Raw genomic sequence first — 72,089 nt, 5'->3', positions numbered from 1 at the left:
GTTCTGCTTGCACCGATGGATAATCCCTAAGACATGTTCCAGACATGCTGTTGTATAGAGATGTTTGTCTGCCAAAGCGAAAAGACATTTCTGGCCTTCGTTTCTGGTAAACATAACAGAGTTTCTCTTCGGGTCTATCTTCCCCATCTGCATCATGTTTAGGTCACTTGCTGAGCCAACAGGAGATATGGTAGGCTTTTTCTTGAATACGGTCTCTATCTCCTGATCCATCTTGGCGACTTACATAATGTAACAAACAAGCATCCTCTTGATGTGGTCGATGATTGGACCATATTCAGCTTCATTTTTAAGAAGGATGTTGTGCAAGATGATCCAGTCGTGTGGATTCAAGTTGGGAAGATCAGCAAGCGAGATGGCATGTTCGGTCTTAGCAGATCCCCTTAGCACCTTAAACCGAACGTTAGTGAAGTTTCCTTCCTTGTACGGCTTTAGAACCCGAACATTGATAATCTTCTCAGAGCTCCATGTTTGGTACTGTGGTTGAGCGGCCCTCAGATAGAATTCGACTAAGTCCCTGTCAACCTTTGGATGAGGATGAGGGAACTCAGCAACGTTGTCAAAGGCATGGAATACAAACGCCTTTCGGGTTAGTGTCATGTCGAACTGAGAATCGACAGTATTATCACGATCAAGAGAGATGACGGGTTCTAGCCACAAGATGTTGGGTGTTTCGATGGCTTCTTTCAGTAGCTTCTCAAGAGTCCAAGGAGGAAAAAGAGTTTTCTTGCTCTCGAGAAGGTCGTGAGCTTCTTTTTGTCTTCTTTCGGCTTCTTCAGCCTCTCTAGCTACACGAGCACTGATGTCTGCATCTTTATCTCAACCCTGTCTCTTTAAAAGGTCGGCAATTGTCTCCTTATCATCATCGTCACTCTCCTCAGCAATTTTCTTGTCTTTCACACCGGAACCTGAGGCTTTACCTGTAGGAGGAGGTTCGGTTGTATGTGTTGCTGTTGAAGTAGGAGGCGGTTGAGACACATTCTCTTTTTCTCCCCTTTGTTTCGGAATGGACACGAAATCAAGGAGCCCTTCAATCTTGCTCAGTAGAGAGAGGGCAGGAGCAAGCCTTTCTGTAAGAGTTCGCCTGACAGAATAGTTGATTATCGGGTCATGTGCTTCCAGGATGTTGGATATAGCTGAGTGGACATCCGAAACACACGAAGAAATTATCTCTCTTTCAGATCGAAGAGACTCAATCTCCTTTTGTGAGTTGGAGAGGTGAATACTCTTGACCTTAAGAGCGGTAGTCTTCCTTGCAAGAGCATCCATGAGGGAGTTCTCAGCAGCTAAGTCTTCTTGAAGCTTGGAGAGGCGTTCCTCAATGGTTGTTTTGAAGGCTGAGTTGTCGTCAGAAAGAGTTTGACGAAGAGAAGTGAACGACTGCAGCTCTGATGCAACTGATGTAGCCAACTGGTTGATAATGGGTTCCAGCTTTGTTTTGGCAGCTTCAGCAGATTCCTGTAAAGATTGTAACAAGGAAGAAGCATCAGTGAATAGTTTATCGACTTTTTCGGTCGTTGCCTCACAGGCTTTGGTTGAGGCATCAATGGCTGCAATGGCGGAATCAAGAGAAACTTGATGAGCTTTGGAAAAAGCATCAACACTTTTCTGTATGGCAACTTCAGAGATGGAGGACTGGGATGTAGAAGATGAGGCGATGAGCGAATCGATTTTATCGTGAAGCTCTTTGAGATGCTTCTTTGTGACAGGAGTATCGTCATCATCGTCACTATGAACTTGAAACGGACTATAGTAGACCGAATCGAAGGTCATGTCCTCTCTGTCGAGGAATGGTTCTTCGTCCTCTGCTGCCTGAGGTGAGGGTGGTGGTGAGGGTGGAGGCTCGGTAGTTGTATTAGGTTCGGGTTGGGTGGTATGTTTGGTAGTTGGTGTAGGTTCGGGTGCTGAGGTGGATTTGGGTGCGTCAGTATGAACCCCCGTATCAGATACGTTGGTTCTTACTTCGGCAGTGGTGGTGGTTGCTTCGGTAAAGATGGGTGGGGGTATTGGGATGGAGGTGGATGGTATTTGAGTGGTGGAGGTTATGGGGGGAATGGAAATAGGAATAGTAATTGGTGGAGAAGAAATTGGAGAAGTGGAAATGTTAATCTCTGGTGTAGGCGAACGTGGTGGAGTGTTACCACGAGGAGATCCGTCAGAATCAGAACCCTCTCCCTCAGATTCGCTTGAGGAAGAAGCGATAATCAGCTTTCGCCTTGGTTGGGTTTTTCTCTTCTTCATCAGAGGAGATTGGACAGCCTTGGTGGTTTTTCTCTTCTTGGGAGATGGGCCTTTCGCTCCCTTTGCAACCTGCTTGCCCTTATCAATCTTTTTTCCTCTTGGGGCAGGCTTGTCAGCATCGTGAATTGACTTGAGCATCTCAGGAGTAAGCTCTCTCGGACCAGAGCGTCGGAACTCCTTGTATGTTGTTATAATCCGACTGTCAGCAGGAACATCGCCGTACATCGATTCAGGGATTGAACCGTTGAAGGGAAATTTTGAGGCGTCGGAGACAATGATCTTCGTGGTATGGAAAGTACCAATCGAAGACATTGGAGAACGAGCAATAATGGGGATGTTGTGCTTGTCCATCACCCACTTAGTAACAAGAGTCCAGAAACGGGCGTATGAAATTTCAGAGTGCCGAGAAGTTGAAGAGAGACTCTGAATAAGTTGTTGCCAAAGGACTGATCCGTAGTCCATATTGATTCCGTTGTAGACCTCGTACAGAATCGAGAGAAAAAGACGACTTGCCCCGTCCGATCCAGCACTACGTTCAGACAGCCCCTTGAACAGTACCGTAAATAACCCATTCCACTGAGGAGGCAGGCACGATTTCTTGAATTTCGTGACCGTTGTGAGTACCTCAGTGTACCCCATGTTGTAGAACATGTTGAAAAGATGACCCATTGGAATGGTTTCAGGGTTAACCCTCGATGAATCAGGTTCAAACCCTAACAATGAGCAGAATCGCTGCTTGGAAATTGACGCCTTGTGACTGAACATGTCGAAGAAAATCCGATCGACGACCTTGTCGTAGTGAGCAGTGGCAAAAATCTGGGACGGGAACTCCATGGGAACTGCTTCAGCTCTGGTGAGAGCAGGAGCAATCGGCGAGTACTTGAGACACTCGATTATCAGGAACATGAAAGCGTCGTACACCTGAGGAGTAAGATCGATGATCAAACTCTGCTGGGGACGAATCGGCAAGATGTGAGAGGTTGTATGAACTGATGAAGAATCCGCCATTGTTGTGAAGACGATGGGAGAGATGATGAACAGTAGAATGCTTGAAGGTTTCTTGCTCTCTGAAATATGGGGGCAGTAAAGAGGTAAACAATGGTTTACGTGACCTTTTATACTGTGAGTAGAGGAGAGAGAAGAATTTGTCCCAAATCTTCGAGGGAAATGCGAAGGGTTTTTCGGAAGTGATTGATGCGTGACAGTTATGAGCACCGATGATCACGCATGAGAGAGAGTGTCAGTCCCGATTTACACGCCTTCCCATCAGGCGCCATTTTCAGATGAAATGGTTCCAATTCACACGCGTGGCCTTCTAGCGCCATTTGAAATCAAATCGATTGGACTCCCGCCTGAGTCAGCATTTGATAATCTTATCCCTTTAGAGTTAACAACATCTTTAAAGAAAAAGAAAAATTACCCATGTGGATTAATATTGACCACAACCCATTAATAACTGCCAATCCCTTTAAAATTCCTTGTAACTAATGAAACCTGAATTTTGGAAAATCAAAAAGATTTTCGTGCTTAGTGTGTAAAAGAAAAAGAAATAAAGCAACACAGTTGAGGGATTATGTGATGTCAATAAAGACACGAAGCAATGGATCCCGGGCACGAATCTTTTCCTTCAAAGTCAAGAGAGACCTTAAAGTATTTGTGTGGTTTCCCGTTGAATAACGATCAGACACTTATTAAGAAGTGTTGAAAGGCTTCTTTTAATTAGGCTTAATTGGGTGGCTTTCGCTTCAATTCAGAATTCCTGATCTTGATATAAGACAGAAATCGAACGAAGTACTTGTGAGACCGGTGTAGTCTGTTTGAACAAGTAGGTGGGAGATAATTTAAGTGGCAAGGAAAAATAATGTATGTAAAATCTCAAAAAAAAATTAAAACTAGATTCCAAGGGAAGAAATGTTATTGGTTTTAACATTTTCATAGAAATCACTCAAAATAAAATTAGAGATTTTACTTTGTATCCCCATGGATAAGTCCATCAATTCATTAGTGAAAGCTAGAACAAATTTATTGTTCACCGTCAATGCATAGTAGGTATTGAATTTTGGGTTTCACTTAGCACATAGTGACACGAGGCTAAGATCATGAACACAGAAATTGTGTAACCATAAACCTCAGTGGTAATTTCTGAGAGTCTCAAGGGTTACGTTTGTGAAACGAATAAGATGGAGAAAAGTAGTATAGATGGTGTAAAGAAACCAAAGTACCTCTGCTGTTAAAATAGGGACCAAGCAAAAAACTCTTATCTCATGTGAGAAGAGAGTTAGGTAGCTCATGATGAGAATAAATATGAGAGCCTAATTGGGAAGACAAGGTTTGTTTGTACCAAGTCAGTAAGGCTATTATTCAGAATCAGGTGAGGCTTTGGACACATACAACAACATGCTTCTAGGGACACTTAACTAGTGAAATGATATCCCCACAAATAGACACACAAAAAGATAAGACAAAAAAAATAAGAAAATAAAAAAATAAAAAAAATACAGGTGTAGCTGGACTGATGAGCTTTCAGATTGGCTATCATCGTCATAAAACACATCGGCATTCTCCCCCTTGACAGCTTTCAGGTGTAGCTGGACTTTCTGGTGCTACAGGACTTTCGGGTGGTGTTGAGCTTTCGGGTGCAGTTGAGCTTTCAGGTGGAACTGAAATGGAATTCTCCCCCTCAATTTGTGAGCTCGGTTGTTTTGAAGAAGGTGGATTCTCCCCCTCAACTGAAGCACCATGCTTTGGAGGTTCGTTTGGAACATGTTCTCCTTCACCCATTCGTTTGGCGGCATCTTTGACGATTTGCTTCAGATGGTCGACTTTGTTGTCTGCTGCCTTGGCTTCCGAGAGAGTAGCTTTCTCTGGTTCATCAAATAGTTCTACAAACTGTTCAAACAAATTAACAATCGAGGTCGTGACTTGACCTGTTTGAGTGAAGATCTCTCCAATTTCTTCTTCAGTGGCCTTTAGCTTTTTGACGTAGCTGTCGTCGAAAGTCACATAATACGTTTCTTCGATCTTCCTCGAACGCTTATTTAAAACCCGGTACGCTTTTGAAGTGAGTGAGTATCCCAGAAAAATTCCTTCATCATCTTTAACGTCGAACTTGTTACGATGTTCTTTAGAGTTGAAGAGGAAGCATCGTGATCCGAACACATGAAAGAATTTTACGTTCGGCTTCCTGTTGTTGATGATCTCATAAGGGGTAAGAGAAAAGCGCTTGTTGAGATAGGACCTGTTCTGCGTAAAACATGTTGCAGCAATAGCATCAGCCCAAAAATATACGGGTAGAGAAGCGAAACTTAGCATCGTTCGGGCCGCCTCACACAAGGAGCGGTTTCGTCTTTCGACAATACCGTTCTGTTGAGGGGTGTAAGGGGCTGAGAAGTTGTGACTGATTCCTTTTTCTGCCAACAAGTCTTCAAATTCTTTGTTTTTGAACTCCAGTCCATTGTCGCTCCTGATGTTGCGAACGACTTTTCTCAGTTGCACTTCAACCTGCTTAATAAACATCTTTAGCTTGAGAGTGGCCTCAGATTTGTGCTTCAGAAAGAATACCCATGTAAAACGTGAAAAGTCATCAACGATAACAAGAATATACTTGCTACCACCAATGCTTTCGATAGATGATGGACCACATAAGTCAATGTGAAGTAACTCAAGCGGTTCAACAACTTTAGTGTTTATAATGGATGGGTGACTTTGACGACTCTGCTTCCCCATTTCACATGTAGCACACAAATTTTCTCGATCAAACTTGAGCAATGGAAGACCCCGAACATGACCTCCAGTGACAAGCTTGTTGATATCTTTGAAGCTGAGATGGGAGAACCTTCGGTGCCACAACCAGCTTTCGTCAGAATGAGCTTTGGATAACAGACAGATAGCCAGATTTCCTTTGATAGGTTTGAGATTGAGAGGAAACATTTTTCCTTTGCGTTCTGATTTGAGAATCACCCTTTTTGTTTTCTTCTCTATTATTCCGAACCCTCGTCGTCAAATGAAACTTTAAGACCGGTACCTCCAACAAGCTGAGATACACCGATGAGGTTATGTTGTAGTCCTTCAACGTACGCCACCTTTCTTATAGTGAAATCACCATTGGTTTGTTGGATTAGTGTCTAAGTCCATAACTATTTTGGTATGTACTTGACCCGATGGTGCATGGTCCTTTTGGGTTACCTTCACCAAAGCAACTTGATAGGATGAATTATGGAGAGAAAGGATTAAATATGATTTATTAATATATTATGAGAATAATATATTAAAGGAGAAATCATATTGTTTAATTAATATTAGTCAATAATTAATTGGTAATTAGTTTTGTGACTAAAAGAGATTAATTAAACTTAAGGGACTGGAATTGTAATTATAAGATAATTGCAATTTGGGCCATTGATTGTCTTAAATCAAGAGGTGGACGAATTCTTATGGGAAGCCCATAAGGAAATCGTCCAAGGGCTTGATTAAAGGAATCTATGGGTTGCTTAGGGCTTAAGCAACTAAATTAGGGTTTCCTTGTTAGATAACCCTAATTGCCTCACTATATATAGATCCTTTAAGGACCAAAAACGTGGCTAAGCTTCTTGCTAGGGTTTCACACGTTTTTGGGCAGCCTCTAACCTCTCTCCTCTTCATCCTCTTGCTTATGGTGTTTGTGATCCATTAGAGGAGTGACACTTGTGACTCTAAGCCTTCCAAAGTCAATTCAAGGAGGAATTGGGATTGTTATTGCAACATAACAATCAAGGTAACATCTTAAACCTAATTGTATGTTAATATCGATTCCCATATACTAGAATTAGGGTTTATAGCCTTGGATAACTTGCATGTACAATAGAGAAACCTAGATCCAAGCATTAGGGTTTGTATGAGCACATAGGATGTTCTTAGGACCAAAACCCATCAGTGGTATCAGAGCCTAGATTGGTTTCTATTGTATTGATGCTTGATATCTATGAAAAATTCGATTTTTTGGTTTCTAGAGGCTGGACTCGCCGAGTCCATAGCTGAACTCGCCGAGTCCATGGTGACTCAATGAGTCAACTCGTCAGATGGGGATATCTTCGCGATTTCTTGTTGTTTTTGCTTATGGATAGTTACCTTATCATGTTAGATCAATATTAATCCGATTATATGATATATTTGACTATAATTTTGATCTAATTGAAGATATTTATCAATTAATAAGATAATTGTTTCCTTATAAGATAATTGATTAATTATTTTGACTAAATTGATAAATTGTTTTGCAAGAAATCATTAAACAAATCAAATATGGATAATTATGTGATTAAATGTTAATTTAAATTATTTGTTATTTGATCCTTGTTGTTATGAAAAGTTTTATATTTTTCCCTTTAGGTTTTATAGTTTAAATTTGAACCCAAAAGTTTTGTTGTTTTGAAATTTAAATAGTTAAAACCCTAATGTTTTGAAAAAGGTTTCAAAACTTGCCCTCAAGTTTTGGAATTTAAATTTTGATTAATAGTTTAATTTTGATGTGTATTTAAATTCTAAACTCTAATGTCTGAAATGTTTCAAAACTTGCCCTCAAGTTTTGGAATTTAAAAGTTGATTAAAAGTTTAATTAGGAATGTTAAATTCTAAAACCCTAGTATTGTTTTGAAAAAGTTCAAATCACACCCTTATGGTTTTATTAATTAATTCAGGTGTATAATTAAAAGAGGTTTAATAAATCCATAAAGTTTTTGGTTTAAAATTTAATTGAATTAAAAGTATAATTGTTAAATTTGACCACCTAATATTTTAAAAGTGTAAAATACACCCTATACTATATATAACATTAAAAGTCTAACACTATATATATGTATGAGTAAAAGTCAGTCTTACCGTTAGTAGGCCTCATTCACGAAGCTAGTCTATAAGGGGTGTTTAAGGAAATTACCTATAAAAGGGCGATTGAATGGGTATCCACTCTTACCCACCGCACTCTTGACTAGTGGAGGGTCGTTAGCCGAACGGGTAGGATGGGACAAAACCTTCCATTATAAGTATAATGAATTACTAAAGTAACTAAATGTTTTCATAAAATTCCCAATCTTAGTTACTTAGGCAAAAGTGAATTGATGCAATTCCATGAAATTACACTTTGTACCCTTGCGAAGACGTTAGTGGAGCGTGTGTGGTTTACCGGGCACACTAAATGGTTCTAAGCAAAGGTAGCAAAGGGTGAATCAATGTTTGTCATAGTTCGGTGGAGCGTGTGTGGTTTACCGGCACATCGAATAGGTGACTGTAACATGTAAGGGCACCATGTAAGTTTGCATGGTTATTCACGCCCGCTTTGTGATCCTTGGCATCCCAGTCACAAACAAGAGGGGCATATCGAGATTTAAACATGCCATTGAAAATTCAATGAATCTCAAAGGATCTAGGAGTTTTCGTAGATTTAAAACTTAAATTTCTTTTTTGTTTTTCATGGTGGAAATTAGTGAATCATCATTCACTTACCTTTAAATGTTCTGCAATTTGGGTTATGGCATCCCTCTCCCGAGTTGTAGAATATTGTGTTGGGTCCTAGCCTTTGTATCTCATTTGGGTGATTTACTAAGGACTCATTCAATCAACTAACTTGAATTCATTTTCTCCCGTATTGTAGATGTCAAAGTTTGACAACTATGGTCTTCTCAAATCCCGTGGAACAAGCATTCCACATGAAGATGATATTCCACGATTCGATCGAGGAACAAGAGATCATGCTTCACTTCCTCCTCCTCCTCCAATTATTCTCCCTAACCCACAAGTTCAATGGCTTGAAAAGTTCAAGATCACTCAAGCCCTTTTGGCAAGTAAACATAAAGAAGGAAAGTCGGTGTGTGCAAACGTCCTAGGGATGAAGTCACACATTGATAGGTTAAGAATGTTGGGATCCGTTGTCTGTGAGGAAATGGCTGTTGATTGGGTTCTTCAGTCACTTCCTAACTCATATAGTGAGTTCGTAAGAGAGTACTATATGATGAACCGCAACGTGACCCTTATAGATCTCACATATATGCTTATTGCTGCTGAATCAACAATGGTTTGGTGTAATAGAAAAGCAAAGTTGATTGGTGAATCTGCCTTCAAGACCTCTATGGATATAGACAATGGCAACGAAAGACATGCTATGATCGAAAAGTTTGATCACAAGAGAAAGGTAATGTCTGAAATAGTCCCATGTCATGTTCCAAAAGAGTCAATTTGCTTTTATTGCCAAGAGAAAGGGCATTGGAGACGAAGCTACCCTATTTACCTAAGAGATCTAAGAGATGGGAGAGTCAAAACGTATGGCTTTGCTTTAGGTAAAATCCATTGACTAACTCTTTTAAGCTTCTATTCTAGATTCTTAATACATAATGTGATAAGATTACAATTGATGTTTTGTAGGATCGAAGAAAAGAAAGGAAGCTTAAGGGAAGAAGTAAACAGTCTCTAACCGTGAAAGAATGGATTTCGATCGCATTTCTCGAAGATTAGATTCTTAAGCTACTAGATTGCTAAGAAAGATGTATTAGCATAAGTTTTTCAATGAATTGCATTGTAAGCACAAATTTTTCCGCAATAAAATAAATTTTGATTTTAAATTTTATTTATTTATCCTTGCAATGGCGTGTATGAAAAAATTGATGTTAAAATGTTTCTATTATTAGCAATAATGGATTTGGTTCTTATTATGTTATTTATGGAAAGTTGAGAATTTACCAAATAGGAAGAGTTTCTCATCGCCCAAATTTTCAATTGGACAGAAATTTGGAATCACACAACTTGGATTGCACGATGAATGAGAAATTTCATATTTGGAAATTAGACAAATTCATTGACAAAGTGTCAAGTGAAGGGCTAAGAGATCGAGCACACAATGTTGCGTGTTGATCAAGTCCACCATAAGAGTAACAATGATATTCGTCATGATTTACTAAAGGTTTAGTAAATATGATTATACTTACAAGATTAAGTGTAATTCTGAATTGATTAAAGGGTTTAGATCAATAGCAGAACGAATAAGAAGAATCAAGAAGGCAGAAAGATAAAAGTTTCTCCATTCTAAGAAGATGGGAGAGTACCTTTTATGCTTTATGATAGGTCTTAATGATTAAGAACCATATCTCAATTGATCCTCTAAGTGAGTCTTAGTACAATTGTATGTCTAAGAAGAGGAATCAAGAATTGAAGAAATGGTTAAATCAAGAAGTCAATCATACTTCGTTCTGAAAACAAGTCTTAAAGTTAAGATTGTGACAATGAGTGAAAAGTATTAAGAAGGTTTATAACATTCATCAAATGTGGAAAGTTTTGATGTCTTGAATAAGACAAAGACCAACTAAGACCAATTTATGAAGTGTTTTGATAAAAACTACACTAACTCTTGAATATTTGTTTGTCAAGAAATGTTTTGACAAGAGAATATTATATGTCAATGAGTAAGTGGGAGTCTTAATGGTCTTGAAAGGTTTCAAGAACAAATCAAATAAACCTTATCGATCATCACTAGCACACGAGTTGAGGTTTACAACCTATCGTGTTGACATTATTTTGATTCTGTGCCAATCCAATCAAGTTAATTATGCATGTGAGTTCTATGAGTTCTCATTTTGAACGCATAAAAGGCAAAGCACCTTAATCAATGAAAGGTACATTGATAGGAAAGGGTGAGCTGCTTAACTACTTGGAAGACATGGTGGGTAGCTGTGCTACCATAAGGCAAGAAATCAAGATTAAGAAAGTTCGGTCCATATGAGTTTGAATTTGTCGTAAACTTTGGTTTTGACAAATTCACATGGATAGGAACACATACACCGTTTAAATCTAAGTGTCATAAGATTTCCTCCTTCATGAAAATGATTGTGAGGAAATGCTTTCACTAAGAAAGATTTTAAGAAGATAGTGATTGTAAAATTGCATTCTCGAATTCGATTACGGTTACGGTATCCCTTTCCATAATTTAAATTGTGAGGTTTGGCAATTAGTCTTAATTGTTTAGACACGCATATGAACTATCTAAGGCAAAGGTGTATAAGTTCAAGAAGACTTGATAAAAGATTATCAAAGCATTAAGTATTAGAAACATGGACTTAAGAAATTCAATAGGTATTGGTTTTCTGAAAGTTAAGATGTTTCTGAATACATGTCGAAGCTAGTGGGAGCATAAGTGTTATGTTTTATAATAATCATCATGATAGTGGGAGCATAAATGTTATGATTGTATGATTATTAAGGAAAGTATTGCAAGTTGGCAATATTAATTATAGAAAACAAGAGTCATTCATTGCAAAGTTGTAAGGATGGAATAGTTGTTTTGCTATAATTAAGGGAGAGAATATTATGCTTCACTTCAAATCTAACGGATTAGGTTGTGGAATGTTAATAAATTTAGTCAAAGGTACATAGTGTGTTCTTAAAATTTCGATTATGATTACGACATTCTTCTTCACTATTCGATTTTTGAGAACATAGCAAATAAAACATTATGTGTCGTGTCCCATACGTTTCGGATATAGGATCGATTGCAAATGCTTTAATGTTTAACCATTCTAAAATTTTCCAAATGTCGAGCGCATTTAGAGGGAAAAGGGACTAGAATCGGTTTTGACTAAAATAATTAAACAACTATCAAAGGACAATCCAAAGTTCGACGAAGATTGGTCGCTTGTGAGTAGTTGGAGGCATGGTATTGGATGGACCATATCGACATTATTATGAATAGAAAAGATTCTATTAAGGATGATTTGTCATATGGAAAATATGGAAACGTGTCCATATTGAGAATTGGATATTGAAAATCTATGACTAGATTAGAAACTTTTATGCAAAGGATGTTCAAAGGAATGTACTTTGAGTGAGAGACATCATATCTAAGGAATTGTCTTGTAACAATATCCGATAGAGGACTTTGTAATATAATTGGCAATAGTCTTTGTGACTTTGGTGCAGTGATATTACAAAAGGATCATTGCATAAAATGTTAGAATCTAGCATATTCTATGAGTGGCAAGAATTTGATATTCTTTCACTTATGAAAAAGGATTTGGAGTTGTGAAATGATTATGATTGGAAATGTGATCTATTTCACAAAGTAAGAACCATAAGTAAATATTGTGTGCATGCTAGGAGCATGGGACAAGTGTAATAATTCAAGTAAGAAGCTGATTACCCGAAACGACAAATAATGAGTAATCAATATGATGATAAATAAAAGGAGTTTTATTTATACTCAAAGGTTTGAGGCCATATGGGATTAGTATTATTCTTGTGTTTCACATTTGCATGTTTTGACTTCCAGAATAATTGAATTTATTAAGAATAATCGAATTATTCGAACGGGCCACAGTCGTTCATATGTTGGAAGTAGATATGAATGAAGACTGTCGTGAATAGGTGTGTGGATTGTCTAAAAGAGTATTAGACATAAGCAAATGTTTGCTGCAACGTTCATGAGTGCTTATGAATATGATTTGAGCATTGGATTAAACCCACGCTCACTTGGATCACTCCATGAATTGTATCACGAGTGATTGGTGAGACAATAACATCTTATATTCTTGAAACCGAGATGTGTGAGTTTTATCTTGCAAATCGGTTGCACATTGATAATATGTAAACGCACTAGTAACTTGGTGTTATAAAACATATTGTTGTGTGTAATTCGGTGGGTGAGTGCAAGCAAGCATTGTATCAAAGTTTATCCGTTCCTTTTATTCAAAGTAGGATAAAAGCGATATCTTTGGGCCCCTCGATGATTTAGTGATGAAAAACGTCAATGCTCGGCCGGGCTAGGGCTAATTTGATTTGTTCAATTAGTCAGTCGTCATAAATCGGAATCGAGATATAGTACGAAGAGAATGATTTGAAATCATATCTCATATGATATCTAGAATGGAGGAATATATGACCCCTTATCTAAGGACACGCGTATCTGATATGATCAGAGTTGACAGCGGCTTTGGAAAGTTACGATTGTAGATCAGGATCTGAAGTCATACGCAGAATAGTTATTAGACTTATCCAAGTGGGAGACTGTTGGATTAGTGTCTAAGTCCATAACTATTTTGGTATGTACTTGACCCGATGGTGCATGGTCCTTTTGGGTTGCCTTCACCAAAGCAACTTGATAGGATGAATTATGGAGAGAAAGGATTAAATATGATTTATTAATATATTATGAGAATAATATATTAAAGGAGAAATCATATTGTTTAATTAATATTAGTCAATAATTAATTGGTAATTAGTTTTGTGACTAAAAGAGATTAATTAAACTTAAGGGACTGGAATTGTAATTATAAGATAATTGCAATTTGGGCCATGGATTGTCTTAAATCAAGAGGTGGACGAATTCTTATGGGAAGCCCATAAGGAAATCGTCCAAGGGCTTGATTAAAGGAGTCTATGGGTTGCTTAGGGCTTAAGCAACTAAATTAGGGTTTCCTTGTTAGATAACCCTAATTGCCTCACTATATATAGATCCCTTAAGGACCAAAAACGTGGCTAAGCTTCTTGCTAGGGTTTCACACGTTTTTGGGAAGCCTCTAACCTCTCTCCTCTTCATCCTCTTGCTTATGGTGTTTGTGAGCCATTAAAGGAGTGACACTTGTGACTCTAAGCCTTGCAAAGTCAATTCAAGGAGGAATTGGGATTGTTATTGCAACATAACAATCAAGGTAACATCTTAAACCTAATTGTATGTTAATATCGATTCCCATATACTAGAATTAGGGTTTATAACCTTGGATAACTTGTATGTACAATAGAGAAACCTAGATCCAAGCATTAGGGTTTGTATGAGCACATAGGATGTTCTTAGGACCAAAACCCATCATGGTTATCATCCCATAACCCTTTATCGTTCCATATGAGTTGTTCCCGAACTTGACATTCCCACCATTCTGAAGAGATCGAAACACCCTTAGCTCCTCTTTCCTCCCTGTCATGTGACGTGAGCAGCCACTGTCAATATACCATTCTTCGTCGAACTGCTTGTCACTAATAACCTGCAAAAATTAAGCAGATTTAGGAACCCAAAGTTTCTTGGGTCCACGTGAGCCTTTCACAGGAACAGGAATAGTAAGAGAAACATCAACAAGATATGTTCTTTTTATTAAAGTTGTTTCATCTTTCTTCTTAATGGTGTATACTTTGATTTTGTTAGGATTAGTTACAGTCGTTTTGGTTTCAGGTTTTGGCGTTTGGGCCTTGGACTGCTTTCGGTCATTCTTGACTGTGGAAACCTTCGATTTTCCTTTCAAATCCTTTGAAGAATTTGAACTTTGAGCAGGAACATAATTAGGTTTAGAATGAGAGGTATTAGAATGAGAGAATTTTGACTGAGAATGTTTCCTGACGTGAGGTTCTAAGTGACCCTTTTGTTTTTGATCATTAGAGGGACCGAACCTTGAACTTTTGTAGCTCTTGCTTTCGGAACCGAACCTATGCTTTCGGTTGCTGGTGCTCTCTGAACCGAACTTGTCCTTTCGGTTGTTGTTGCCCTCCTGCGGCCTGACAGCACTTTTCTCTGACTTTGAATTTTTGTCATGATAAGAGAAATGATTGTTTTGAGAGCACCAAAACTGCTTTCGCTCAGAGAGATTCTTTTTGTATCTTTGATTTCTTTGCTGCTTTTGATCCTTCACGAGTTTCGGCTGTTTGTGGATGTTAGCCTTTTGCTTCTGCTTCTTGTCAGCCGGTTCACTTCTCACAGATGATGTTTCGCTTGTGGAAGTAACTTCTTCTACAGGAACTTCTTTTGTACCACTAGTGCTTGGCACGTCGAAGTTGTCAGGCTTGTTCAGTGGCTCTGGAACATATCTGCCTTTGGTTTTCCAGGACGTCCGCTCTGATAGACCAACAGTTTCGTCAGCGTTATCTATGGGAGCAGACCAGAAAAACTCATCACAGCCATCTGCATTATCTTCATTCACTATGGCAGTGAGTTCGGCTGTTTGATGTTCGGTTACTCTTGTGACCTTATATACTTGATTTGGTGTTGTCCTCACCTTTTGGTACACAACAACCTTTTCTTCTAGAGTGAGAGACTTATTCTGGGACAAACGAGCAAACTCCACAGAATTTTCAGAAATAAGATTTTTGTGGTTTTCGGGTTCGCTCTTGACAAACTCAGAACAGTCGACTTCATCCTCTACAGAAATTACGCTCATATCATCATCCTCATTAAGCTCAGACGCGTTTTCAACATCAATTTTATTTTCTGAACTCAAGTTGGCATTCAATGAGTCAAATTTTTGTATGGTTTCGGTCCTTAGTTTCAGTTTATCGTTTTCATCCAAAAGGTTTTTCAGCATGTCCTTATGGTCCTTGGACTTTATAAAAGAATCGATTTTGTCCAGACCATACATATAGGTGGGATTCACGTCATTAGACGATACAACACTTTCGCAGTTATATGCTTCAGCATCGATTTCATCCTCCTTAAACTCAAGGAAGGGCAAAATCATGCGATGAATTTTCTGCCCTATTTCACAGTTAAGATGCAATTGAGTGATGTTAGCATAAAGACGTTTAGCAATTAAACAAAAAACATTTCTCTGTTTCAAAAGTTTTAAATTGTCTCTTTGTAAATAAATGTTTTCATCCTTAGACTTAATCAGCTCTGACTCCTTCAGCTCTATCCACATCCTTCGTTCCTCACTCTTGGATGACACCTTGCTTATTTGGTCAGTTAGGTTAGAATTGGTGACCCTTGTTTGAGTTAAACAACTATCCAGATTTGAAATTCTTGAATTTAAGCTATTTAATTCTTTTTCATATGATTTTTGTGGGACTTTGAATGAAACAAAAAGAGATTGTACCTTCTTGATCAATTCATCAAGCTCATTGATCTGCACACTGAGAGGTTTTGCTGTGAAGCATAAGTCCTCTCGCTCCTTGGTGTCCTCTTTTCCACCATCTATATTGTATCCCCTCATGTGAGATACATCAGTCACCATCAAACACTTCCCACTGCTTTCGTCACCTCTCGCAACATATGCCTTTCCATGAGATGGCTTCCTGACTTCATCATCCTCTGAGTCGGTTGACCACACCTGCATGCCACCGAACTCGTCATCCTCTGCCGAACCCTATACAATAAGAGCATTCATAGAAGGGTTAGTAGCAGCTTTCTTCCTCTTGATCTCATCCAACTTTTTCATCAACATAGCCTCTTCATCTTTCTCTGCCATTTTCTTCAGAACACAGTCTTTGGCATAATGGTTCTTTCATCCACAGTAGTAGCAGTTCACACCCAAATCTCCTTCAACCTTTGCCTCTTTCTTTGGTTCTTCTGTCTTCGGTTCCTCTCTGACCTTTTCAGAACTATAGCTTCCCTGCCAATTTCGGTTCTTATTGGTAGGGAACCTTTTCTTGATAAACCTCTTTGGATTAGACACCATCATTGCATAATCTTCAGAAGTAAGATCATAGTCTTCTAGGTTCAGATCTTCATCATCAACCATATTTTTGCCTTTAGACAGAAGGGCCAAGGACCCCAAACTTGAAACCACATTCTTCTCTTGCATGACAATCTTTTCTTGGGATTTCAAAATTCCCACCAGCTTTGTTAGTGAATAAGACTTGAACTGCTCATGAGCTTTTAGTGTAGACACAATAGCTCTCCATTCGGGTCTTAGTCCATTCAAAAAGGCGACCTTCTGTTCAATCAGCTTCCTTTCTATATCATGTTTGATCATCTTGCTAAGAAGATGATTGAAGCGATCGAATGTCTGAGTAACAGTTTCATCAGAATTCTGCTTAAATTCACCAAACTCAGACAAAAACAACGTCTGAATGGAATGCTCCAAATCTTCATCTGTGGAATAAAGCTCTCGCAACCTATCCCATATTTCTTTAGCGCTACTGCAGGAACTCACTAACCTGAATGTATCAGATTGAAGAGCGAATCGGATTAGTCTCAATGCTTTGATATTGCACTGAAACCTTTCCATTTCGTCTTGAGCAACGTCTTTTACATCTTTTAACAGATTATTATATTCTTTCTGAGTTTTGATGATCTTTGATGTTCCTGAGTGAGCGAATGGTCCAGACACGATTGCTTCCCAAATAAGATATCCATTATCTTCAGATCCGATGACATAATCTTCAAAATGATGCGCCCAGACTTCATAATCCTGGGTGTAGAGAATAGGAATCTTTGTCGTTGATCCAATGCTGTTTGAGATGTTGATAGGATTAGATTGTGACTCGTCCATGCTTGATCGTTTAACCTGTTTGAAAGATCAGACTTGTAATACGTAATATTAGGGCAAAACAAATAAATGTTGAGTTACGTCAATTATGGAATGACGGCTCAATAAATATCAGTTAATGCGGAATAACCCTAATCGTAAACTCTTTCACAGAAAAGATGTGTATCGATTACACAGCCTCCTGCTCTGATACCAATTGTTGAGTTATAAAAACTATTTGATCAATTAGATCTTCGTAACATGTAAGTAAAGAACGTAAAAAGCAAGGAAATAAAACACAAGTATGGATCACAATGAGTCGAATGATTAGATTACTCAATCCTTAGCAGAGCTCGACTAAGAACTTCCGCTGTAGAGGACTTCTAGGGTTACAAAACAAGAACGATGAATATACTTGAAAATACTTCTCTAATCGTTTCTAATCATTACGTTCTAGGATGCATGCAAGCATCTATTTATAATAAACCCTACAAAACTCACGGATGGACAGGCCCATACCGGAGATAAACATTGGACTAGCTAACGAGCCCAATAGACGCAACACAATACTGGACCTAACAAGATCAAAGACGAAGCATATTATGTCGAACGTCTGGAAGAGGTGAGAGTAAAAGCGAAAGTTTTGTCATTGGTGGCAAGAGGAGAAGGAGATGAAGATGGAACTTATCAGATTTGGTCGTTAGGATCTGATGATGACGAAATGTGTAATCCTACACATGGCGCAATGTATGCAAAGTTTGAGGATGAAGATGAAGAGAACGTTACTGGTCATTGTTTCATGACGAAAAGTGGAGACAAATCACCAATGACCATGAAGGTACGTTCTATACTTCAATCTTTTAATATTCCTTTGAATTCTTATGATTCTGAATTGACTGCTTTTGATGACATTGTTGCTTATTTTGATAATTTGGTTATCTCTGCTAGTATTGAGGCTAAGAAATGTAGTACTCAGTTACTACAGGTACATAAGCAGTTGGATTCGAAGAAAATGAAAGTAGAATATATTGAGTTACAAATAACTAATCTCATGTGTGATAGGGACAATTTGAATAATGATGTTCGCATGTTATTAGCTCAAAGAAACATATATTGTAATTCAGCTAAGAGACTATATGCAAAATTAACTGCTTTACACCACTCTTTTGATATAAGCAAAGAGCAACATAGGAAGTTATTACCATTCTTAGCTTTTGAAAGAGAAAAGATTGATTGTGTGTCTTATGATTGCGAAAAGACAATAGCTGAGTTTGATAAAGTTCCTGATAATAGATTTGCTTATGGAATTGTAAAAATAGATGAAGTTTTGGATGATAATGAATTAGTTGACATTGTGAATGAAACCTTAACCAAGAATGAACAAATAAAGATTTTGAAAAGGATTGAGAATTTGAAATCTAACTGTCAATCTAATTTTGCTGATATTGAAGATAATTCTAATAATATTAGCAAAATTAGTGAAATTGAGGAAGAAGAATCTATCGATTGTTCTCAGTTATCTGTCATTAATGTCACATCTTTGGGTAAAGGAAAAGAAAAATATAATGATTCATTGGAAAAGACTGACACTGACTAACCCTCAACTTTGAAAGTTTGTAATGATAGCCATGTAAGTGTCAGAGATAGTCAAATTGACAACAGTGATGATTAGAAGGATGATGTCGAAATTTCGAAAGAAACAACCACAAAAAAAAGATGTTTCGAAAGAAAATGAAATACCAAGAGTTGTCGTTGATCAGGCGTATGGTGAAACAGAAGATTTCGACAAAGTGATGAAAGAAAAAGGTGCTCATTATCTAGAAACACATTCAGTTGTGTATCCAAATTTCAAATGTACAGACGAAGTTATCTTTCCAAACCAGGTGTTTGTCACAACTGGGAATGTTGATTACATCAAACTGGAATTAAACAAATTGGTCGAAGAAGATAATAAGCAAACATCGAATGAAGGTTTCTTTTCTAATCAAAACACTATTAAAAAAATCTTACCAAGAATTCATACACATTTCAAAGACAAAAACCACAAAAAATGGGTTGCAAAAACAGGAATTTCAAAGAAACAAGTTGATGTTGAAATTGTGATTTCAAATGATAAAATAAACTCACAAGAGTTTAAAGAGAAAATTGACAAGTTATCAAAAGAAAATGGAATTTCAAAGAGACAAGCTCGAAAAAAAAGTTTTTTGGCAAATTGTTGAGTCTCGAAAGAAACAAAACAATTTGACAAAGAAAACAACTGAAAAGACAGTATCTAAAAAGGTTAAGACAAAATCATCATCAAATTCAGTTAATAAGAAAAATCTCGCTCTGTCTAAAAAGAATGGGTCTCAATCAACATCATAAAATGATTTTTTGAAAACCAAAAATAACGAAACAAAGTTTTTGTCACAAAATCATAATCGAAAATTGAAAGGAAAGGAGTTTTCAAAATCTCAATCATTCAAGAAGTTTCATTCTACTACTCAAACAAGAAATCCAAGTATTTTCAATGATGATTTTTCAAACATTTCAATCCCAAAACAACTCACCATATTTTCAACATCGAAATCATACACAACAACGTTTTGAGTCAAAAGTGAAAATAAAAGAGTTGAACAATTTCAATCAAAACGAAATGTTAAATACACACCCAGCAACCAAATTTTCCTAATCCTCCTACTAAACAAGCTTTCAAAGTCTTATATACCAAGGGTCGATCAAATGTGCAAAACATACATTGGCTTGAAGGAAAAGGGAAATCTTATCAAACAGGAAAATTCTCTTAACAACAAATCAAAAATTCTTATGAGAAATATTTGAAAGAAATGTCGAATGTCAGTTCATCATCAAAAGATTCGACATCTTCAGTCAATGCATGGCGTCCTGTTTAGAAAGATAAGACAACAAGGCCACAAACTGAGAAGAAAAATGTGAAAGTCAGTGAAAGTCCTAAACTTTCGAAATGTTATATTTCTGAGCCTTTACCAAATGAAGTGGACTTAATTGATAGTGTCAAATCTAAAGTTCATAATTGGATCTTAGGTTCTTCATTTCATAATGTGTTTCAAACTAATCATAAATGACCCAACAGCCTTGGGTACCTAAATTTTTTCACTGATTGCAGATTTTATGTGATGAGCAATATGATGAAAAATGGTATATCGATAGTGGTTGCTCTCGTCACATGACTTAAAGGAAAGAAAATTTATGTGATTTTCGAAGATTGGAGAATGAAAAAGTTGTAAAGTTTGGTAACAACCAAAAGTGTCAAGTTAAAGGATATGGTAAAGTAACAAATGGGAAATTCGATGTCAATCATGTTGCTTATGTCGAATGTATTCAACATAATTTGATAAGTGTTTCACAAGTTGTTGTGGGCACTAGCAATCAAGTGGTGTTCAATGACGAAGGAAGTATAATTTCAAATGTCAACACAAACGATGTTTTACTTAAATCCAAACGACACGGAGATATGTTCACTCTCGATATCAACCCCATAATTGGAATACCCTCAGTGCGTTTATTTTTGAAAGCTTCATTAAATGTTAGTTGGCTTTGGCATCGGCGCCTTTCACAATTGAACTTTTGAAATCTTAATAAATTAGTGGTGAATGATCTTGTCCGGGGTTTACCTATTTTAAAATTTGACAATGATACTTTATGTGTAGCTTGCGAACAAGGGAAACAACATCGACAAGGACATCCAATTGTAATTGATTCGAAAATTGTTGAACCATTGGAACTTCTTCACATTGATCTTTGTGGACCATCGACTGTTGAAACTCTCATTAAGAAACGGTACATTTTGGTTATTGTTGATGATTTTTCTCGATTTACTTGGGTTTATTTTCTTAGGTTAAAATCTGAAGTTGCTCAAGTCATGATTGATTTTATCAAGAAAATCGAAACAAGTTTGAAGAAGAAAGTTCGAAAAATCAAGAGTGATAATGGGTCCGAATTTAAGAATAATGTTCTTGATTCATTTTTAACTGAACAAGGAATTATGCATAATTTTTCTTCACCATACACACCTCAACAGAATGGTGTTGTAGAAAGGCGGAATAGTTCTCTTTGTGAAGCAGCAAGAACGATGCTCACATATGCGAATCTTCCTCAATATCTCTGGGCTGAAGCAGCCTCTACTGCATGTTTTACACAGAATAGATCATTTATTCATCGAAATTCAATATTACTTCATATGAAATTATCAATAACCGAAAACCTAATGTCAAATTATTTCATGTTTTTGGCTGCAAGTGATTTATCATGAATCTCAAGGATAATATTTCGAAATTTCAGTCCGAAGCCGACGAAAGAATTTTCTCGAGTTATTCTCATAATTCGGTTGCATATCGAGTGTAACATCCCAAAAATCAAGGCCAAAAAATTCATTTTTAATTAAGTAATTCATAACATAGTTTACCAGACATTGCCAATGTCATATCAATTTATAAAAACCATAACAACGTGTCTGAAAACCATATCATCGAAAGTAATAAAAATCATAGTACAATCCCAGAAAACTCCATGCGGAAATCATGTGAGTGTGTGTGTGATGCGTTGCTACACCGCCGGCTCCTTCCCTTTGGACGAAGAGGTACCTGAAAGAAAAACTGAAACCATAAGCACAAAGCTCAGTGAGTTCCCCCATCATACCACATACCAAACAATCACATAGTCTACATACTGTCGGGCAATTCTGGGGTGCCCAACCTACCCGATATGGCCATTCTGGGGTGCTGACTTACCCGTGTCAAGCCGTTCTGGGGTGCTGACCTACCCATCGGTCCTAACAATCGAACCTCAGGGACTATTCCACCCCTTACTGCTACTATCACATATATCATAACGTAAACATACTATCAGACATATCTGGGGTATCCGAGCTACTCTTCGGTCCTAGCAACCGAACTTGGGGACTATTCCCCTCCTACTACCACTATCACATATAACATATCATGCCAGCATATAAACATATCATAACATACTGTCAGACATATCTGAGGTGTCCGACCTACCCTTCGGTCTTATCAACCGAACTTGGGGACTATTCTCCCCCTACTACCACTATCACATATAAACATATCAGGTAGTAGCAAACCTAGATGAATATTACAAAGACAATCATCTAACATACAACTCCTACTAGTGGGTTGGCATTGTGGCCGTAGACCCACCACTACTGGAAGGTAACTCACCTTGATGTTGTGTAGCGTCTGGACTGTCCTCGGCGTGAAGGTCGGCTCTCCTCGACTCCTCAATCCCTACACGACAATCCTCAAGTCATCAAATAGAACATATGACCCTAACCAGGTTCAATACCATAACCAGTCAAAGTCAACATCGAGTTGACCTGACTCGCCGAGTTGACCCGCCAACTCACCGAGTCCATACTCCAATAATATGATACAACCCCGACTCCGCTCGTCGAGTCTAGCAAGAACTCGACAGGTTCTTCTTCCTTCAAACTATCGGGACCATCTTCATCCGACTCACCGAGTTCTTCCTTGAACTCGGCGAGTTCATCTCCCTCATAAGAACATGTCCAGTCTATAACTCGTCGAGTCCATCTTCAAAGGTTGGGAGATTGCCTTGGACTCGTTGAGTCTGTTCATACACTCATCGAGTCCCATGGTTCTCAGGTCCTTTTTCGCGTCTAAACATCTACGGGACTTCCCTCTCTAACAACTGGTTCATTCGCAGAATGGATTTGGTGGTCATTACGCCTCGACTCGCCGAGTCCATCCTTGACCATTACTATACAATCGATTTAAATGGGTCTTAACACATCAAAACCATAGATCTGGCCTCCTAATGTCCATTTTATACATAAAGTTCCAAACTTGGTGCACATGCATGGGGTTTTTTGCTCAAAAATCCATAAAAGGTGCTTTACAATGTGCATGGGGATCTCATGGTCATAGAGTTGGCACCTTTATGCCATGAGACCCCTCCAATAACTCAGATCTGAAAGTAGAACTCCATGAATCACTTCACAAATCCGGAAATGGCTTAGAAAGCCCTAAATGCACCCAAAATCTAAGCCCTAAAGATGAACAACCAAAAGAAAGACCAAAACAGGGGGAATTTACCTTGATTGAGCTGAAGATGGAATGAGATCTCTGGATCTACAAGCCCCAACTCGAATTCCCAAGCTTCCCCTTCCTTCCAAGCTTCACAACCACCTAAAAGCACCAAAAATGGCCTTAGATCACTCAAAGTGGCTAGGGTTTCGATAAGAGGTGTTCTGGGAGCATAAGGGACAATGGAGGTTGCAATAAGGCATTTAAATAGGGTGCAAACCTCAGACTTAGGGTTTCCCTCAAACAGCACCTACTCGTCGAGTCAGTCTCTCGACTCGTCGAGTAGGTCACTTAAAATGCCCGCGAATCACGTCCCTACTCGACGAGTTGGGCCTCCAACTCATCGAGTCCCAGAGAAAATATAGAAATGCTTTAAATTAAATGTGTACCAGGAATCAGGTGTTACAAATCTCCCCCACTTATTCTAGAATTCGTCCTCGAAGTCTGTTGCTTGATCCTGAAAAAGCTCGGGGTAATGCTCCCTCATCTCGTCCTCCGGCTCCCAGGTCCATTTTGAGCCCTTGTGGTGCTGCCACTTCACCTTTACCAGTTCCACTTTCTTGTTCCCCAGATTATTTGACTTCCTGTCGAGGATCGCAACTGGCCACTCGATGTAGTTCAGGTTGTCATCAACCTGAATATCCTCTAAAGGCACCAATGCCGAATCGTCCACCAAACAGTTCTGTAATTGGGAGACGTGAAAGGTGCTATGAATCTGACTGAGTTCGGCTGGCAGATCCAGCCTATATGCTACCCTGACCACCCGGGCTATAACCCTGAAGGGTCCAATATACCTGGGGCCCAGCTTGCCCCACTTCCTGAATCGAATGACGCCCTTCCATGGCGACACCTTAAGGAGCACCATATCCCCGACATGGAGTCATAGGTCTGACCGTTGCTTGTTGGCATAAGTTTTCTGCCGACTCTGAGCAGCCTGAAGTCTGCTCTGAACCTGCTTGGTCTACTCCGTAGTCTTGAGTACCACTTTGGTACTCCCCATGACTCTCTTTCCCACTTCTCCCCAGCATATCGGGGTCTTGCACTTCCTCCCATACAACATACCGAAAGGAGGACAGTCGATACTCGCATGATAGCTATTGTTGTAGGAGAACTCCACCAACGGGAGGTAAGTATCCCAACTACCTCCGAAGTATAAAACACACGCCCGCAGCATATCCTCCAGAGTCTGGATGGTCCGCTCGCTCTGACCATCTGTCTGCAGGTGAAAGGCGGTGCTAAAATGCAGTCGAGTACCCAACTCGTCATGAAACTTCTTCCAAAACCTGGAAGTGAACCTTACGTCCCTGTCTGAAATCACCGAAACTGGCACCCCATGCCGCGCCACTATCTCCTAGATGTAGATGTCGGCCAACTTTTCGGCTGAAATACTCTCCTGAATCGGAATAAAATGGGCGCTCTTGGTCAATCGATCAATGATGACCCAGATCGAATCCACCCCTCGCACGGTCCTGGGAAGCTTCGTAATGAAGTTCATAGTGATATCCTCCCACTTCCACAGCGGGATATCCAACGACTACACCTTTCCGTGAGGTCTCTGGTGCTCAGCCTTGACCTTCCTGCAGGTCAGGCACCTCTCCACAAACCAAGCTATGTCCCTCTTCATGCAGGGCCACCAATAATCGAGACGAAGATCCCTATACATCTTCATCGCCCAGGGATAGATGGAGATCCTGGATTTGTGCGCCTCTGCCATCAGTACCTGGCATACGCCTCCATGATATAGGACCCACACCCTACGGTGAAGAGTCAACAATCCCCGACTATCATAGTCGAGGGAGGAAATCTGGCCCACAATTCGCTCGCTCTTCCGATGTTCCTCCTTTATGGCCTCCTTTTGGGCCTCCCAGATCTGCTCCAACAACGGAGTCACAAATGTCATCCTCAGACAGATATCCCTGATCGGCGCTGCCTTGTGGCTAAGTGCATCGGCCACGACATTGGCCTTCCCTGGGTGGTAGAGGATCTCGCAATCATAATCCTTTACCACATCAAGCCACCGACGCTGCCTCATATTCAGATTTGGCTGGTCCATGAGATACCTCAGGCTCTTGTGGTCCGTGTAAATGGTACAACGAACCCCATAGAGGTAATGACGCCAAATCTTGAGGGCGAAAACAACAGCCCCCAACTCCAAATCATGTGTTGGATAATTCGCCCCGTGAGGCTTCAGCTGCCTCGAAGCGTAAGCTATAACATGCCCCCTATGCACCAATACTGCGCCCAAGCCTGAGATGGATGCATCGCAGTATACCACAAAGTCCTCCATGCCCTATGGCAGAGCTAAGATTGGCGCCTCACACAATCTCCGTCTCAACGTCTCAAATGCGGCCTGCTGCTCAGGCCCCCAGCGAAAGACCATGGCTTTCCTCGTCAACCAGTTCAGGGGCACGACTATCTTGGAGAAGTACAGAATAAACCTCCGATAGTAGCGTGCTAGTCCCAGGAAGCTCCGAGTCTCATATGGAGACCTCGGAACCTCCCACCTCATCACGGCCTCCACCTTCGCCGGGTCAACCGAAATCCTGTTGTGGTTGACAAGGTGCCCGAGAAACTGCACCTCGCGCAACTAGAACTCACACTTGGCAAACTTAGCATACAAGTTCTCTCTCCTCAATGTACTCAGAACCTCCCGCAAGTACTCCTCATGCTGCTCTCGTGTCTTGGAATAAACCAAGATGTCATCAATGAAAACTATCGCAGACCGATCCAACATCGGTCTGCACACGCGGTTCATGAGATCCATGAACGCGGTAGGAGCATTGGTGAGCCCGAAAGGCATCACCACGAACTCATAGTGGCCATAGCATGTCCGGAACGCAGTCTTCTGCACATCCTCCTCTCTGAACCTCATCTGATGATATCCTGAACGCAGATCAATCTTGGAGAACCAAGATGCTCCCTGTAGCTGGTCAAAGTGGTTATCAATCCTCGGGAGTGGGTAACGGTTCTTCACCGTTACCTTATTCGACTCCTGGTAGTCTATACACTCATTGAGTCCCATGGTTCTCAGGTCCTTTTTCGCGTCTAAACATCTACGAGACTTCCCTCCCTAACAACTGGTCCATTCGCAGAATGGATTTGGTGGTCATTACACCTCGACTCGTCGAGTCCCAAGAACAACTCGGCAAGTCCATCCTTGACCATTACTATACAGTCGATTTAAATGGGTCTTAACACATCAAAACCATAGACCTGGCCTCCTAATGTCCATTTTATACGTAAAGTTCCAAACTTGGTGCATGTGCATGGGTTTTTTAGCTCAAAAATCCATAAAAGGTGATTTACAATGTGCATGGGGCTCTCATGGCTATAGAGTTGGCACTTTTATGCCATGAGACCCCTCCAATAACTCAGATCTGAAAGTAGAACTCCATGAATCACTTCACAAATCCGGAAATGGCTTAGAAAGCCCTAAATGCACCCAAAATCTAAGCCCTAAAGATGAACAACCAAAAGAAAGACCAAAACATGGGGCATTTACCTTGATTGAGCTGAATATGGAATAAGATCTATGGATCTACAAGCCCCAGATCGAATTCCCAAGCTTCCCCTTCCTTCCAAGCTTCACAACCACCCAAAAGAACCAAAAATGGCCTTAGATCGTTCAAAGCGGCTAGGTGGGGTTTCGATAAGAGGTGTTTTGGGAGCATAAGGGACAATGGAGGCTGCAATAAGGCGTTTAAATAGGGTGAAAACCCTCGGATTTAGGGTTTCCCTCAAACAGCACCTACTCGCCGAGTCAGTCTCCCGACTCGTCGAGTAGGTCACTTAAAATGCCCACAGATCACGACCCTACTCGATGAGTTGGGCCTCCAACTCGTCGAGTCCTAGAGAAAATACAGAAATGCTTTAAATTAAATATGTACCGGGAATCATGTGTTACATCGAGTATTAAATAAGCGAACTCGGAAAATTAAAGAAACATTCAATCTAACTTTCGATGATCATTATATCAAACAAGTTGAAAAGTTTTTTTGAACAAAAACCAATTATTAATGAATCAAAAGATGAATCTGAGAGTATTAATTCGTCTGATTTTGATTTTGATTTAATTTTTGGTATTCCAGATAGGGTTGCTGAAGCTGAAATCAATGCCGAGGATAATCAACTTCCTGAATCATCAAAGCATTCTGACCTTTCAACACTTACTCAAGAAGCTGATGAAGTAAATTCGACATCTCATTCTCCTTAAATTCGCGAAAGTATGCCAAATGATCAAGTAGAGGGGGAGCACTTGTATTCGAATTCTCGTGTTAGGGGGAGCATTCTTTCGAGGGGGAGAATAGGAGAATGAATGATAATGTCGAGGGGAGCGACCTGAAAATGAAACTGTCGAGGGGGAGCTTAATATGTCGAATAATAATAATCAAAATGAAATTTTTCATGATTTAAATGACAATTTTTCTATTATAGGTTCGGAGAATGATGAAATGTTCGAAGATGCTCCATTGGATTTTGATCCAGCATCTCCACCTTTGGAAAAATGGACAAGAAAACACCCAAAGGAACAAGTTCTTGGTGATCTTCAAGATGGAGTTCTTACAAGAGCTCAACTTCGTGCTAAAAATGAGGTACTCAACATTCATCAAGAATTTCGTATGTTCAATGTCTTTTATTTCGAAAATTGAACCAAAAACAGTCAAGATTGCTATGGAAGATCCTGATTAACTTTCAAATTCCAAAACTTAAGGGCAAATTTTGAAACTTTTCAAAACAATTAGATCAAATTTGAAAATCAATTAAAGTAATCACATAATTTGACCTAATCTTATAATTTTGGCAAGATAAACACAAATCAAATTTTTACAAATAATTAATTTATCATATAATCTAGTAATTATCTTAAAATTTGACAATTATCCTTCAATTAGATGAGGATATCAATTACCATATCATGAAATTCAAATTTTAACAATTAAAACAACTTATGGTAATTATCCTAATCTAATTTTGGCCAAAAAATCCAGAAATAATCCATCAGACTTGACACCACCTCGTGGTCATTAGGCAGAAAGCAAAAACGAAAATTTTCCAGCTTTGAACAATTCACATTAGCATCACATATAACAGAAAAACGACATAGTCTCTGATACCACTGATGGGTTTTGAGCACTACAACATTCATATGGTGTACATGCAACCCTAATGCTTTGGATCTAGGTTTTTCTCAAGTTATACATGCAAACAATCATCCAAAGCATAAACCCTAAGACTAACGTACCAATTTCGAAATTCATATGTAAAATAGGGTTTGAAACCTTACCTCACTTGTTATGTAGCAACAACAAGAACTCATTGACCTTTGAAAGCTTAGTGCCCCTAGTGTTGCACCTCTAATGGAGTCACAAACACTTAATTCAAAGGAAGACTTGGAGAGGGAGGGGTTTCGGCTAGGGTTTCTCACAAAAACTCATGGGGGGATGGGGGGCCAAAATACTTATGTTAGGAGGGTTTATATAGTTGAGGCTATTAGGGTTTTCAGGTTGAAACCCTAATTCCCTTGCTTAGGCCTTAAGCAATCCATGAACCCACATATGACAGGGTCGTGGACGAAAACTCTATGGGCTTTCCATAGATGTTTGTCCACCCCATATCAATAAGGTCCATTAGCCCAAACTATAATTATTACTGATTTACATAATCAGTCCTTCCATTATTAATCGGTTCCCTTAATCCCAAAATTAATACTAGATTAATTTCTGATTAATTACTAATTAATAATATGATTTCCAAATAATATATTAATCTTGTAATATATTAATAAAATCATTCTGGATACCAATTTATTATTCATATAATAAAGCCTACTCTCTCTCTCTCTCTCCACTTGTCATCCTATCAAGTTGCATAAGTGAAGGCAACCCAAAACCACACTCATAATCAAATCAAGTACATACCAAAAATAGTTATGGGATTAGACACTTAATCCAACAAAAATGATGTCAATTTACCATATAATCTTTTGGCATAATTACAGTAGATATTTCTTTGTTTTAACAATATTTTAACATCTACGCTTAAACTATCCCTATCACACATCAGATTCATTATTTGCATATTTAAGTATTCTATTTTCACTTTCTTTGATTCCAACATCCTCTGAGTTTCTAAGAGTTGTGTGTTCGACTTCTTAGCATCATTACTAGCAGAAATAAGTAGATCATTAACATAAGTAATAGCTGCATCAAACTCAGATAGAATCGAATCATATGCACTAGAAGGAATATTTAAAGTTTGTAAAAGATAACGTACCTGAGAAGTCATTGGTGATTTGTGTGAAGATGTCGAAACAAAGCACTTCCTAATTATTTTCTCTTCCTCAAGCATCGTGAACATAGCCCCGTGTGTAGGGTTTTGCATCTCATCGTCTTCAGAACCAGATTACCAAATTTGGTATCTACCATCTTCTTCATCTACACCTTTGGCCACCAGAGACAATCCCTTCGACTTTGCACATACCTATTCCAACATTTTAACGTAATAAGATTCATCTTTAACCTTGTTCTTCTTCTCTTCTCGCTTTCGCAACATACAATCACTGGCCATATGATTCACCCCATTGCAGTAATGGTAATCGAATCCATATTTGCCTTTCAATTTTTTCTCTTTCTTCTCTTCCTCAGCATAAACTTCCTTTTTCTCAACCTTCTTCTCTGCATTCCCAGACTTTCCAGCAAAACTTCCCTTCACATCATTTGTTTTCGACTTTGCATTAAACGACTTCTTGAAAAATTTATTTACTCGATTGTTCGAGTAAAATGCAACAGCTTCATCATCATAGTTTACTATTAGACCTTCATCATCCAAATCTTCCTTCTCTGCAGCCTCTTTCTCAGCTTCCCTTCCAGTAACTTTCGAAACCAAAGCAAGCGGACCACCCAGACTGATCTTCGCTTCTTCAGCTATTTCATTTACTTCAGATTCATGAGTTTTCAACAGATTGTATAGATCATTTAGAGATAAATAATCGAAGCTTTGCTGAGTCTTCATCATCAGACTAACATTTCGCCACTCTTTGCGAAGCCCCATAATGAATGTGAGATTAAACTCCATTGTTGATCTGGTTATCCCATATCGATTGCACTTGTATATGAGCTCATTCAGACGATCATATTACAATTTGATGGATTCACCTTCTTTATGTTTAAGTTCTCTTAATTCCACCAGACAGTGTTTAACTGAATTGATTTTTGTCTTTTCACTTCCTTGATAATTTTCCTTTAAAGTATCCTAAATATCTTTAGCATTTTTACAGCTACAAATGTAATTGTAAACAACAGGAGGAAGAGCACCTCTGAGTTCTCTCATACACTTCTTTTCATTCTTCAACAATCTTTCAGTTTGTTCATTAACATTTTGATTGTTGGAAGAAGTACCGATACTCTGAATAGCAGGAGGTGGACGAACATCACCGATAATACACTTCCAAAGTTCTTCATCAATTCCGTTTAAGTAATCCTCCACACGATTAGCCCACTGATCGTAGTACTCGGGAATCAGCATCGAAATCTTCGTTGATGAACCAAGGAGATGAGAGTAAGAAGTCATCGTGTTCATGCTGAAGTTCGTCATTGTTGTACGTACATTTTTTTAAAAAGCTCAAATCTGAATGAGATCAAACAGCTAAAACACTCAGAATTCACTAATCGAACACTCAATTTAACAACTAGAACGCGGAATCAACTCACAGCAGAAGATCTAAGATAATTTTCTGAAGCAAAAGAGCGGAAAATTGAAATCTAGAACGAGACTCAAAACTTTTGCAAAATCTCAGAAAATCAGAACAATTCTGTATGAATCTTGCTCTGATACCAAAGGTAGTTGCAATGAAATCGAGTATGAATTACGAGATCAGAGTAGAGTATGGATGATGAACACAAGATCTAAATAATATCTGATTGGCTCAATTATGCTTTTAGTGAGTACATAGAGTTTAGACAAAAATTACGAAAGTTCTCTTCTATCTCTAGTACACTTCCCATATTTATAGGGAACATAAAAGCACACAAAAAATACAAGGGACTTTACATCAAAGCTTCGAAACAAAAATGCTCTTATAATAACATTACAAACTATTCGACATCTACAACCATCATTTGATCAACCAATTCACTCTCCCGCTAGCTTCTACTTTCCTACAATAATTCATACCGATCTTCGCCGCCATTTAACCGATCGTCGGACGATAGACAATCTTGATCTAAATATGTCACCGAAAGACTAATTAGAAGACGAGTATTCAGAGGAAGACCCATTGCTTTAGTGTGTTTTTTATGTATTAAGTTGTATTTCTAGATATTAAGTCGTGTCTGTCGGTGTTAAATCATGTTTGTCATGGTTTGAATTATTAAATCGTGTTTTTAGGTATTTTATATTTTAATTTATTGTAATTTTTTTTAATTTAACATGAAATGGTTGTGTTTTAAAAAATATAATTGATATTATATTAATTGTTTGTGGTTTAAAAAAATAATATTTGTTTAATATTTATGCACAAAAAATGTTTCTATATTAAAATAAAATAATTTAATTAAATTAGAAAAAGGAAATAAAAAATTGGAGTCGAGCAGTGTTATCACTCCCTATCAAATGTTAAGATTAGGTGCTAAATGATCGAAAATGAAAATGAGATGACACTCCAAAATTTAACATGACAAGGTGTTAGAAGTGTTATTATTCTCCTTAGCCTAATAAGTTTCTTCAAAATGTGAACGTATGATGTCGATCTCGCTTTGGATCTTGAGTTTTGGTTGAAAGATAATCAAATATATTCATTTTAAATAAAACTTATACATTTATTTTGGATGAGAAAAACGTGATGTTACACTATTGTACTCGGTAAGTAGTCCTTTAAAAAACATGTATTTTTCCACATTAAAATCATTTAAATAGTCTATTTCAACATACGTTTTTAACAAATATTTGAATTTGAATTTCATACAAAACGAATATCAAGGAGACCCATTTACGAAAAAGTCAATTTTTAGTTTAGATAATGGAGTTTTCTATTTAAGTTTAACAATAAGATATTAGTATTTAAATGTTGATTGATGTTATTACTTATAGATACGTTTCTTAAATAAAGTTAATTAAAAAACGTAAATTCTACATTATGTAATAAAAAATTGAAACGATTTTAGCGTGTGATGTGAGGCTACTGAATAATGGCCACTAAAATATCAGAACAAGCCAAGGAAATAAATTAAAAGTATATATTCACACATGAGACCTCTAACTCACCTAACAACTAGACTCTTATACAAAAACAATAACAATGATTTATTTTATTAGTAAAATCAATAAAATTATATCATACTTTAGGGAAAATGTAGAAAAAGTAATTTATTATAGGTAATTAATGAAAAAAACATCATACTGATTCCATATTTGACTACCTAAAGTCTCATATTATTTCAATACATACGCTAAAATTTCATCTATTGAACGCAAAAACCTTAAATGAACTTAACTTATTATAGACATTTTATACGAAATTAAACGGTTCTAAAAAAATTCAAACTAATGGATGTAAAATTAATATAATATTAAAAAAAAAAATCGGATTATTAACTTATAGTATATTATGTTTTTTCTATAATTTACCTTATATTTTAAACACATCATATTCAAATATTGGACTATTAATCGTAGTATTTCTTTTGAGTCCATTTCCAATATGATGTGAACGTTATGATGATTGCAATTACCCCCTCATTGTTTACTAGTCCTACTGTATAACCCCCAATTCTTGAAAATCGAATTGTAAAAACAAATCCAACTGAATTATATTTTGGTGAGCTATAATTAGTTTAGTTTGGAATATTCGAATCAATGTTAACCAAATAATGTGAAATACACTTGATCATATCGGATCAAACATATCCATTCAAACAAAAACCTAATTTTACTTGTACGAAGTTTCAACCATATTTCATATTTTCTTTAGTTTAAACGAGAAAAATATATTTTTATGTCTTTTCGTTATGCATACGTGTGTTACTTTATCTTTTTAATAATTGATGTTATTAAAAAAAATAAAAAAATCTTTCAGCAACTCGTTATCTACTTCAGAAAAATTGATTTTTTTGCTATAAAGAATTAGAATTGTAATAACTGATGTTATTAAAAAAAATTGTAACTAAATTATCAAACAAGAGACAATTGATTACGTGAGTATGTGACTTGAAAATGCATCCAAAAACCTTTTACATGATTTTCGCTTGATACAACTTTATATTTCCATTTAGTATGGTAAAAGTCCACAAAACGACACATTAGTCCCCCACGCAATCCATTTAACAAAATAAGAATCTATAATTAAGGTGTTCAATATCAATCTAATTATAAACTATGTTACAAGGAGAAATAAATTTTTAACCAAACTTTTTAATTATAAAATTACTAATATATTGGAAGCTTATATTGTAAAAGATGTCAAAGTCACACCAATAAACATCAAAATTAAATGGGAAAATGACTCTTGAGGGTAATTAACTTTTGCGTTTGTACTCATTTGGTCCTTTTTTTTGTATTTAATATACCATCGAACTTGTTGTTTGCGTTCACCATAACTCTTTTGACCGGCTTTTGACCTGTGATAGCTGGTCAAAGGGTTATGATGAACACAAACAACAAGTTCGATGATATATTAAGTACAAAAAAAGGAAAGAGACCAAACGAGAACGAACTCAACAATTGGTTACCTTCCTGAGTCATTTTTCCCGAAAAGTTAAATGAAATTAAAGTTACAAAATTATCAAAGAGTGCAACCTTCTTTGGCTATAACGTATATGAAAAGCGTTTCAAAGGGGTAACCTTGTTAAAACATGGTCTATGTTATGCTTACTGTGGTTAGCTGTTAACACCTCTCTGCAAAAGGATATGATTGTGTGTGAGAGGTATATTTATTAGCATAAACGTTTACCTCAATGTATATTATGGTGATGTGTCTACAAAAGCAGCATGATATGGTACATATTGATGTTGTATCTTATCCCATGAATTTGATCTTAAAGCTAAGTAAACTCAAAAATCACAGCACTTGTGATTCCACTCGTTTGTAGACTTGTCTAGAATCCATGATACGATAAATCATTTGATTGGAAATGTAAATGTAGTCATGAAATGTGTCTGCTTAGTTAAGATTCCCCTAATAAATATTTAAGTGCATTACAAAGTTGTACATGTATGAATAATGTTCTTTCGTGGGTTATGTTTTGAAGAGAAACAAGAATGAATTTCATAAAGTCACTAATATCAGTAGGAGATGACGTGCGATTTGCTGTAAATGAGTAAAGGGAAAATGAAGGGTAACCAACTGTTGCATTTGTTCTCATTTGGTCCCTTTTTTTGTACTCAATATACCATCGAACTTGTTGTTTTTGTTCACCATAACCCTTTGACCAGCTATCACAGGTCAAAAGTCGGTCAAAAGGGTTATGGTGAACACAAACAACAAGTTCGATGGTATATTGAATACAAAAAAAGGAAATGGACCAAATGAGTACAAACACAAAAGTTAATTACCCTCAAAAGTCATTTTCCCAAATTAAATTAGGAGAGCATTTGATGTAACAACATGATACCACATATCATGAAGGAATTGACAAATTGACAAATATCAAAAATGTTAAAATCGATAGGGTACAAAAGTCAAAACATCAAATCATAAGGGGACCACTGTAACATTATGAAAACTACAGGGAGCAAATTCGAAAATAAAACTCTATCCCCTTCACTCCACAAATCCACGATCCACATCCACATGATCATCAAACCCGGAAAGTATAAGAACGGTCACCACCACCGCCATCCACCGTTACGCCGCCGTCAGATACTTCCACGAATAGCCACCATAGAAGTGTTCACCCAACAGCATTTATCAAACAAACAATTCCCCTCATATAACCTTAAAATGACGAAGAATCTATTCCGAAGAATTTGATTCCGTCCCGAAATGAACGACCCAATTGGAATTCTAGATCATGCCCCATTAGAATCATTAATCAATAATCACCAGCCTCCAAATTTGATTGCGTAAGCGCAATTTAATGACTCCTGCATCATCATCGGCATCAACAGCGCTGCCAGGTTGCAAACGAACCTCGCTACGAATCAACCCAAAAACTCTGCGGATTCCCGTATCGGGTTCATCTTGTCACATTAATCTACTCTTATCGATATCCAATTCCAAATGTCTTTTTAAGACCAATAGTAAGATGCGTATTCCCAAGACACTCACCCTTTCATTTTGCTTCTCATTTCTATACTCTTCCCCTTCTCGTTGTCCCCAATTTCCTTCTTTGGTTCCAGATTTAGGTCTCTGTTCTTCCAGGCGATTCTTCACTACCAAAAGGTCTCAAGGTTTGCTCGAATTTAATTCTTTTCAATTTAACTGTTACTATTTCGCTCCTTTTTTATAAATTTACTGTTGGCTTTTGAGTGTCACTTTTCATGCATGTTTCTTGGTTTAAATGCTGGACTATTTTGCGTTTATCGTCAACACGTTTAGACGATTGTTTATGATTCCTGCAGACAGTTGTTGGAATCTATTTATTAATTTATTATTTCATCTCTTAGGAGTTTTTTTACTCTCACATGTTTCATCTTTCAAATTTCTTAAGCCCTCGTGGATTCTGATTCTATCTTCAATATAAGGACAGCTGTTGTTCCATTGCTTCAGAGTTTCATTCAATCTTTTTTTTTTCTTCCTTTTCTTGGGTTTAAATGTTCTACCTTTGAATGTTACCTTGCATATGCCTATTTCTGTGTTCTTCCTTTGGACTTGTCCGGGTTTTTGGTTGATTGATCGAGTTTAGAAAGCTGTTTTTTGGGATTTTAGGTGCTTATCAGAGCATATATGGAGAGTTTACACTTAAAGATTTGAGCATTTTCAGATTCGCTTTGTGTTCTTTCATTGTTCATTGAAGGTATGTCCCCTAAGGCGTTTTTTTTTTTTTTTTTCTTTTTCTTTTTCTTTTTCTTTTTCTTTTTCTTTTTCTAAAGGGTATGTAAGAATCTTTACTTTCTTGAGTTTTTAGGGTTGATTCTTTTTCTTGATTGTTTTCTTGAAACACATCCCTTCTTGATCATCTCTTCAGCATCATATAAAGCCTAAAGGTCATAAGTTACTAATAATTTACCTTTCCAGGAATGATATTAATATTATGATCCAATGTTTGATGAATTGTTATGTTTCTGTTTCAAAACAGGCAGTTTTCAATCAAGAGCAAGTTATAAAATGGATATCCCTAGTGATGGAGCTATATCAGAGACACAATTACAGAGCCCTAATGGAAGTGAAAAATCTCAAGGTTCATGTCTATGGGCATCTCCTAATGGAGGCCAAAAGATTGAAATTGGGAAACATATTTTTTGTAACAGAGCTGTGAATATGAAAAACATAGTTGCTGTTGGATTTGATATGGATTATACACTTGCACAATACAAGCCTGAAACTTTTGAGTCCCTTGCATATAATGGCACAGTGAAAAAGTTAGTCACTAACTTGGGATACCCTAATGAGGTTTGTTTATGTTAATCATACAAAATCTTGATGAAATTTGCACATGAAATTATTTAAATTGTACAAGTTTTAGGGTTAAATGCAAATTATAACCATATAATTTGTATCCTACTTTCATTTTTTATTATTACAATGTTGAAAGTACAATGTCTTAATAAGAAAAAAACTGTTGTAGTCTATAAGTTTTGGATATTTTATAGTTTTCTATTTAATGCAGTTGCTTGATTGGTCTTTTGATTGGACTTACATGGTGAGAGGATTGGTACTTGATAAAAAGAGAGGAAATATATTGAAGGTTTGTGTTTTTTCATGTATAGATTTTGAGCAATATGATATAAAGATGAATCCCAGTGTTTTATATTTTTTAAAAAACTTTTTTTGCAGATGGACAGACATAAATATGTGAAAGTGGCATATCATGGATTTAGGTTATTGTCAAAAGATGAAAAAGTTGCTACATATGGCAACACTTTGGTTCGTGATGCATTTGATGAGCCTGATTATGCACTCATTGATACCCTTTTCTCATTGGCTGAAGCTTATTTATTTGCTCAGCTTGTTGACTTTAAGGATAATAATCCAGGAAAAATCTCAGAAGAAAAAGAGTAAGTTTTGGGAATTGGAATTCATGATTCCATTCCATTGTTTGTTTGTTTGGTTGGTTGGTTGCCAAATGAACAGAATTCAATTCAATTCCTTCAAATTCCATGTTGGATGTATTTCACCATGAATTCAATTTCATTAGTGTTTGTACTAAAAGACCAAAATACCCTTGTGTTTTTGCAGCTATTTTCGAATGTACAGAGATGTGAGGGCTGCTGTGGATCTCTGTCATCGTGATGGAACTTTGAAGCAGATGGTTGCAAATGATCCCAAAAGGTCAGATAAAAAAAAACGACTTTCCCCCTTAAGTTCAAACTTTTTACAATTTTGCCCTTGTTTATCTTTTTTTTTTCTTAACTTTGTCAAAATTAGGTACATCAATGAAGACAACTCATTAGTCCCAATGCTACAGATGCTTAGAAGTTCTGGTTTTGCTGTATTCTTAGTGACAAACAGGTTTATTATTATTATTATTATTATTATTATTATTATTATTATTATTATTATTATTATTATTATTATTATTTTACTTTTTAAATTGTAGAAAATGTAACAACATTGCTATTTTCAGTAAAAAAATAACTTTTATTCATCTGATAACAGTCTTTGGGACTACACAAATGTTGTGATGAATTTTCTATGTGGGCCCCAAAAAGTCAACGGAAGCTCTTTGTTGACTCTTGACTGGCTCCAACACTTTGATGTTGTCATAACTGGCAGGTTATACTCATTTCTTTACTTTAAAGATTGTATATTTATATATTTTTTTATGTTTATGAAACGTATTTAAATAAAAAAAATATATTTTTTATTTTTTTATTTTTTATGCAGTGCAAAGCCGAAGTTTTTTCATGATGAAAACCGTGCTAATCTTTTTGCGGTGGACACTGATTCAGGGATGCTTATCAATACTGATAATGGTAGTCCTATGGCTCAGGTTTGTGTGGAAGTATGTTTTTACCAATTTACCCCTATATGCATATTTTTTAATCGAATTTTAATTTTCATTAGGTTGGAGCCTCTTCTGTGGAAGTGCCAGATCAGCAGATCCCAGATAAAGGGTACAAAGTGTTTCAGGTAAGTAATCAGTATATCCGAATTACATAAATACCCTTTTAATAATAATGACAAGAGAGTGGTCATGGGCAAATAGGTAATTTTAGTTTGAAATCACTGTTTCAGGGAGGCAATGTTGGCCATCTGCATAAGCTGCTGAATGTTGAATCAAGTTCACAGGTTTTGTAACTTTTTTTATCAACATTTTTTTTTACAATCTATACTTTATTTATTTTAAGTTAATAATTTTTGGAGAAAAGTTAACATGTTTGTTTCAACTTTTTTGTTAGGTTCTTTATGTTGGAGATCATATATATGGTGATATTTTGCGTAGCAAAAAAGTCCTAGGTAAACTTTGATTGATTTGTTTATTAAATTATTATAAATAATAATATTAATACAAAAATAAATGAAAGTAGGTTGCTATTTCTTGTATTTAGCTAATTATATTGAGCAGGTTGGAGGACAATGCTTGTGGTTCCAGAACTTGAAAAGGAAGTTAAACTTCTTTGGTCCTTACGAGACACTCGTAAGGTAAACTTTTTTTTTTTTTTTTTTTTAAGGATTCTTTCTTTTTTTATTTAGTCTCATTTTTTATAAACTATTTCTAATCATATCAATAACATATGAATAATTTTTATACAGCATCTTATATTGCTGAGGAGTGAGCGAGATCAAATTGAAGATCAAATCCATCATTTAAAATGGTCCCTCCAGTAAGCATTACATTATCACCCTCTCTCTCTCTCTCTCTCTCTCTCTCTCTCTCTCTCTCACACACACACACACACACTAAGTTACATGTGTGATTTGAGTTGTATTTGGTTGTAGGTGTGAGTGTATGGAAGCTAATGAAATGGAAAAGATGTCATCAAAGCTTGAATTGCTTGAGGTTGATTACAGAAAAAAAAAAACATAACTATTATTTTGTATGTGATTGTGTTATCTTTAATCATTTTATTAACCTTAAAATTTGAATTATGTGTATAGGCACAATGTGAACGTGTTCGTGTAACACATCAAGAGGCCCAAAAAGTTTTTCATGAAAAGGTAACAAAAATCCATTCGATTTTCTTGGCCCCCAAAAAATGCAACCTTTTTGGGACAATTTTTATTTATTTATTTATTTATTTTTTGGATGATAGTTTCACATGGTGTGGGGCCAGCTAATGAAAACTGGGTACCAAAACTCACGATTTGCTCATCAAGTGGAACGATTTGCGTGTCTTTACACAAGTCAAGTTGGGAATTTGGCCTTGTATTCTCCATCTAAATACTATAGGCCAAGTGAAGACTTTATGCCACATGAGTTTGACCTCCTTTCTCTTTAAATTCTCAAGTCTCAAACTCAACAAATTTGCATATATTTTATGTTGTTTTGCATAATACAAGCTTTTGCGTTTTTGACCTTAATTTGTAACTAGTTACTTACTGGGAAAGGTTATGGTATATATACATACACTACACAAAAATTATTTTAACACGTTTTCCTTGTGGTTGGGTCAAGGTCTTTGATTAAAACTCGTTACATATATGCAAGTGTTTATGTTTGAATGTTTTTTATGAGATTTTATATGTAAATTCTGAAATTTCTACATGCAAACAAATTTAGTAGAGCTGTCAAAGGTACCTATATTCTTTATTTTACTATTTTTTTCTTTCATTTAGATTTTGAGAATGTTTGGTTTCTTTTGTTCATGGGTCTACTACTTAGTATTGTACTTTTCTTTTGGTGGGTTGAGGTTGCATATTTTAGCTCAAAAAATATTTTATGTATAGATTCATTAGGAAAATATATCATTGTTTGAATTAAATTGTCAAGACGGTGATATTATCTAGCGATGTTTTGAGTTTTGTAAGACCATCATATATACCAGCCATGCCAAGAGCATGGTGGCTTACACATTGCCCCCATATGTGTGGTTTGTGTGTGGCAGGTGTGGTAGGGGCCACAACGCCCGAATAAAAAATATAATTGGTAGGGGCCATGTTTGATTAAGAAGTTGAGATAGACTAGAACTAGAATAAATAGGGATCTTGTAGATGCATACAAACTTCTGTACACAATTATTTTGCTGATACTTGTGTGTATGAACATGTCATCCAAACGACATTTTCGTTTGAGTAGACAACTATTTCTATATAGTAATAACGATTTGGAAGAGAATTATGAATTCTCTCAATTGAGATGGGATGCTAAAGGTAGAGAGTGTTTTACTCCACTTCAAAATATATGACCACACTTCGGCTTTTGGCACATCACATCACCACGGACGCATCAGACGAAACATTTGAATATGCTTGAGATAACCACATGAGAATTTGTGTATTTGCTATTTGAATATGTTATAGAGCTTTCCGGGAGCATATATACGAACCGATAATAAGTGATGTTGAACAATGGTATGTGACAAGAAGTGACGAGGTCAATACACACAAGGTGACCATGGAGCTCTGGCGATTATACTTGAAGCAGTGGTGTCACAAGATCTATGGTTTCAGTTTGAATACTTTGGTAATGATAGGGTCAAACAATGATCTAAATGTTCTTCATAAGTCATCGAGATTCATTGATATTTAGTTGGGAAAAGCACATGACTTTCCATTTGTTGTGAATGGAAATCAATACAAGAATGGGTATCACATTGCTAATGGGATATATCTGAATTACTCTACATTTGTCAAAGCATACTTATATCCTCAAGATGAAAAACAAAAACTATTCAAGATAGTGCAAGAATCGACAAAGAATGAAGTAGAACTGTGACAACCATCAAATTCTGGTCAAGTCAAAGTCAAATAAAGTCAACAAGTCAACTAGTCAACTCAATTAGCCCGTGGGATTCTAGGGCTTACGTTAGGTAATTACTTCACAACTCGTTATTCTAATAAGAAGTCATAAATTGAAAAGTATGTACATCTAGATCTCCTTAACCTAAAATTGTGGTAAGTAACGAACCAAACCGATAAAACAATGTTGCATACTCATTGGGAGTGTATAAGATCCCTAAACAAGGCTTAACGAGGTTTACGGACCTTGCTTTGCGAAGCCGGACACTCACATGTGTCACACACGAAACCTCTCTTAATCGTTTTCACTCTATCTCTCTCTATTTTGAAATCTCTCCCAAATCTCTCTCCATATGAGAAATCTCTCCAAGATTGTAAAATCTCTCTCAAAACCCCTTTCGATTTATTGTATCATTTGAGGGCATCCCGGTACTTGGTTTGATGAGAAACCACTCAAAGAGGGGAGATAGTTTGGAAAATAGTTCCTTTGGGCCGAAGCCTCTCTATAGGGGCCAAGTCCTCTTGGATCTGAGGCCACTTAAGCCGAGTCTGAGGTCCCTGAGTAGCCGCAGCCATCCAGCCGCAACCACCGAGCCGAAGCCCAGAGCCGCAGCCGTGAAGACCGCAGCCACGAAGCCGGAGCCACCGAACCCGGAACCAAGCCCCGCATCAGAACTCCCTTCGGACCGCAACTCCTTCCTTCAGCATCCGCGACTGAGCTTCACTTCGGACCCTCCTCAGCAGCCGAGCCAACTCTGGTTCCAAGGCTGCTGATGACCGAGCCTTAGCACTTGCAGCCCAGAACTTCGGATTTTCACATATTTCACCCGGTTTTCGACTAGTTCTCTATTTTAAGCCCGTTTTTCATCCTTTTAACATGGGATTTTCTCCAGAAATCATATTTTAATAAATAAGACCCTAAATATTCATAATATAAACATATTTTGATGGAAATATTTATTTAGGGATAAAATCTATTAAGTGAGATCATGTGGTGGAGTGTGAATCTTACCATAATATTTGACACAAACAACCACCCCATACCCATTCCCATGACCACCCATTGTCCTCCCCACCATACCTGGTCATTCAAGGGTACTTTCCCCACCATTTGACCAACCATACTCTTAGTCAAAGGCTGAAAACCCACCCTCTCTCCTCACTCCCACTCATTTCTTCCACTTCCACCAAAGATCAAACACATCTTTTCTCTCTTTTTCTCTCATACAATTTCGAGATTTCCAAGTCATTTTTCCAGCTTTCCATCTTCATTTAGTAAGTATCATCACTCTCCTTATGATTATTACATTCCTTTTATTCAGATTCCTCACACAAACTCCATCATTATTGTGTTAGATTCTTGAATCTTTAAAGCAATTCTTCAAGTGTTCTTGAGTTGAACACTTCACTTCTTCAACATTCACTCACTGAAATCATATAAGATGAGTTCATACCCCTAGATTTTCATGTTTTATCAAGTTTTTAGGGGGGGGGGGGGGAATACAAGTTAAAACACCAAGAGCATAACTAGACTTTTCTAACAGCTTTCATCAGAAAAGTGGGACTCCATTCATGGACTGTTTTGGACAACTTAAACATTTTAGTTTTTAAAACTGTTTTAGGTGTAAGTAGTTCCAGTTCTTAGCTATAAAATGACTACTTGCACATCTCCACACGATTTTTCTACAATTTATGGTGATTTTTACAAAACAGTCTATCTTTTCAAACACAAATCCGGACCAGTCTGTGAATATGAGCATTTTAATACAAGTTAAAGACTTCCAAAAGTCATGATAAAAATTATGAGTAAAGTAGACACATTTTAGGAACTCTTAGAATTTACGGATTTAGTTTTCGACTTCGTATGATTTTTCTATGACTTTTCTAAAACAGCGCAGAAGGGTTAAAAACTAGTTACCAGCTTATAACTTTCAAAACACTTTGTAACATGTTGAGCAAAGTGTTAAATCTTTGATGACTTCATATTTTACATGTATTTCTTGTAGTGGTATAATTATATAATAGAAAATACTTACTGAATTTGTAAGAATCCTCCATCATTACCATTAGTACAAAACAAAGCAAGATAAACATAGCTATATTGTGCTATACATTTAACTTACCAAGAAAAGGGTTCTTATACACCACAAATAAACATACTAAACTATAATAGGTATAGTTAGGTTGCATATACATTTCAAACATTTTGATAAACTATAATAGGTATAGTTTATGATCATTTACATTACAAAAAGGTTTTCACACGAAAAGGGGTACATTACAAAGTACCGGGTTTTCATATAAATGGGGTACATTACAAAGTACCGGGTTTTCATATAAATGGGTGTCACAACTAGAAATTTTTGTGCCTTGTAACTACAAAACTTATGTCAATTATGAATCAAAAACATGAAAGCATGTATGATGCTTACTCTATGACAACAAAATTTCAATCAAACACTTCATACAAGCACAACAAATAGTCAACAAACAATTGGAAACCTTAGAAATCCTTGTTTAAGTCCATTATGGATTAGGATTTCCTTATTGGGCCCAATGGACCAATAAGCTTCCAATTGGACTATCTTGGGCTTAGAACTCTTTAATGGGCTCTAATTGGACCCACTTCCATTTATTTCAATATTTTGGGCCATATTGGGCCTAGAATGAAATAAATTATTTAAATGAACCATATTGGGCCATAATTAACCTAATTTAGCCCTAATAGGTCATAAAAATCACATTTATATTTATTTGGACCAAAAATCACTCAACATAACCATGAAAATTGGGCTTAAGCATTTAAGGCCCAAAAATCTCTTCTATTTCCTCCAAATCTCGGCCCAAGCCCAACCAAAGAAGGAAGAGTTGACTTGTGAGATTGCCACCTCATTTATACATCACATACCTCCATGCATGGACCAACATGCATCTAAGTTAGTCACCTCAACTCTCTCTCTCTTCTTCTTCTTGATTCTCGGCCGAGAGCCTCCCAAACATACACACTTCATCCAATTTTCTTAAACAAACTCTCTCAAAGAACATCCTCACTTTTCTTCATCAAATTTTCGAGAATCAAGAGCTTTTCAAAGAGACTTTCCACAAAAATCATCATCCAAGGTAAGTTTATATTTAGATTTATGATCTAGATTCTTTGTTTTATCAAACATCTCATCTTAACTCATGCAAATTCATGATCTAACTCCCTAGAATCATCAAAGTTCGAAAACTTCCTCAAAAAGTTGCTAGGGCCGAAATCCAAACCACAAGGTGAGTTTCATACCCCCCCTCTTTTTGGTTTTTATGAGTTTTTATGGGGGGAGAATACAAGTAAATGTGTAGATCTATGTGTAAATGTATGCTAAGTGTGATTTGATGCATGTATGTGTGTGATATCATGTGTTTGTGATGAATATGTTATCCAAAAAGTGTGTAAAAACCGAGATCTAAAACATGGGGAAGGAAATAAACATAACTTAAACTATTTTACACTAATCAAGTCAGGAAAAATAGTTTATATGGTTAGGATGAACATACTTGAACATAAAACTCATTTTTGGGCTTAAATTGTCAAAAATACAAAACTTGGGGTCCAAACCGAAAAATTATAAATTCTGGAGGATCAAAAGGGTCCAAACAGTTTCTATGTTAATTTTTCTGGATAACAACATTTTTGAGGGGCTTAAAATGTAAATTTTGGATTTAATGGGATAAATTTGGGCTTTTCGGCCCAATAAGCTTCAAATTTGCGAGATTTCTAAGTTTGAGGGGCTGAAAATGAAATTTTCTATAAAACAGGGGATTTGAAGTGTATAAAAACTATTCCAATGGTAAAAAATGCTTTTCAAATTCAAAAAGGATCAAAAATGTAAAAATTCTCTATTTTGGGCCAAAACTGTAAAAGTTGCGAAATTGGGGGTTTTAACCGAGAAAACATTATTCTGGAAGGACTAAAGCTGTTTACAAAACAAAATTTGGGGTAAAAATGTCTTTTCAACAAGTTTATGATATAAAAGTGTCAAAATAATGTTTTTAAGGACTAAAATGAAATTCTTTTATATAAAGGACTAAAAGTGCTATTTTTATAAAAGAAAGGTTGTGAAAAGGTAAAAATCTTACTTTTAAACAAATTAATTCATTAAGACAAAATACAAGATCTACGAACTACCGACGAAATGTAAAAACAAATACATTCTCAATAACAGATATCATTACAAAACGAATTGATTCGGTCTCGAATCAATAACAAAACAAAAAAATCAATAAACCAAAGTATTTCAATAAACACGCAATAACTATGAGGAGCCAATAAACAAACTTTGGGCTTGAAAGTTTCAAATCGTGCTTGTTGGGCCTTGCTAGCCCAATAACATGATCTTTGGGCCCGAAGGGAGTACGCTTACGTGTTAATGGGGCCTTCTATGACCCAATTCCATGTAAAAGGACTTGAATAGCTCTCATGTGTTATTGGGCCCTAATGGTCCATTAGTACTGCTAGTGAGGTCGAGAAGTCAAATGCGAGTTGGGCCAAGTGCTTTTCGCATTCCCGATAGCCTTGATTAACTTATGGAAATAAAGGGGGCTTCGTACCCTCCTTTCTCCTCGGTTGACCGGCTTATGAGAATTCGAGTAAACAGATTCGTGACGTTAAACAAGAGAAGTCAGGGTGGTTGGATTATGTGAGTAGTATGGGCGACGCCTCAAGGATCGTTCGTAATTTGTAGTTATAAACTAGTCATTTTCATTAATGCGTGATTGTAACAACTCACAAACCTTAATTAATCCAATGTCACCTGGGTAATCAAAAACAATCGTCGTATCGGTATAACAATAAACAAGTCATGTAATTTACGTATGGGGAAAACATCGGGTTTTCCCGGGAAGTTCAACATTTTCACCTATGTGATGTAAACAAAATTCAACAATTATACATGTTTTCAAAATCGACAAGCATATTTACGGATCTTCACACTTTTTATAAACAAATACCCCTTTTCAGAAAATATCGGATTTTCTGGGTTTTTCAAACTTCACAAAAATCATTTTTCCATAACATTACTTATGAACTCACCAACATTTCATATGTTGACATTTTCCAAAATAACTTGTATTCTCAGGTACCAGGTAAGCCGAAGAATAATTATCAAGTTATGTCATGGTGTTTTGCTTAGATTATTTATCGAACGGTTTATGTTATGAAAATTGTAATGTTTAAAACAATGTACTGAATGTAAACAATATCAGTTCTAATATTTCAATGCATGGTGATGAATGATGTTATGATTCATTTATTATCCTTGTGATGGTATTCAATTTATGTCACAAGAGCCCTCAGACGTTTCCGCCGTCCGGTTCAGGGGTGTGACAAGTTGGTATCAGAGCTCTGTTTACAGTGAACTAGCATATCTAACCACACATTGATATGCAACTATAAACCAAAAAGAGGGACTAACACAACTCTGAACAAAACAAGTAAAACATAACAATAAAAACATCCTTGCTTGTATTAGGAAAAAGAACATAATATCGAACCAAACAAGATAATGCTAGTATCTCGGTTAAGCCAGGACTGTTCTTAGTCATATCAAGGAGTGGATTTAGCCTGATCAACTACATTTCCTCCAAGGTACAACTGTCACATGTCCTGAGGAAAATCGTGATAGCTAGGGAACCTAAAAACATACCCCTTTATCACCAAGAAGAGAACATCCGTTCAGTCTATACAATAGTTGTAGCGTCTTAGGAATAATGTTAGCATATTTACGCACTCTCGCAGACAGCATGGTTGGTTTCCATCACCCCGGAGATCCTTACTTCCCTAATCAGGGAAATAACAGATGGTTGGACGAAGAGCCTGAAGAAGAGCCTGCAGAAGACCCCGAGGAGGAATCTGACGAGGAACCGGAGGCAGAAGTCGAGGGCGAACCTGCCGAACCAGTAGAAGAACAGGAGGAGGAAGAAGATGAAGGAAGCTTCGAGGAGGAACCCATCGATAACGAAGGGGGTGATTCGGACGCGGAGTCCGAAGTCATCAACCCCCCTTACCCGATTAGGGTGCCCGCTTACCGGGTGGGCCCCACTGGCCCTACACCCCCTTGGGGTATTGATCTTTGGAGATGGAGCAGGCAGAAGGGACAGCGACCCCCATTCGGCATGTCACGCGAGTTCTTTGACCTGAGGGATGGAGGTCCGGCCGATCGAGCCCTTCCGGTCATGGTGAGACGATTACGGAACACCGACGACCTAGCTCAGAGCACCGCCGACCAGGTACGCCAGATGTGGGCTAGGGTCAAGCGTGCAGAACAGGAGACACGAGACGTCCTTCGAGAGTTCCACATGAGGCAGGTGAGGTGGGATTCCCGACTCCAGGACACAGAACGACAGGTGGCTCGTCTTCAGGGAGCATCCACTTTCTCAGCCCCACCCCCGGGCACATCTCACCGCGACTAGGGATAGCCGTATCACTCTTTAGTGCTATGTCATTAGGATCCATGTTTTGTACCCCAACTCTATGTTTAAGTGACTACACTACTCATAGAGCCGTTATGCTGTCGAACTAGTATCACTTATGTATGCTCTTACGAGAAAAATTTTCATGTATCAAATGCGGATAATATTAGTAAAAATTTTATATGTTTTACTTTGACGTTGTAATCTGCTGTGTGTTACATATCCATGATTGTGTGCCAAATTGTGAAAGTACCTAAGTTCGTGCCTCACACCTAGCTTATAGGATCACACTCTCACAAAAAGCACAGATACTCAACATCTTTCTGTTCCATGGCAGAAAGATGCCTCGACGACTAACCCGCAGAAACCCTGAGCCAAACCCTCCCGAGTTCAACTCTATTGCTTTTCAGGCAGCGGTGTCGGCTGCGGTCACCGCAGCAATGGCACAAATTCACCAAGGGAACAATGGAGGAGTCAACGGACAAGGGGCCGGAAGTTCGAACAACGGGATGAATCAAGGACCCACCAAAACATGTTCCTACAAAGACTTCACCAACGCCAAACCACGAACCTTTAACAGCACTGGAGGAATGATCACCCTGAAACGATGGATCGAGAAGGTAGAATCGGTATTCGAGATATGCGATTGCCCTGAAGAGATGAAGGTAAAGTTTGCCGCATGCACTTTCGTTGACCAAGCGCTCACTTGGTGGAACGGACACGTGGAAGCCATGACACTCCCCGTAGCCAATTCCATGCCATGGGCAGAAATGAAAGAAATGCTGATGGCCGAATACTGCCCTTGAGGTGAAATTCAGAAAATGGAACAAGAGCTGTGGAACCTCACCGTCCGAAACTCGGATATAGATGCATACATATCAAGGTTCAGCGAACTGTCTCTGCTATGCCCTGGCATGATTACCTCAGAGGGTAAGAAGATTGAGCGATTCATCTGGGGACTAACCTCCCCGATCCAAGGAAACGTGATAGCTGCAAATCCCGAAACTTTCGACAGTGCCAAGAGATTGGCCAAGAAGCTGTGTGACCACAAAAACAAGAAGGGTGAGAAGCCAGTGGAGACTGAAGTTAAGAAGGAAAATGATAGCAAGAAGGGGAAGAACAACAAGAGGAAGGGACGTCAAGGCTCTGAATCATCCAAGAAGCAGAAAACAGTGGCAGTTAATGCTGCAACCACTCAAGTTCCATCCACACCACATGCTCCAGCCTCAGCAGCTCCAAGTGCTCCTAGACCTTATTCCGGTAATCTTCGCAAGTGCAACAAGTGCGGTCTCCATCACAATGAAGAATGCAGAGAGATGCAGTGCACCAGTTGCAATCGGAAGGGACACACAACAAGGTATTGCAGGACCTACCCTCCTCAGAACCAACAACAGGGAAACAACAACAACAATAACCGCAACAACAACACCAACACTGGCGGCAACAATGCAGGACCTAGCCACACCTGCTATGGATGTGGAAGGACTGGGCATTTCCGTCGAAATTGCCCCAACAACAACAATCCCGAAAATGGAGGAACAGGAAGGGTGCTGACCATGGGTCAGGGAGAAGCAGTTCAGGATCCCGCTGTTGTTACCGATACGTTTCTCCTAAACCACACTTATGCATACATCCTATTTGATACCGGAGCAGAGCGAAGTTTTGTGAGCAATAAGTTTAAACATTTGTTAAAACAACAACCCCAGAAGCTCAATGAAACCTTTACGGTGGAAATGGCCAATGGGAAAACCGAATCCACTGGGGAAATCTACATCGGATGTACCCTAACTCTAAATCAACACGTCTTTCGAATAGACTTAATGCCTGTTTCCATTAGGAGTTTCAATGTGATTATTGGCATGGACTGGTTAAGCCCCCACCATGCTGAAATTATGTGTCACGAGAAGGCCGTTCGCCTTCACCTTCCCAATCACGAAACCCTAGTTATTTACGGAGACAAACCTAGCACAAACCTTCGCCTCATCTCGTGCATCCAGGCATAGAAGCATATGCGAAAGAATGATTTGACGTTCCTGGCTCATATAGTGGATAAAACCAAGGAAGAGGTTAGCATTCAAGACATTCCATTAGCACGTGAATTCCCAGACGTATTTCCTGAAGATCTTCCTGGAGTACCCCTAGAGAGACAAGTTGAATTCCGAATTGATCTTGTTCTAGGAGCAACTCCCCTCACTAAATCGCCTTACCGACTAGCTCCTGCTGAGATGCAGGAATTGTCCAGCCAACTCAGCGAACTCCTGGGCAAAGGATTCATCCGACCCAGCTACTCGCCATGGGGAGCTCTGTTGTCAAAAAGAAGGACAGATCTTTTAGGATGTGCATCGATTACAGGGAGCTAAACAAGCTCACTATCAAAAATCGCTATCCACTCCCACGAATCGACGATCTATTTGACCAGCTCCAAGGAGCTAGTTACTTCTCTAAGATAGATCTAGGATCCGGATACCACCAACTCAAGGTCCGGGAAGAGGATATTCCCAAAACCGCTTTCCGAACTCGTTACGGACATTATGAATTTGTCGTAATGCCCTTCGGTCTAACGAATGCCCCTGCCGCATTCATGGACATAATGAACCGAATCTGTCGACCATTCCTTGACAACTTTGTTATTGTTTTCATTGACGACATTCTAGTCTATTCCCGACCCGAAGAAGAGCATGGCCAACATCTCCGACAAATCCTAGAAACCCTACGAACGGAGAAGCTATACGCAAAACTCTCCAAGTGTGAGTTCTGGCTCCGTAGCGTGAACTTTTTAGGCCATGTTGTTAGTCAGGAAGGAATACATGTGGATCCTTCTAAGGTCAAATCCGTTGAAGGATGGGCAATTCCGACGACACCCATAGAAATTCGCCAATTCTTAGGCCTAGCAGGCTACTATAGGAGGTTCATTCAGAACTTCTCTAAGATCGCCAAGCCACTTACCTCACTTACACAAAAGGTCGTACCATTCAAATGGACGGACAAACAAGAAGTTGCATTCCGAACTCTAAAACAAGCACTCTGCAGTGCCCCGGTACTATCTCTACCAGAGGGAACGGAAGATTTCATGGTCTACTGTGACGCGTCAAATCAGGGTTTAGGTTGCGTTCTCATGCAGCGTGGAAAAGTGATAGCTTACGCATCCCGCAAACTAAAGACACACGAAGTGAATTATACAACCCATGATCTGGAATTGGGAGCAGTGGTCTTCGCTCTGAAGATTTGGAGGCATTATGTAAAGCCCCGTTTATTTATTAAATCAATAAATAAAATAATGAGCGAATAGTAGCCCTAAAATCGATAATTATATAGCAAGGTGTTGATCTCAAGGAGCTAATCATTATAATTTTAGAGATTTTGGGGTTAAAATGTAAGTTTCGAATTTATTTTGTAAGTAATTGAGAAGGTAAGGACCGCTTGTTATATTATTGGGATTTATTGTGAAAATATTTATGAAGACAGGGGCTCCGTGGTTATTATTTGAATTTAATTTGAAAGGAAGAGAGGTGGAAGGGCTGAATATGTCATAATTGAGATATTGGGGGTTTAAAGGGTAACTTCTGGACCGGCTTTGAAAAGAAATTCCAGAACGGGGGGCTGTTTGATAAATATTATACTTACTTTGTAAGGAATTTTAAGACTGAGGGTTGAAAAGGTAAATTTCAGACTCTATTGGAAAGGATTTTAGAATGGAGGGACCATAGTTGTTATTATGGGAGAATGTCTTGAAGGAACCGGGTATAAAGCCATAACCCACCGGTCCCTTAACCCTAAACCTAAGAAGGAACAGCCGCCACTCTATCCTTATGCTCCCACCATCGGCCTCCACCCTACTCCCTTGTTTCTGCAACCATCGAAGCCAACCACTTCCTTCCGTGGGCGCCGACAAGCTCCAGCCGACTGCCGTCGTTGCCTTGCCCTCGAGATGTCACAGCCGTAGTTGGTGTCGTCGTGAGCCGCCGAGGGAGAGACGACGAAGACCAGGAACGGGATCGTAGATCGTTGCTGCTTCCGTTGAAGAACGAAACCACTGCCCTTCGCCACCTGTAGAGGCGTTAATGTCACTCCGAGTCTGATAGCTGCCATTTCTTCTTCTTCTTCTTCTGTCCAGCAGCCACCTTAGATGCTTTCGCTCCGCCGCCGTCCGTCTGGAGCGATGTTGCTGCCGTTCTGCCTTTTTCCGCCGCCACTAGCCACCGTGAGAGGTGGTTGTGGGTGTAGTTATGGGTGTGTGTTCATGTGTTTTTAATGTTGCGGCAATTTCGGGATTATTTGTGTGTTTGTTTAGCCAAGGTTCATGGAAAAGCCACTGCCACCACCGTGAGGTGGTGGCTGCCGCCTCATGTTGTCGTGAACCACCACGGGTGGGTGTACTTTTGTGTGTATATGTTTTGTAATTAGATTAGGGTGTGCGTGTGTTCTTTGGGGTTTCGTACTGTACATTGTAACAAAAAAAATTGGAATAATGAGAAAGGAATTCGAAACCACCACCGTGAGGTGGTGGCTGCCACCACCGGCCGCCGTGTCGGGTGGCGGTGTGCTTTGATTGGATGATTGGACAAGGGACTAAAACCCTAATGGGCCCAACGAAGCTTAATGGACTCTAATGGACCTAATAAAACCCTAATGGGCTTAATAATATTTTAGTGGGCTTAATAGGCCCAATAAAGCCCTAATTGACATAAAAGGCCAACAAATTGATAAATGGGCTAATATTTGGATTAGAAAACCCTAATGCCAATAAAACCCTAACTTTAAGAATTATTTGGGTCACACACAAGAATTATTTAATAATTTGAGATATTAAATAATAAACTTTGGCAAAGATTAATCTAAGCGATAATGGACTTAATGGATTAAGTCCTTAATGGGTTAAGTAGGAAACTTAACCCTAATCGTCATTTTATGTGAAACCCTAATTTCACTTGGGTTATTGTTGGGCCTTTCTATTGGGCCTTGATGATTTGGGTTATTAGATGGACTATCCAAGATCAAGCAAATGGTCTAGAGTAATTTAATGGGCCTAGGATAAGGCCCATGTAAGGGGCTTGGGCCTAATTTGGAAAATTGGGCCATAGATGGGCCAAGGTTTGGGCCTTAATGAGTATATGATGTTGGGCCTTAGAATGAGACCATGTATAGGCCTAGGCCCAATTTGGAAAATTGGGCCATGTGTTGGGCTTTGATTCCTAGTCGACTTTGGGCCTATGGATTGGGTCTTGGGCTTGAATAAGCCAAGCTAGGGGTAATGTAGTAATTACCCAAAGAATGTACTTATGGTTATGTAGTGGGACCCAATTATTAATTGGGTGTTTTTTTTGGTGTTGACAGTTCGGGAATCTGTCAGCCAGCAGCTGGGGTCGAGTCTGCGGGACTTCAGCAAGTGTGGGATTGTGCCTTCGGGACTTCAGCAGTGTGAGGTGAGTTACCTTCCAGTAGCGGTGGGTCTACGGCCACAATGCCGGCCCACCAGTAGGAGTTGTTGTTAGATGATTGTCTTTGTGATAATTGTCTATGTTTGCTACTACCTGTTATGTTTATGTGCTAGCATGATGTGATGTTATGTGATAGTGGTAGTAGGGGGTGAAATAGTCCCCGATTACCGGTCGATAGGGCCGAAGGGGTAGATTAGCACCCAACTATGCTAGACAGATTATGATATATGTGATATGATATTATGTGGTAGTAGTAGGGGGTGAAATAGTCCCCACTTACCGGTCGACAGGACCGAAGGGGTAGGCCAGCACCCAGATATGCTAGGCAGTATATGACTTATGTGTTTATGCTATGCTTTTATGTGGTAGTGTTAGGGGGTGAAATAGTCCCCGGTTACCGGTTGAAAGATACCGAAGGTGTAAGTCCCTAAAATGTCTGTGTATCAGTCAAATCCGTTTGATGGTGCAGAATCCCAATCAAACGGATGATGCAAAATAAAATAGAAGAGAAGGAGAAGAAGAATATGATGAATCTTGATTGTATTAATGATATGAATGAAATTCCTTACACAAGATTCACACACAAATAAAAGCTCCTGTCTCTCTGGCCGTAAACTACTTGTGTTCCTCAAATCATCAATCTCTACTCCTCACCCTAACACCTCTATTTATACATGTTGGATATGGGCCGGAAACAAATGGGCCGTAAATGAGTTTACGGCCGTAAGGTGTTTACGGCCGTAAACTCAGCCGTAAACTAGACCGAAAACTCCACAATTATTACACAAAAATACAATGCCCAAAAAAGTAAAGCATAAACCATATTTTGACCCAACAATCTCCCCCTTGGTTTATAGCTTTCTTTTCTTAATGACCCAACAAGCTCCCCCTAAAAAGTAGCTGGCTTTGCTTGTTAATCTTCATTGGGAACTTGGCTTCAGCATTAATCTTCAAATTCTTCACAGCATCAGGATCAGGATGAACATATGAATCTTCCATGAATGACTTCATCTTGAGCAGTTGGGCTTTTCTTCAGAATTTGGCATTGAACGCACGTTGGGTGAGGAGGCTTGACGTACTGATTCTTGAAAAATAGCGCTTTCAGCTTGAGAATCTTCAGAGAGAACATTAGAGAGAACAAATATTCTAGATCACTTCAGCAGGTTCATAGATAGCAGCAGACTGATTGAGGAGGCTTCAATGCAATCCGTCACATATTCTTCAATTGCAGCTTCACCTTGCTTCTGGGGTTGAAAGATTGAATTTGAAAGAATGATCTTCATTTCTTGCTCCTTCGAATGAGAATTCTTCGATGCTCACGGACGAAGCTTTTGCTCAGAAATCTTCAGCACAAACTCCATGAGTCTTATCTATACCTGAAATCACTTTTCAAGACAAAAACAAAACTAAAAGAAAAATTAGCACACAAATTAAAATAGAAACAAAAATATTTTTGGATTTTTTTATTTTTCTGAACAAGAAACAAAACAGAAATAACACTATTTTTGGATTTTTAATTTTTGATTTTTTTTGATTTTTTTTTTAATTTTTAATTCTCCTCTAATATTTAAATTAGAAGAAACTATGGAAAATTTAACAAAAATAAAATGATATCTAACTTTAAGAGAGATTTGGGATCAAAGTTTTTAGACAGCCTTTATCCACTTGTCGGTACCTTCCATATTCACATCTTTGTCTGGTCGATCGTCGGTATTGTTGTCCACTTAAACATGAAAAATTTGTGACTTATTTAGGACATACTACTTGTTACAAGACAAAGTGAACTTAAGTTCCTAAAAATTATATCTGATCCTAATTCCTTAGATACTATATCTTAAGGACCATTCATCTGACGACGACCAGAGATATTGTTGTCCACCTAAATTGAGCAGCGAGATCTATAGACAGTCTTTGAGTGTTCAATTTTAAGTGTACTGGAATGTGTTTCCCGCTTCCTGATATGCCCCAGCCATCAAGAACTTCCAGAGTACTCCTTACACCGGGTGAGCAGACAATCATTCAGAGAGAGAAGGGATACAGAATTCTATTTCTACCTACTTCAGAGGGGTTGAGAAGAAGAAGGTTGCATATGCTGTGTACCAGGTCGGATTAGAAGTCGCGCAAAGGAGACAGCATGTGGCTAACAGATGAGAAGTTTTTCACATATACATTTCACACATATATTTCAAGCGCATATATATTTCCTACAGAGAAATGGAGTTGCATATGTTGTGTACCAGGTCGGATTAGAAGTCGCGCAAAGGAGACAACATATGACTAACAGACGGAAAGAAAGAAAACGATTTTCTACAGACCTAATTTATCGGAATTTACCAGTCGCCCCATCCAACCGGAATTAAGGACAGAATCCACACATCGAGGAAAAGTTAAACCACAGTTCCAAGTACGGGTTCAATTAATGTGACGAGTAGATTCCCATATATATCTCCCTGCTCAACCTATCCGAGTGTCGTATTGTCAGGCTGAATGGATCTAACTAGGTCAAGATTTGTCAAGTCTATAAATTTCCTAAGTTCAAATCTCCCTAGTCAAGTCCATTTAAAATTTTTCGTGCCTACCGACGCATCAAGTCAGAGCATAGACCCTTCAACTTCGGGTACGTTACGCAGACTTAGATTGCCTGTTATCACTTGATAATATCACTTCCCAGAACATCTCCCTCAAGCACATTTCATAACCAACATATTTTTTTGATTTTTTGATTTTCTAATTTTTGTTTTGTTTTTATTTCTCCCCCTAAATTTGTGCATAGGAGAGAAACGAAAATAATGCACAAATTTAAATTAACCTAAAACAAAAATTAGTCTTTAAAGTGAATCAGGTTAAGAAAAAACTTAGGAGTATAGAGAAGAAAACGCAAACCGTAAGTCACCGATTGAATCTGCATCCAGAAGGTCTGAGAACAGCAAGCATAATCTCAGAACAGATCCGAAAATTCTTCATATCTTTAAGAATTAACCCCGTGTGATCTCTTCTTTCCTTCCTTCTTTCCTTTCCCGCAATGGACACATACTCTCGAACAATATTCTGAGTGTTGTACAATTGAGAGATGTCCCCAATCATATGCCAGGAGCAGCCACTACCAACAAACCGAAGTCTGAGGATATGCCTCCATAGCTGCTCCGACACAGTGCGGGATTAGTTGATCTTTGGAACCCAGTCCATTTTGAAACCGGGTCGACCTTTGTCATCCTTGCACGGTACTCTCTCCCATGACATATCCTGTTTATCACAAACAGAAGATGTAGAAACGTTAGAAGCATTAGGAATTTTGGGAGAGTGAGCCTTCGGAATCCATTTGTAGTTGGGTTTAACCCATTTCTTCTTCGATCCGATGGGTGGCTCAGCACTTGATTTGAAACTTGAAGCCGTCTGCCTAGATGACTTTGACCTAACCGGTCTTGGCTTCACAGGAGCATCTCTTGAACTGGGCTTCTTGGCCGGCATTCCCTTCTTGCCCTTGGGATTCAAATTCTTTGCCTTGTGGGCTGGATGCTTGGCCTTGGGAGTTGAATTCTTGGCCTTCTTGGCATTCCAGTCGTCAATGTCTGATCGTGATCTCGAGGGGTATCTTTTGGAGTGTCTCCCTCTTGACGTGTTCTGCCAGCCTTGTGCGTAGTAGGGAACATACGCGCGATTAGGACAATTTCTGGCAATGTGTCCAGGTGTTCCACAATGAAAACATGTCCTTTTCTTCACTGGGGAGTTGTCTATTCCTGCCCTTGGTGGCGTATCCTTGCCTTGTCTCTTGCTTTTCCCATACGCACAGTTGCGACAGGCACTCTGTTGAGCTGGAATTGGAGGCCTATATTTCTCAACGGCAGGTTTGTTAGAAGCATCCGAGTTCGAAGCAACAAATTTAGAGTTCAAGGAGTCATTGGTTTGTTCAGAAGAACTCTCCTTGTTCTCATCCTCTTCTATTTTACCTGCACATGTAACAGAAACATCAATATTTTCAACATTAATAACTCCTCCTGACACAAATCCAGCTGGTTTTCCGTATTTAAGATGTGCCTCCCTGTCAATTTCTTCTTGTTTCATGGGGATGGATGTGTAGTTATGATTGTAAGGTGGAGGTACGCTATCATACCCTAGACCCTTGTTTTGATTCCTTTTAAACTGCATGCTTTGGTCTATCATATTTGCAAGCACCTCACTTGAGAAATCATATTTTCTAACATCAAGTTTGGCGGTTTCAAACTTTCCTTTCAAAGATTCAACTTCAGCCACTAGCTCAGCATTTTGTTTGACTACATAATCATAGTTTTCACATTTGTTACTATAGTCTTCCTGAAGTTTCTTAAAGTCCTTGGTTTTTGCTTCTAATTCAGCCTTCAGGGGTTTCTGTCCTTTCCTGAGTTGATATCCTTTATATCTCAGGTCCTCAACTTCCCCTTTTAATAAATCAATTTGTTCCCGAAGAAATTTAATCGTATCTTCACATGATTGAGAACATGAAACTTCACATGAATGAGAACACGACACTTCATTGACCGGAAGGTTTGTTGAACTCATTGTTTTTCGACAATTCAAAGCGTTAAGTTCTTCAATTATATCAGGCAGACTAAGACGATTGAGATCTTTTGTCTTCTTGATGTCAGCCACGTCCATGTCCCACGATTTTGGAAGTGAATTCAACAACTTTTTGTTGATCTCGGACTTAGTCAAGAAGATCCCGGCTATATTCATCTCAGTAGTGAGTGTAGTAAACCGCTGCAACTGAGTTTCGAGCGTTTCTCCAGGGACATAATCGAAAAAGTTGAAATTTTGTCTTAACATATCCTGACGACTTTCTTACATGTTTTCAGACCCCTCGTAGACTTTAAAATCAATTAATTAAAAAAACAACTAGAAGCAAACGTAAAATTTAAGATGCCTTTTTTTTTTTTTTTTTTTTTTTTTTTTTTTAGTCAACCTTAAAAGTCAAATTTTAAAAATTAAACTTGAAAAGTCAAACCGAAAGGTTAAATTTGAAATTTTAAAGGTTAAATGAAAAAGTCAAGATTTAAAATCAAAAGTCAAACTTGAAAGTCAAAATCAAAATTTTAAATAAAATATAAAAAAATAAAAAGTTTTTTTTTTTTTTATTATTTTTTTATATTATTATTATTATTATTACTATTAATTTTAATTAATTAATTAATTTATTTTTATTATTTTGGATGAAAAAGGAATTTAAAATAAAAAGGAATTGAGTTTTGGGGTTAAAAGTGTCAAAATTGCAAAACTTGAATGCGAAAAAGCCGCCTTATTAATTAAATTCCGAAGCTAAGAAACAAAAAGCCTTCTAGTTGAGTTGGAAAGGCGCAGGTTCTCCTCCCAGTAGACCCGGGTTCGAACCTTGCAAGACGCGAAGCTGTTTCTATTTTTATGAAGCGCACGCAGGAGCCGCAATCCACTGACCGAGCCGTGATCCGAGCCGAGCCGTTATGAGCTGCAGACAAGCCGACCTCAAACCGCCGAGCCGAGCCGCAAATTCCGAGCCGTATACTTCCGGAAACCCTAGCCGTAAACTCAAAAGCCGCCGCCGGCCGTAAACTCCGGCCGTGAACTGTTTCCGGCCGTAAGCTCCGGCCGTAAACTCTTCCAGATTACGTGAAAATTCGACTTTGAAGTTCCAAAACTCGATCAAAAACCTCTTTTTATGAAAAACACAAAGAACAAACCCCCCTTATTTTTGCGAGATCTATCCAAAAACGCAAAAATATTTCGAAAATAAGATCAAATAATGCCCCAAATGGAGTTTACGGCCCAAGAACTTGGTGTTTACGGCCGTAAGCTTGGACCGTAAACACAGAATATTCGATTCCAAACAAAATAAAACCTTTTTTACTGATACAACTTGGCTCTGATACCAATTGTAAGTCCCTAAAATGTCTGTGTATCAGTCAAATCCGTTTGATGGTGCGGAATCCCAATCAAACGGATGATGCAAAATAAAATAGAAGAGAAGGAGAAGAAGAATATGATGAATCTTGATTGTATTAATGATATGAATGAAATTCCTTACACAAGATTCACACACAAATAAAAGCTCCTGTCTCTCTGGCCGTAAACTACTTGTGTTCCTCAAATCATCAATCTCTACTCCTCACCCTAACACCTCTATTTATACATGTTGGATATGGGCCGGAAACAAATGGGCCGTAAATGAGTTTACGGCCGTAAACTCAGCCGTAAACTAGACCGAAAACTCCACAATTATTACACAAAAATACAATGCCCAGAAAAGTAAAGCATAAACCATATTTTGACCCAACAGAAGGGGAGGCCAGCACCCAGATATGCTAGGCAGTACCCGGTCGAGAGGACCGAAGGGGAGACCAGCACCCAGATATGCTAGTCAGTATCCGGTCGAGAGGACCGAAGGGGGGCAAGCTCCCAGCTATACTGGTCAGTATCCGGTCGAGAGGACCGAAGGGGAGGCCAATTCCCAGATATACTAGACAGTATCCGGTCGAGAGGACCGAAGGGGTAGGTCAGGCACCCGGATATGCCTGACAATATATGTATGTTATGTGATTGTATGGTATGTGGTATGATGGGGGAACTCACTAAGCTTCGTGCTTACGGTTTTCAGTTTTGGTTTCAGGTACTTCGTGTTTAAAGGAAAGGAGCCGGCTTGATCGCAACGCATCACACTATGGTTTTCCACACATGAGATCTTTGGGATTACACTCTGATATTATTTTATGATAACACATTTGATTATTTCTACTTTGGTTTTGACATGACATGATATTACGGATGTTTTATTACACTGTTGGTTTATAATGACGTATTTAAAAATGAAATTTTTGGCCTGTATTTTTGGGATGTTACACATTACCTCTATGGTAAGAAGTGCACCATCTTCACGGACCACAAGAGTCTCCAACACATCTTGAATCAGAAAGAGCTGAATATGAGGCAACGAAGATGGGTTGAACTATTAAACGATTACGAGTGTGAAATCAAGTACCACCCAGGCAAAGCCAACGTGGTAGCTGATGCCTTGTGTCACAACTAGCATTTTTAGCTAGGAAATTATAATCTCATATAAACATCATCCATTGTAAAAGCCTATACTCTAAATGAATACTATACTCTATTCTCATTCATTTATATCTCATATGTTCAAATAAGGGTTGGATACCCTAGAAATCCTGAATCAAGTTCATTATGGGCTAGGATTCTCTTATTGGGTCTAATGGACCAATAAATCTCCAACTTCACCATCTTGGGCCTAGGAACCCTAAATGGGCTCTAATTGGACCCACCTTCATGAAACATAACATTTTGGGCCATAATGGGCCTAAAATAAATTTGTTTGCCTTTAATGGGCCTATTGGGCCATAACAACTCAAATTAGCCCTAATGGACCATAACCCATTCTTTTAATCCATATTGGGTCATAAACCACCTTAAGAGCTCAATAAGCCGAAAAGAAATTGTTGGGCCTTATGATTTCAAGGAAAGACCAAGATTGGGCCCAAAGTAATTTTTTTTACCTCTCTAGCCCAATTCTCGGCCATAGATAAATAATAAAAAAAGGGGAAAGAATGGATAAATGAAGATTAAACATGTATATGACAACTCATGTTTAACCACCATATAACTATGGTAGAATCTCATGTTTCAAGACTAGGTATTACCTCACAAATAACAAGATTATGATCTCTCTCTCTCTCTCTCTTTTCTCCATACTCTCGGCTAAACCCTCTCACCACCTCCATTTTTCTTTCAAAAACTCTCTCAAACACTCTCAAAAACCTCTTCCTTCTTCCATCAAAAATCTTGAGTTTGGTGTGTAGTTTCAAGAGGATCTTCACCTAGATCATCATCTTTGGTAAGTTTTTCATTTAGATCTATGATTTCACTTCTTGATCTATTCAAAAATCTCCTCTTACACCATACTTTCGTGAATCATACTCTTATAGCGCCATAGAGCTCGAAAATCATCTCCATAACACATCTAGGGTCGAGATCTCTTCACTTCTTCATCAAAACCGACTTCCAAACCCCAAGGTGAGCTTCATACCCCCTATTTTTTGGTTTTTATAAGTTTTGTGGGGGGAGAATACAAGCAAATGTGTAGATCTATGAGTATATATATGCTTTGTGTGATTTCTATGTTTATTTACATGTTCTTATGTGATTATGGTGTTGGATCTAGTAAAAAAGAACTCAAAACCGAGATCTACATTATGTTGAATGAAATAAGTATAAATCATATTATTTCATACAAATCAACTCTAGAAAAATAACCAAGTTGGTTAATATGAACTCCTTTGGGCTAAAATCCCATCTTTGGACTTTAAATGTTAAAAATATAAAGTTAAAGGGCCCAAAATGACAAAATACAAATTCTGATGGTTGAGATGAGTCAAAACAGTTTCAAGAATGTATTTTCTGGAAATTTACTCTTTTGAAGGATTAAAATGTGAATTTTTAAGAATAATGGGCCAAAAATGAACTTTTCGGCCCAATAAAACCCAAATTGCGAGATTTTCAAATTAGAGGGGCTGAAACTGTACTTTTCTGTAAAACAGGGGACTACTAGTGCTCCAAGTCCATTTCAAGGGTTAAAAATACTTTTCATATTTAAAAGGGACCAAAGATGCAAAAAAAATTCTATTTTGGGCCAAAAGTGTAAAAATTGCGAAAATAGAGGTTTCAGCCGAGAAAACTTCATTCTGAGGGACTAAAACTATTTTTCAAATAAACTTGAGCTGAAAAATACCTTTTCAACAAGTTTTGATACTAAAGTGTCAAGAAAAATGGTTTAAGGACTAAAATGGAAATTCTTTTATACAAAGGGTCAAAAGTGTAAATTTATTCAAAAGAAAGGGGCTGCAAAAGTAAAATTCTAATGTTTTGAAACAACAAATCCGTTATGATGAAATACTAGTACCACGACTACCGACGAAACATAATACACCTTCAACACCAAAAATCGTTACCAAACGAGTTGATTCGGTCTCGAATCAATAATGAATCAAAAATCTATACACGACGATACTACAATACACACGCTGAAATTACGGGAAGTCAATACACACGCGGGAATTCACCAGACGTCGATACACCATCTTTGGGCCCGAAAGTTTCAAATCGTGCTTGTTGGGCCTAGCTAGCCCAATGACATGATCTTTAGGCCCGAAGGTAACTCGCTTACATGTTGTTGGGTCTTATATGACCTAATTCCATGTAAAAGGACTTTCACTGGCTTTTGTGTTGTTGGGCCCCAAGGGTCCTTTGGTACTGCTAGCTGATAGCTTCATTTTATTTACTTCTTTTTATAGTTTATTTTAGTACATTCATTCACATTTTAGTTAACTTCCATGCATATTTTCCCTTTTGTTATTTTTATGACCATTTCGGGGTACTTTCTAGTTTCTTGAGCATTATTGCAGATTTTCTTGGAAACTAGCGGAGCGGTACTCTTGGGAGGCGATTGGGCTTGAAAGGAATTGGGGATTTCGTGCTTGATGGATATGAAGGTGACTCATGAGGTGGACCTGTCAATTGCTTGAAGGCTTGGAAGAATTGAGCTTTAAATTTGAAAGACGCGGGAGAATTCTTGAGTGTGCAAGATCAATATTTGGGAATTTGCGGAAGTTTAGAGTGATGTGGATAGACAAATTGGGCTTTAATTGAAGAAATATTGAAGAAAAATGGGCTAGGAGTTGATTTGATTCGAACTGGGCCAATGGATTAGCTGTGGGGGCCCAAAACTTGAAGAAGCCCAAAATTACCCGTCAGAGCCCGCGGCCCGCGTAAGATTCCCCGCGGCCCGCGTGGATTCCTGACTAGGGCAATTTCGGGATTTTGCTAAGAGCTCTATTTTGGGAAGTTTGGTGTGCCTCTTTAGCCTTATCTTGAAGATCCGATTTTGAGACTTTCTCTCTGGAGTTTGGAGCATTTTTGGAGGCCAAGAACACTTGAAGAATATCTTCTTTTCATCTCTTGAATCTTGTCAAATGTTTGGTACAATCTCATCTAACTTTGTTCATTTGAGTTTAGCCATGCTTGGCTAAGCAATTCTTGGTTGACTTTTTGTTGAATCCTTTGAATTTTTGTTGAATGTTGAAGAATCCATGAACTTGTTCTTAAATCTTTATGGAAATGTTTTGTGTTTTATCATATTATCACTACTAGTATGTTTTTATTCATGAGTTTAAATGTGTTTGTGGTGATTAGTTGACCAATTTCTTGATTAAGTAAATGATCCTCAAATTAGCAAGCAACAAATGATTTTTGTGTTGTTTTTGCTTCACACAATCATAAAAACATTTCCTCCAACATGGCAGTGAAAGAAATTGACTCCTCTTGGATTTGGTGACTTTTTGGTTCTTAATGCTAGTTGACTTTCACTAATTACATGCTATTTGGAATTAGTGACTTTGACTAAGGAAATTGTTATGAGCTTCTCTAGCCATTTCAACAATTAAGAAAAGTCTAGGTAATCTCAAGCTTCTTGGATTACTATAACCAAATTAAGGATTTAAATCAAAGTATTGCACCACTGGATTCTAATGATATGTTCATCAAAATTCAAAGTGAGGAAACCTTAAGTCAACCATCTCTCCCTTATTGATTTTACATCAAACTCTTATTTTTGTTGCATTTGTCTATTTAAATCATAGTTAATTCTAGTTTGTTTCAAGTATTTTAAAACACCAAACCCCCCCCCCCCCCCCCCATTTTATTTTTATTGTCATTTTACAAGTATTTTTTATAAAGAGATTTTACATAGAGTTATAAATTGAACCAATCTCTGTGGATTCGATCCCTTTACCACTATACACTATTTTAGTGTGTAATATTTAGGGTTATTATTTGTGTTGGCCTCGACAACCACCACTAGCAAAGTCGAGAATTCACCAAACGAATTGATTCGGTCTCGAATCAATAATGAATCAAAAATCTATACACGACGATACTACAATACACACACTGAAATTACGGGAAGTCAATACACACGCGGGAATTCACCAGACGTCGATACACCATCTTTGGGTCCGAAAGTTTCAAATCGTGTTTGTTGGGCCTAGCTAGCCCAATGACATGATCTTTAGGCCCGAAGGAAACTCGCTTACATGTTGTTGGGTCTTATATGACCTAAATCCATGTAAAAGGACTTTCACTGGCTTTTGTGCTGTTGGACCCCAAGGGTCTTTTGGTACTGCTAGCAAAGTCGAGAATTCACCAATGCGATTCGGGCCAAGGGCCTTTCGCATTCACGATAGCCTTGAACGACTTATGGAAATAGCGGGGGCTTCGCACCCTCTTTTCTCCTCGGTTATGGGGCTATGAGAAGTTAGGGTGGTTGGATTAAGTGAATAGTACAGACGACGCCTAAGGGATCGTTTGTATAGTTGTAAACTAGTCGTTTTCATTAATGCGTGTTTATAACAAATCACAACCCATAATTAATCCAATGTCACATGGAATTATTGAATACACACGTCACAACGGTATAACAAAATATAAAACGCGTAATTCAAAGTATTAGGAAAACATCGGGTTTTCCTAGGGTTTTCAATTCATACACCTACAAGATGCATACCAGGTCTAACAATTTTTTTTACATTTATAGAAACAAACAAGCATACTTACGGATCTTCACACTTTTTACACGATACTCTTTTCAGAAAATATCGGATTTTCTGGTGGTTTTCAAAACATTATATTTCAAACATTACTTATGAACTCACCAACATTTCATATGTTGACGTTTTTCAAAATACTTGTATTCTCAGGTAACAGGTAAATCGAAGGGAAAAATGTACTCAGTGATGTCTTGTTGTTTGTTTAACTAATATCGAACAATCTACCTTTTGGGAATGTAATGTTATGAAACAATGTACTAAATGTAAACACTACCAGTTGTACTATTTCAATGCATGGTGATGAATGATGTTATGTTTCATGTATATTCACTGTGATGGTATTCAATTGAGTCACAACAGCCCTCGGACGTTTCCGCCGTCTGGTTCGGGGGTGTGACACGTTGAGCAGGAAAGAGTACTCTAATTGTCGCGTGAAAACTCTCTCAATAACCATCCAATCTCACCTAACCACTCAGATTAGGGTAGCCCAGTCAGATGCCATGAAGGCGGAAAACAGAGCAAGCGAAACATTACGCGGAATGAAGAAGAATCTCGAGGTGAAAGAGGACGGAGTATACTATTTCATGAACCGTATTTGGGTCCCTAAATTTGGAGGATTTAGGGAGGTAGTCATGAATGAAGCTCACAAGAGGCGATACTCCATCCATCCAGGTTCGGACAAAATGTACGTGGATATTAAACAACATTATTGGTGGCCTAACATGAAGGCAGAAATTGCCACCTATGTCAGCAAATTCCTTACTTGCGCCAAAGTAAAGGTGGAATACCAGAAGCCCTCGGGGTTATTGCAGCAACCAGAAATCCCCGAGTGGAAATGGGAAGGGATTTCTATGTACTTTGTGACCAAGCTACCCAAGACGTCAGATGGATTAGACACAATATGGGTAATAGTCAACCGACTGATGAAATCCGCCCATTTCCTGCCAATAAAAGAATCCTACAAGATGGAGAGACTGACAAGAATATACATTCGAGAAATCGTGAGGCTTCACGGAGTGCCAGTATCTATCATCTCAGATAGAGATAGTAGGTTCACTTCATGTTTTTGGCAATCACTTTAGAAGGCACTTGGAACCCATCTCGACATGAGCACTCTTATCACCCACAAACGGACGGTCAAAGCGAACGAACCATCCAGACGCTCGAAGACATGCTTCGCGCATGTGTGATAGACTTTGGGAAGTCCTGGGATACCCACTTACCCTTAGTTGAATTCTCGTATAACAACAATTACCATTCGAGCATCAAAGTCGCTCCTTTGAAGCGCTATATGGACGTAAGTGTAGGTCACCGTTGTATTGGGCTGAGGTGGTCGACACCCAGTTAGCAAGGGAACTAGCATCAGACAAGACGTTAACAGGACCGGAGATCATACGTGAAACCACGGAAAAGATAGTTCAAATCAAAGCTCGACTACAAGCCTCGCGCGACCGACAAAAGAGCTACGCTGATAGACGGCGAAAGCCCTTAGAATTTCAGGTCGGGGATCGAGTACTATTAAAAGTTTCACCCTAAAAAGGGGTCATTCGTTTTGGAAAACGGGGAAAACTGAACTCACGATACATTGGACCTTTCAAGATCCTTGCCCGAATAGGTCCAATGGCGTACAGACTGCAGCTACCCGCTGAGCTCAGCAGTGTACACCCCGTGTTCCATGTTTCCAATCTAAAGAAGTGCCTATCCGATGAAACTTTCGTCATTCCCCTTGACGAAATTGAAATCAATGAGAATCTCCTGTTCGTTGAAGAACCAGTCGAAATCATGGATAGGGAGGTGAAGCGTACTAAGCAAAGTCGTATCCCGATCGTGAAAGTACAGTGGAACGCGAAGCGTGGGCCAGAATTCATGTGGGAACGCGAAGACCAAATGAAGCAAAAGTACCCTCATCTATTCTAGCATTCTCAAATCTAGCTTTCAAAAGAATTTCAGGACGAAATTCCCTCTATCGGGGGGATGATGTCACAACTAGAAATTTTTGTGCCTTGTAACTACAACACTTATGTCAATTATGAATCAAAAACATGAAAGCATGTATGATGCTTACTCTATGACAACAAAATTTCAATCAAACACTTCATACAAGCACTGCAAATAGTCAACAAACAATTGGAAACCTTAGAAATCCTTGTTTAAGTCCATTATGGATTAGGATTTCCTTATTGGGCCCAATGGACCAATAAGCTTTCAATTGGACTATCTTGGGCTTAGAACTCTTGAATGGGCTCTAATTGGACTCACTTCCAGTTATTTCAATATTTTGGGCCATATTGGGCCTAGAATGAAATAAATTATTTAAATGAACCATATTGGGCCATAATTAACCTAATTTAGCCCTAATAGGTCATAAAAATCACATTTATATTTATTTGGACCAAAAATCACTCAACATAACCATGAAAATTGGGCTTAAGCATTTAAGGCCCAAAACTCTCTTCTCTTTCCTCCAAATCTCGGCCCAAGCCCAACCAAAGAAGGAAGAGTTGACTTGTGAGATTGCCACCTCATTTATACATCACATACCTCCATGCATGGACCAACATGCATCTAAGTTAGTCACCTCAACTCTCTCTCTCTTCTTCTTCTTGATTCTCGGCCGAGAGCCTCCCAAACATACACACTTCATCCAATTTTCTTAAACAAACTCTCTCAAAGAACATCCTCACTTTTCTTCATCAAATTTTCGAGAATCATGAGCTTTTCAAAGAGACTTTCCACAAAAATCATCATCCAAGGTAAGTTTATATTTAGATTTATGATCTAGATTCTTTGTTTTATCAAACATCTCATCTTAACTCATGCAAATTCATGATCTAACTCCCTAGAATCATCTAAGTTCGAAAAATTCCTCAAAAAGTTGCTAGGGTCGAAATCTTCTCTCAAATCTTCATCAAAACCAAATCCAAACCACAAGGTGAGTTTCATACCCCCTTCTTTTCGGTTTTATGAGTTTTTATGGGGGAGAATACAAGTAAATGTGTGGATCTATGTGTAAATGTATGCTAAGTGTGATTTGATGCATGTATGTGTGTGATATCATGTGTTTGTGATGAATATGTTATCCAAAAAGTGTGTAAAAACCGAGATCTAAAACATGGGGAAGGAAATAAACATAACTTAAACTATTTTACACTAATCAAGTCAGGAAAAATAGTTTATATGGTTAGGATGAACATACTTGAACATAAAACTCATTTTTGGGCTTAAATTGTCAAAAATACAAAACTTGGGGTCCAAACCGAAAAATTATAAATTTTGGAGGATCAAAAGGGTCCAAACAGTTTCTATGTTAATTTTTCTGGATAACAACATTTTTGAGGGGCTTAAAATGTAAATTTTGGATTTAATGGGCTAAATTTGGGCTTTTCGGCCCAATAAGCTTCAAATTTGCGAGATTTCTAAGTTTGAGGGGCTGAAAATGAAATTTTCTATAAAACAGGGGATTTGAAGTGTATAAAAACTATTCCAATGGTAAAAAATGCTTTTCAAATTCAAAAAGGATCAAAAATGTAAAAATTCTCTATTTTGGGCCAAAACTGTAAAAGTTGCGAAATTGGGGGTTTTAACCGAGAAAACATTATTCTGGAAGGACTAAAGCTGTTTACAAAACAAAATTTGGGGTAAAAATGTCTTTTCAACAAGTTTATGATATAAAAGTGTCAAAATAATGTTTTTAAGGACTAAAATGAAATTCTTTTATATAAAGGACTAAAAGTGCTATTTTTATAAAAGAAAGGTTGTGAAAAGGTAAAAATCTTACTTTTAAACAAATTAATTCATTAAGACAAAATACAAGATCTACGAACTACCGACGAAATGTAAAAACAAATACATTCTCAATAACAGATATCATTACAAAACGAATTGATTCGGTCTCGAATCAATAACAAAACAAAAAAATCAATAAACCAAAGTATTTCAATAAACACGCAATAACTATGAGGAGCCAATAAACAAACTTTGGGCTTGAAAGTTTCAAATCGTGCTTGTTGGGCCTTGCTAGCCCAATAACATGATCTTTGGGCCCGAAGGGAGTACGCTTACGTGTTAATGGGGCCTTCTATGACCCAATTCCATGTAAAAGGACTTGAATAGCTCTCATGTGTTATTGGGCCCTAATGGTCCATTAGTACTGCTAGTGAGGTCGAGAAGTCAAATGCGAGTTGGGCCAAGTGCTTTTCGCATTCCCGATAGCCTTGATTAACTTATGGAAATAAAGGGGGCTTCGTACCCTCCTTTCTCCTCGGTTGACCGGCTTATGAGAATTCGAGTAAACAGATTCGTGACGTTAAACAAGAGAAGTCAGGGTGGTTGGATTATGTGAGTAGTATGGGCGACGCCTCAAGGATCGTTCGTAATTTGTAGTTATAAACTAGTCATTTTCATTAATGCGTGATTGTAACAACTCACAAACCTTAATTAATCCAATGTCACCTGGGTAATCAAAAACAATCGTCGTATCGGTATAACAATAAACAAGTCATGTAATTTACGTATGGGGAAAACATCGGGTTTTCCCGGGAAGTTCAACATTTTCACCTATGTGATGTAAACAAAATTCAACAATTATACATGTTTTCAAAATCGACAAGCATATTTACGGATCTTCACACTTTTTATAAACAAATACCCCTTTTCAGAAAATATCGGATTTTCTGGGTTTTTCAAACTTCACAAAAATCATTTTTCCATAACATTACTTATGAACTCACCAACATTTCATATGTTGACGTTTTCCAAAATAACTTGTATTCTCAGGTACCAGGTAAGCCGAAGAATAAGTATCAAGTTATGTCATGGTGTTTTGTTTAGATTATTTATCGAACGGTTTATGTTATGAAAATTGTAATATTTAAAACAATGTACTGAATGTAAACAATATTAGTTGTAATATTTCAATGCATGGTGATGAATGATGTTATGATTCATGTATAATCATTGTGATAATATTCAATTTAAATCACAAGAGCCCTCGGACGTTTCCGCCGTTCGGTTCGGGGGTGTGACAATGGGGTACATTACAAAGTACCAGGTTTTCATATAAATTGGGTACGAATACAAAGTACCGAGTTTTTATACAAAAAGGGGTACGGATACAAAGTACCGGGTTTTTATTCAAAAAGGGGTACAAATACAAAGTACCAGGTTTTTATACAAAAAGGGGTATAGATACAAAGTACCAGGTTCACATAAAATAATTATTATGATATTAAAACTATATTTCATCTAGAATTGTTAGACTTCAGCTATAATCGCTGAGCGTATATGCTAGAGTCGTATAAGAATTTAGTCTCGATCGGCTTAGAATTGGTGGGCCCACCTCATCTCATGTTCCTCGTTGGGTTGTGGACCTAGGGCAGACCCACTATATTCAACGGTTTATCTAACTTAAATCTTATATAACTTATATACGCTGGACGATTATAGGAGAAATCTACGGGTCATTCTAGGGTTCATTAACACATCATATAGGAATATTTTGTTCACACTTAACTAAGAAAATATTGGATTTTCTGGAAATCAAACTCTATCGATTTTACAAGGAAAACGATTTCTTCCTCAAACAAAACTCTTATGAACTCACCAACTTAATTGTTGACACTTTTTCAAAACTACTTGTATTCTCAGGAAATCAGTGAAACAGGAAAACTTCAGCGCTTTGAGGGTGGGACGTTAAACCGTCAACAATTTATTTTTGTCATCATAATGTAATTGATTTTGAAACATGTAAACATATACTTTGGTGTAACTTTTTCAATTATATTTATGATGGTTGTATTTACTTTGAGCACTATTATACACGTTGTTGTGATATTGTACATGAAGTCCTCCACCCCCGGACGTTTCCGTCATCCTTGGTTTGGGGGTGTGACAAGAACAGACTTTTAAAATCCTCTGGAGAAAGTGACACATAATAAAACACTCGAAACAAGCATGAGATCAAGAAAGTTAATATGTTAACCAAAGTAATATACGCTTGTATCATATTACATAACATGGTAAGAGTCGATAAAGATTACACTATTTGCATTTATAATATGCATGATGCATTTCATAAAAATTAACAAATTGTATCGGGGAACACACAATACTTCTTGAGAATTTTGGAAAGACATAACAAGAAAACGCAAAACAATATTCGCCATGATTTGACGGACTATATATACGAACAGACAATGATGATGAGGACCTCGACACCAATGAATAATAGTTTTATTATGTAATGTTTAACTTGTAATTTTTATAATATATTTTGATTTTTCTAAAATAATGTGACTTTTATGTTTTAATTTAATGTTATATTTTTAATTTCAATTAATTTTAGTTTTTCTTAAATAATTAAAAAAAAATGATATAGCAATGTGGAGTGCTAAGTAAGTGATGTGGAAGTGGTGATGATGTGTTTGATATGTTCTTTCGTTAGCTCGAGCTTAAAGCTTTTATTTTCTTGTAAGCTTTTAGCTTTTTAGAGTTTCTCCACACATATTGTTTAGCGCCAAAATGGGGTTTAAATTCCAATCAACCTCTATGGGTTTTAAAAGCCTTTATATTTAATGTTAAAAAGAAGTCAACACAAAAATTGTTCTAAATTTGCCGTTGGAATATTTTTGGCCAACAATATGTTGGATGGTTAGAGTTAGTCTTAGAACTTTTATCTTTTAGCATTTTACATCCTCTTATATTTTTAAAAGCTTTCAACTAGTTTGTTGAACACTCTTAGATAAATAAACATTAGCTTCCTCCTACCCAATGCAGTTTTAGTAACTTTATGTGTTGAGTCATTAAAAACTCATAATTTTTAATGAATTTTGTGTTTACCGAGTTCTAAATCCGATACAACAAAATTTGTCAATGACTAGCGAAGGTTTGAAAATTTTTATTTGGTGATCGAATGCTTGAATTAGCAACTCCGTGTAAAAATTGGGGTGGATGGATATTATTTATTTGCTTCTGCATAGTGCATACAATATGAATACAACAATGATATTTGAGCTTGATATAAAATAAATTACAAAATTATAAAATAGATAAGTAATTATAACCTCCTC

The 72,089-nt window shown here is 37.8% G+C and overlaps 2 protein-coding genes across 7 annotated transcripts in view; one reads left to right on the top strand and one right to left on the bottom strand.

The window, feature by feature from the left end:
* The first annotated feature begins 35,285 nt into the window (after nucleotides 1–35,285).
* On the top strand, nucleotides 35,286–40,292 carry LOC145052561 (uncharacterized). 6 transcript variants are annotated; one of them, XM_079000390.1, is made up of 18 exons: nucleotides 35,763–35,900; nucleotides 36,387–36,474; nucleotides 36,586–36,664; nucleotides 36,757–37,070; nucleotides 37,288–37,365; nucleotides 37,455–37,675; nucleotides 37,857–37,949; nucleotides 38,046–38,129; nucleotides 38,277–38,393; nucleotides 38,505–38,610; nucleotides 38,685–38,750; nucleotides 38,856–38,909; nucleotides 39,020–39,077; nucleotides 39,187–39,263; nucleotides 39,375–39,445; nucleotides 39,561–39,621; nucleotides 39,720–39,779; nucleotides 39,875–40,292. In XM_079000390.1, exons 4-18 carry the CDS (start codon nucleotides 36,786–36,788, stop codon nucleotides 40,058–40,060), a joined length of 1,617 nt encoding a protein of 538 aa, XP_078856516.1. In that variant the 5' UTR covers nucleotides 35,763–35,900; nucleotides 36,387–36,474; nucleotides 36,586–36,664; nucleotides 36,757–36,785; the 3' UTR covers nucleotides 40,061–40,292. The 6 variants fall into 6 exon arrangements, with proteins under 6 accessions (XP_078856513.1, XP_078856516.1, XP_078856518.1 ...); XM_079000388.1 differs by having other exon boundaries at nucleotides 35,770–35,908; XM_079000392.1 differs by lacking the exon at nucleotides 36,586–36,664.
* A 31,661-nt stretch (nucleotides 40,293–71,953) lies between these two features.
* Nucleotides 71,954–72,089, bottom strand: part of LOC145052560 (Major facilitator superfamily protein) — a 3,573-nt gene continuing 3,437 nt past the window's right edge. Inside the window, exon 18 of the mRNA XM_079000386.1 lies at nucleotides 71,954–72,089. This exon is cut by the window's right edge and continues 129 nt beyond it. The gene's annotated coding sequence lies outside the window, so the exon portion shown is untranslated.

Source organism: Lactuca serriola, chromosome 5 (assembly GCF_051521515.1).
Source record: "Lactuca serriola cultivar US96UC23 chromosome 5, Lser_US96UC23_V15, whole genome shotgun sequence".
NCBI lineage: Eukaryota > Viridiplantae > Streptophyta > Magnoliopsida > Asterales > Asteraceae > Lactuca > Lactuca serriola.
This window is presented reverse-complemented; position numbering and strand designations above follow the sequence as displayed.

Excerpts from the sequence above, each read along its gene's own strand:
- LOC145052561 (XM_079000387.1), top strand. The coding sequence starts at position 35,596 with ATGACTCCTGCATCATCATCGGCATCAACAGCGCTGCCAGGTTGCAAA. Across the intron at positions 37,676-37,856 it reads AAAATCTCAGAAGAAAAAGA|CTATTTTCGAATGTACAGAG; the intron begins GTAAGTTTTGGG and ends GTGTTTTTGCAG. Across the intron at positions 37,950-38,045 it reads GTTGCAAATGATCCCAAAAG|GTACATCAATGAAGACAACT; the intron begins GTCAGATAAAAA and ends TGTCAAAATTAG.